The following is a 71,768-nucleotide window of genomic DNA, read 5'->3' as shown; positions in this document are numbered from 1 at the left end:
TGCGGGCTCGACGTCCCATGTCCAACACCTCTTCAGACAGCCGCTCATCGAGTCCTGACCAGCTACCCCTTGTCTGCACGCCCGTTCACCGCAGCAGCCGCCGCCTCCTGGGACTGGTCCCAGAGTTTGGTCTCCTCCCACAAGAGGCACGCACTCATCGACCTGGTGAGCATACCACCATGGCTCAGGCTAGCGCTTCACACTTGACGCTCCAGCAACCCCGCGTGCCAGCCAGCTTCCATGGCGTCACTTTCGAAGACGTTGAAGACTGGCTTGACCAGTTTGAGCGGGTTGCCGATTTCAACCAATGGAGCCCTGCGCAGAAGCTGCGGAACGTGTATTTCGCCCTCGAAGATGGAGCCAAGATTTGGTTCGAGAACAGGGAGGCCGATTTCCAAAGCTGGGATACCTTCCGCCAGCAGGTCCGGGACACCTTTGCTAGCACGGACCGCCGGGATCGTGCGCGGCGCCTCCTGGACGCTCGCGTCCAAAAGCCTAATGAGACAGTTGCCATGTTCGCCGAGGACGTGACCCGTCTTTGTCGGCGCGCTGACCCAGATATGGCGGAATCCGCGAAGCTCCGCCACCTGATGCAAGGTGTGAAGGACCAACTCTTCGCTGGTTTGGTCCGGAATCCCCCGCAGACGGTAGCCGACTTCATCAAAGAGGCGACCGCCATTGAGCGGGCCTTGCATCAACGCTACCGCCGAAATGACTCCTTGTGCGGTGAGCCAAGCGCCAGTGCGGCTTCTTTGAGCGTGTCCAGCGACAATGCGTCGCTGCGTGAGCTCATACGCGCCGTGGTCCGTGAAGAGCTGCAGAAACTGACCCTTGCCTCGTCTGACCCGACGGCTGCGGCTCTTACCGAGGTTGTGCGCGACGAGATTCGTCAAGCATTTTCACCGCCTCCTCCAGTCATGCCGGAGCCACGCCCCATGAGCTACGCCGCGGCTCTCCGTTCCGAGTTGCCACCTGTGCAACGCTTGCCGTACCACCCGCCGCCGCCAACCGCTCCGCCACCGTCATTCTACCAGCGGCCTCAGCGAGGACCTGCCATGCGCCCACCGGCCCGGAAGGCGGCTGTTTGGCGCACTTCTGATCAGCAGCCGCTCTGTTACCATTGCGGGGAAGCCGGCCACCTGTATCGCCGTTGCCCATACCGTGAAATCGGCCTCCGGGGTTTCCCACGTGACGCTCCTTGTCCCCGTTTCGGTGAGCGACCCCACGAAATAGAGGAGTACCTTACTGCCCATGACACCACCTCTAACCGCCGACCCCGATCTCCGTCTCCCGCACGCGTCACGTCGCCCAGCCGCCAGCCTTTCTCAGATGGACTGCGGGGCAGGTCTCCAAGCCCGCGCCGGGGAAACTGAAAGCGGCGACCTCAGGGGGGAAGGTTGCTGACAGCGGATATAACGAAGACCCCCGAACGCCGCCGGAGCGCGATGCCGAGATCCCGATGCCGCCGCAGCACGATTTTGTGAACCCGAGTTTCCCTGACACCGATGCAGTTAGCGCCGACCTCCGCATTCACGTTGACGGGCACCCAGTGACTGCTTTAGTCGATACAGGCGCGGACTTTTCGATCATAAGCAAGCACCTCGCGGATCGCCTCAGCAAGGTAAAGACAGCCTGGGATGGACCTCAAATTCGTACTGCTGGCGGTCACCTCATGACGCCTGTCGGAAGATGCACTGCTCGAGTCACCATTGCCAATTCTGCTTTTGTTGGCACTTTTGTTGTTCTGCCGCACTGCTGCAAAGACCTGATTCTCGGAATGGACTTCTTGCGTGAGCATGGTGCTATCATAAACCTTCCTGATCGTCTGGTAACATTTTCGACCCCTGGAACGATTCCAGCCGACACCGAACCACGCAGAGTGGCCCTGCGCATAATCGACGCCGATGTGACCGTCCCTCCGCGATCCTGTGCCCTCGTTACCGTCATTTGTGACGACCTGTGCAGTGCTGACGGCGTAGCAGAACAGAACACTGCGCTTGTGCTCTCCCATGGGGTCTGCATCGCCAGAGGTATCGTCACGCTACGGAACGGCCTAGCAGATGTCCTTCTAACGAATTTCGGGACCGAACGGCAACACATCGCCAAGGGCACTGCGGTCGCATACTTCGAGGGCATCGCCGAAATTAACGACTGCCTTGCCCTCCAGAGCGAAACGTCCAATTCTTGCACACCTCAGCTGATCCTCGACGTGAACCCCGGCTTAACCCCAGCCGATAGGGAGAGCCTAGTCGGCCTACTGCATCAGTTCCAAGACTGTTTCTCGTCTACGTCGGCAGTCAAACAGACGACTCTCGCTAAGCACCGCATCATTACGGACTGCAGTACCCGACCAATTCGGCAAAACCCATACCGTGTCTCACTGCGGGAGCGTGAAGCCATAGCTGAACAAGTCAAAGAGATGCTGCAGGATGGTGTTATTCAGCCGTCGAGGAGCCCGTGGGCTTCGCCTGTGGTTTTGGTTAAGAAGAAGGATGGTAGTCTGCGATTTTGCGTTGACTACCGGAAGCTTAACCAGGTTACCAAGAAAGACGTCTACCCGTTACCACGCATTGACGACTCTCTTGACCGGTTGCGGCACGCGCGCTACTTTTCTTCGCTGGACTTAAAAAGTGGTTACTGGCAGATCGAAGTTGACGAGCGGGATCGCGAGAAGACAGCGTTCGTGACGCCGGATGGCCTTTATGAGTTCAAGGTCCTTCCTTTCGGTTTGTGTTCAGCTCCAGCAACATTTCAGAGAATGATGGACGCTGTTTTGTCGGGCCTGAAATGGCAGACGTGCTTGGTATACCTGGACGACGTTGTTGTATTTTCGCCAACGTTCGAAGAACACCTCCAGCGCCTCTTGACCGTGCTACAGGCTATACGATCTGCCGGCCTGACGTTGAAGCCCGAGAAATGCCACTTTGGTTATGAGGAGCTCCTTTTCCTGGGCCATGTCGTCAGCCATCGTGGAGTCCGGCCGGATCCTGCTAAAACAGCTGCCGTCGCCAACTTTCCCACTCCTTCGGACAAGAAAACGGTCCGGCGTTTTTTGGGCCTTTGCGCCTATTACCGGCGGTTCATTGCCAACTTTTCCCGACTTGCTGCACCGTTGACGCATCTTACAAGAGAGGACGTCCCATTCACGTGGACAGAACAGCAGCAGCAGGCATTTGATGAATTACGGCGACGCTTGCAAACCACGCCTGTCCTTGGTCATTTCGATTCTCGTGCGGAGACTCTCGTCCACACAGATGCCAGCAACGTGGGTATCGGTGCTGTACTCGTCCAGTGGCAGGACGGCGCTGAGCGCGTAATAGCATACGCCAGCCGCACTCTGTCTCGTGCCGAATCTAATTATTCCACGACCGAAAAAGAATGCCTTGCCGTGGTATGGGCTGTGACAAAATTTCGACCTTACCTGTACGGCCGGCATTTTCAAGTTGTCACCGACCACCACTCTCTTTGCTGGCTGACGAACTTACGGGATCCCTCTGGCCGTCTTGCGCGTTGGAGCTTACGCCTTCAGGAGTTTGACATGTCCATCGTTTATAAATCAGGGCGCCAGCACAACGATGCCGACTGCTTGTCCAGATATCCAGTCGAGGCTGCGCGCGACGACGACGAACCAGACTTTCCTCTCATCGCAGCCGTAGACGCAGCGACTATTTCCAGTCAGCAACGTGAGGACCCGGCGCTGAAACCTGTCATCGACTTCCTGGAAGCCCGTACCGAGGAGGTTCCCCAGCCCTTCGCAAGAACCCAGTCCTCCTTTTGTCTGCGCAACAACGTGCTGTACAAAGCCAACTTTTCTCCAACCGGAAGCGACTACCTCCTCGTCGTTCCAGCGAATCTCCGTGAAGAAATCTTGCAGGCGTGTCACGACGAGCCCACCGCAGGTCACCTCGGCTACGCCCGCACTCTGGCTCGGATCAAAAAGAGCTATTACTGGCCTAAGCTTGCGGCGACTGTACGACACTATGTGCGCACGTGCCGTAATTGTCAACGACGAAAAACACCCCCTGTCAAGCCAGCTGGACTTTTACATCCCGTTCAAGTGCCCAGACTCCCGTTTGAGCAAGTTGGCATGGACCTTCTCGGCCCTTTTCCAACTTCATCTTCGGGAAACCGGTGGATTATAGTCGCTACTGATTACCTTACGCGCTACGCTGAAACCAAGGCCCTCCAGCGCGGCACAGCAGCCGAGGCTGCGAAATTTTTCGTGGAACGCATCGTCCTCCGGCATGGCGCTCCAGCACTAATTATCACGGATAGAGGCACCGCTTTCACTGCCAAACTCTTGGAATCCCTTATGCGGCTGAGTGGCACTACTCACAGGAAAACAACCGCCTACCATCCCCAGACGAATGGCCTGACCGAGCGCCTCAACAAAACTCTCGTCGACATGCTGTCCATGTATGTTGACGTTGAGCATCGATCTTGGGACAATATCCTGCCATATATTACTTTCGCGTATAACACGGCTCAACAGGAAACCACGCGGAGGACGCCCTTCTGTCTGTTGTACGGCCGCGAAGTGTCGACAATGTTGGAAGCAATGCTGCCCCATGATGGCCGCGACCCCGACGTTGGCGCCGAGGAGTTCACGCTTCGCGCAGAAGAAGCTCGACAACTTGCAAGAGTGCGCATCCTGAACCAACAAGACCGTGACGCCCGACGTTACAACCGCCGCCACAGACTGATGACGTTCGCCCCGGACGACAAAGTGTGGGTATGGACCCCCATTCGACGCCGTGGCCTTTCCGAAAAACTGCTCAAGCAGTATTTCGGCCCCTACCGAGTTCTCCGTCAGCTAAGCGACGTAACCTATGAAGTCCTCCCTGATGGGGCTTCCCGGACTACTCGCCGTCAGCAGCGACCAGAGATTGTTCATGTAGTGCGGATGAAGCCCTATTTTTCGCGAGACATTCAGTGACTAAGTGCCGTGCGTTACTCTGTTGTTTTTTGCTTCTTTCTCCCTATTTTCTTGTTAAAGCATCGGGCCGATGCTCTTTCCGAGAGGGAGGGTAATGCCGCGTCTACAACAATAGCCGCTCGGCGGCTGTTCGGCACGCAGCTCGTGCGCCACGCGGTTCGCTGCTGAAGAAGACGAAGCTCGACGTTCCATCCTGGCCGTCTCGGTGTGCGCTGGCATCATCTCGGTGTTGGCGTTCCTCTGCCGTCTGGACGCGGCGCTACCTGTACCAACTGCTACGTGACAATATTTGTCAAAACCACGAGCCAACCAACATAGTCTGCACATAAGACGGGCATTTGAGCTGTGCACAACTAAGGCATGATGACAGCTGAAGAATGATTAATATAGTGTACAAATTGTGGCTGGTAGAATGATAAGGTTTTCCTCTGTATGCATATGTACCAAGTGCACGTAGAAAAGTGTTTTCATCATTTAAGAACATGAATTTGTTGCAGGTTGCAAAACTTATATATTTTATTTATTTACATATGCTGCAGGCAGTTTTGGCCCAAGCAAGATGGGCATACAAATGCAGAATACAACAAGAAGAACATATACAATGCGAGGAAGAACACATGGGAAACAACACATTTCTTAAAAGAACAACTATATGATAAAACTAATGTTGGGTAATAAATGGCAACAACACGTCTCATGTATGATAAGAATGCGGAACGCATGACAAATAACTCTTCTGGAAGGAAAACAGGATATGTTAAGTATGCAAAATATGGCTTTCTAGTCCTTTCACAAAATCTTTGCTCTTAAAAGTGTTGCGTGGTAAAGAATTCCCTTATATGCTAGAACTTATATGCTAGTGCTTACTCTGTTGCTGCGTGCAGTGGGATTATCACCCCCTTTTGACACTACTAGTTTGAAAGGCCAAAATCACCTTCAGTTGTGTTGAATATCTAGAACTAAAATTGTAAGTATGGTACACTAATTACTCTCTTGGTTATTCCGGCTTCTATAGTATGAAAACCATGCACTCCACATTTTTACAAAATACGATACTTCAGTCACCCTGTACCCTAAAGGACAGTAGTGCAGGCATGCTAAAGAAAGCTCTGGGAGACTGCTAACTGCAGCCCCTATTCTTGAACATCAGTGACCAATAGTACATGGCCATGTGTGAAGCTACAGCATGTAGATTCATGAACAAGAACTAGCATTTGCACTCTGGACATGTACTGCTGATGCTACTTAACTGACTTATTTTTGAAAATGTGCGTATTGTTCATTTACCACAAAAGACAAAAATCTGATTTTAGGAAGCAGGTAATTTCTGGTTGATTCAGTAGCAATCAAGCTAAATCAAACCCCTGATTACTCCTGAAAAAACTGACAATGACTACCATCAAGCATGAGCCTAAGTCGGTGGTGTACAGGTGCCATCAAAAGTAAATGGAAGGCAACATTAACACAAAAATTTAATCATTGCCCGCTCAATTCATGCATCCTTGAATACATATGTGCAGACTAATTGGGATTGTGCGAATTGCACTGAGCACCAACAAACATGGACCCTTATGCTTTAGATTTAAAGAAATTAAATTTTTTTGACAAAGTTGCCTTCCATTTACTTTTGACGGCGACCGTACATGACGCATTCACATTACAAAGCTATTCTTTTCAATACTCAGTATGACAGGTTGTAATGTGCTCTAAATTGTGAGCGGCCGTTTGAATAGAATTTTATCTTGACAAAGTCAGACATTTACCGTATTTACTCGTGTAATTTGCGCCCGCACTTAGATTGTGCTCCCCAAAAAGTTCAAACATTTAACCGGATTAAAAAAAAAATACTCGCACATTTTGCGCACTATGCTGAGCCACACCACTAGCATGTATACGCGGGTGCGAACTTTGCGCCCTTTACCCGGCTTGCTCACGCTGGCGGTCGCTATCCCGGACGAACAGTTGCGCGCGCGCCCAAATCCAAAACTCTACCGTACCGCGTTTGCTATACGGTTTGCCGCTAGTCAGCCGGGCCACACGCAAGGGCCCCGTTTTATTGCCCGTTATCTCCTCCCACTGCTTACTTCGCGATTGAATCTTTGCGCGTTTATTGCTTTGAGCTAAGCACGTGCCGTCATGCCACCCCGCGGGGAGCTACATAGCGTGGGTGGGGAGGACGAGTCAACCTTTTCGTTTTGCCAGCGAGGGGTGCCAACCTTTTTTTTTTTTAGGATGTGTCCGGATAACTCGCTTGCGCGTAAATTGCGCACCCGCTTTTTGGAGCCCTAATTAAAGAAAAAACGTGCTCAAATTACGCGAGCAAATACGTACGGTGCTCTATGCCTTAAGGAACTTCTTTCTGATTTATTTTGCAAACGAACTATGGTTTTAAGGAATCACAGTGCTCCCTTATAGTTATAAAACAGTGACACTTCCCAGGCGCTATGGCCGAGATAACAAGAAAAATGCACCGCCATACAGATTACTGCTAGGCGCAAAAATTTGCACACTACAAGTAATAATATCAAGTGGAAATGATGCCCCAAAGAAACTGTGGTGTGCTCGATGCTATAGATGACAAGGATCTCTTTTTATTTTCTTCTAATGAAGGAGTGCGTAAGCTGATAAATAAATAATCATGTACAGTAAGCAGAGTTTCATCAGAGCCATATACAAACCGCAGCCAGTTCAGCAGTAATGATTACTTTTTATCAGTGCGGGAATACTGTAGCCGCGCTACTCGATCATAACGTCTAGCTAAAGCCATTCATTCTATTTCTTTCATGAACACCTAAAACGTCATATTGAAAGCATACATGCAGTCAATGCTATAATAAAGCACCTTCTCAATAACAGCATTTCTTCCCAATCTCTTGAGAATGTATCGAGGTGGTTCCTCACCTGAAGGGGGACGGCATCCGCACGTATACGAACTACAAGCGGCGACATCCGATCGAAGTGCTCGGCCAGAAAATGTTTTGAAGGTCCATTTTGCTGCTTCCCAGTCGCATTGGCCTGGTCTAACGGCCTCAGTCCACTGCCTCCTTCGCTCTGGATCTTTCGGAAACCTGTTTGAAAACAATACTATTCACTGCACTCGGACAAAGAGCCACGAATAAGTCCGGGGCGGTACGAATACCACGTTCACGCCGTGTCGCGCGTTATGTTCTGCGAGCATGCATTTTACTCATTACGCAGTCGATTAAATACGAAAACAAAATGCAGTACACTTACGAGTGGAAAGTGACGCCCGGTTCTTGTCCTGGCGTGCGCGACCGACACCCAGGAACGCAGCAGCTGGGCATCGCAGCGTCTTTGTTGTCAATCGGAGCAGAAGCCTCACTTTCCGCCGTGTGTGACAGCTGCCGACAGCCAGGCGCGGCGCGAAATCGTCTGCTCGCGCTGCTCGCGTTGATCTTCGCGGCGCTAGCATGCCATTGGCTGAGACAGCGGCCAAGTGTCATGGCGGAGCCCTCGCTTCCGGCTTCAAAAAATGTGACGTAGCAGCCTCTCCTCTTTTCCTTCTTTCCTCCATGTTCTGACCGAATCAGGCAAGTACCCCACCTAAATGTGGTATAAAACAAAACTGACCGCCAAATGCAACCTCTGTGCGAAAGTTGAGCCCGAACAAACGTGTGGTTAGGCCGAAAGAATTTTTTTTCGATTTTCTCTGATTTACGCAACACGCGATATAATGAGAAGTGCTTTTAAAGCTCCACTTCCGGCCAAATTTTTTGAGACACGAATGTTCGCATCCTTCGATAAATCATACACGTGTCAATGTTATATCTCCACTGTGACAGGCTCATCCACAAAGACTAGATCGGGAAAAAAATGAAGATTGCAACACGTCAAATCAATGCTTTTTATTATTTTCGTCACCCGAACAGGTAACCAGCGGTTGTTTACCTCCTGCTAAGTTGCGCTTTCCAGAATACCGAGGCTTAAACACGTAGTAAACCAAAGACCAAACACTAAAGAATGAATTCAAAACGTGAATTTACTTTTTATTCTGAACTCATTTCCTCAAGATCATTGCCCAAGTAAAACGCAGTGTTTTGAAGCATTCCAGCAGTTTATTTCGTTACGCACCATCTATCCTCATAAGCATTCAGTACCATTTCCGAGTAACATTTTCTGTTTTCGGTCCTGTGTGGCTGACGCGGACCCAATTACAGAAGATTAGTTACCCAGTCAAACACATAAAGCGAGAAAGTCTGCTTAACAAAATAACTAGATAAACACTCTGCGCTTAGGACAATGCGCCACAAGTTTTAGTTGCAACTAATGCGATTTCTTCATATTAGACCTGACTAAAAGAAAAGAAGACAACTGAACGCATGCACTTCAGGGACGAAATCGAATAGACGGAGGAAGTTGTCCACGCCGGATGCGCTACGCATTGACAACAAACTGTTGAAAGCAATGCCCGGGGAAAGGAATGGCTTGCATCGCACGACTTCTTCCGGCGCGGCTCACGGCAGCACTTCAAAATTAATCTGAAGCTGGTCATCGACCAGGACGCCGTTGAGCCTTAGAGTGCTAACATTGAACGACGGATCATTGAAAAAAAATGCTTGGTTGCTTCGTGTTGTAGGCTTTTGTATGGATGGATATCCACGGGGTGGCTTAATTTCAACGAGATACTGCCTCTTATCTTGTGGGTTTATTACGCCCAGCCGTACTTTGTGCTGGAATGGCCACTCAACAGCGCCGTCGTTGTCACCCTTCTGCAAGCGGAGACCGGCATGCAGGCGCACAGATTCGCCATCCTTTATCAAATAGACTGCAGGTGACATGCAGTAGCCACACATGTACATCGGGTCGCTCTCGTAGTAAGCAAGGCCTTCTCTCAGCGCTTGTTCTTCCAGCAAGTTCACTCCTCTGACATAGAAGATTCTATGCGCTCCTCGTGGTTCATCCCTTGCAAGCAATGTCTTCATGCGGTCCAGAGTCCTCTCGCTATTATCCAGAGTTTGAACTTTCATTTGATGAACTGATGCCAGAATACGCGAGCAATTGCCACAGCTCAGTTTCTTTGCAGTCGTCAGCTCATCTTTAACTATTTTTTCCAGTTTGTTTAGGTTGCTCGAAAGATTATCAGTACGCGTTATCAAGTGCTCTTTCAACTGCTCGTTACCACTGGCGGATTCGTGCACACCCCTGGTCACATTCTCCTGGATTTTTCTCGTTGCTTGGGCAAATTCATCTCTGAGCGCTTCTTTAAAGGTGTTTATCCCGTGAAACATTTCGTTCAGTCTATGACCTTGGCCTTGAACCTCAGCAACCAGCTGCCCAAGATGCTCTCTCATTTCCTCCGCTTGCTCCTGAATGACTCGTTGGAATGATGTCGAAAGTGCTGTATCTTCCGTGTCGCTGGGCTGATGGCCTGATTCTGGAGCACGAGGCGTCGACGGTGCTGCACACTCCGATCTCAGGTGTGAGCACACATCGCAGCACAGAACCGAGGCCGAACACTTGGGGCACCGTGCAGCGTGGTGTCGACATTCCCGCTGGAAATGCTCGCACACCATGGAAGCAGCCAGCACTGTCTCGCAGCCGTTGTCTTCGTTCCAACATTTAACCTGCAATGAATAATGCAAGGAAATGTAGAAAGTGCAACTTCCCCCGCCGCGCTAGCAGACTGGCTCGCGCGTGCGCCGCAACACCGTCGACATATCGGCCTTCCAGAACAATGAGGTCGCCGCGCCCTACCAGCAGCTGATTTCATTCACTCAAGCCACGGTTGGGAAAAGCACAATCGTCGCGAGCGAATGCGCTAGTCACGCGACTTTTTTTTTATTTCGCGGCCTTTCTTTGCAGCTGGGAAAAAAGATACACGTGAGGCTTTCTTTATCGCACATAAATGGAATGGGTGTTTCTGAAGGTGCTCTCCAACTTTGCTATTCACATCTGCTGTATAAAGTCCATATTTACGCATTTAGAAAAATTATCTTAATCTTAAGAAAAATTACCTTAAGAAACGTGGAGGCTAACAAAGAGGGTTCAGCTTAAGTTAAGGACAACGCAGCGAGCTATGGAAAGAAAAGTGATAGGTTTAACGTTAAGAGATCAGAAGATGGCGGAGTGGGTGAGAGAGCAAACGCGGGTTAAGGATTTTGTAATCGAAATCAAGAGGAAGAAATGGACTTGGGCAGGGCATGTAATGCGAAGGCAAGACAACCGCTGGTCCTTTAGGGTAATTAACGGAGTGGATTCCAAGAGAAAGCAAACGTAGCAGGGGGTGGCAGGAAGTTAGGTGGGCGGATGAGATAAAGAAGTTTGCGGGGATGCAGTGGGCGCAACTGGCAGAGGACAGGGTTAATTGGAGAGACATGGGAGAGGCCTTTTCCCTGCAGTGGGTGTAGTCAGCCTGATGGTTAATTAATTGCTTACAGAACAGAAAATGGCCTAGGATACGCAAGCCGGCTGGTAGCTGTATGTAAGCGGTTTCCCTGGCCTACCTCAAATGTCTTATTTTTTAACCCTTGGCTAAATTTACACTGAACCTCCTCTATAAACATTCGTAACATATCTGCGAGCAATTCAAGCAGGCTAGCACCAATTTATAACTTTCACTACGCCTGTTCCACGCGTTGACGGAGCAGCATATAGAGAGTGTCCCAGCTAACTTGGACCAAGATTTCAGAAAAACCTAAGTGTTCTTCAGAACTGAAACTGCATGGATGTTATAGGGGTTTATCTTAGGTTACAGTACCACTTTTTTAGCTCGTCCGATTTGAATAATTTGTCGTGATAAACAAATTAACTTTTTCAAATCACATCAAATAAAATTTATTTTCAACATTATACAATGTTGACGGCTTCCGTGACAAAAAGCTGTGAGGACAGCTTGACTAGATCAGGTGCCATTTTGGCAGCAGCGACTTCATATACACTACAATAATTCGAATACAAATGAAATATGACACAGAATACATACAGTGTCCTACTTACTGAGTACAATAGTTAAAATGCAAGTGAATATTGTAATGGAATACACGGACTTCATTTATCAACTTAACTACGCCACAAAAGAACAATGTGCACTACAATAAAACTACGCAATACAGGAATAAAATTAGTACCATAAAGCGTTTTACACGTGAGATCCGCATGAGAAGGCAAACACACACTCACTCTGTGTGGCCAATTTCACAATTACCACTCAATATCATAACGCAGTCTTAGAAAATTGCCCAGAAACAAACATGCTGCGCAAAGCTGTGCGCGTTAGGGCAATGGAACCTGAAAATTGTGGTTTAATCTTGTTTAATAGAAATGGTACGTTGTACGTTAATGTTTGCAGAAGGTAATTAGTGCGTGGGCGCGGTACAAACCATTACTCAGACGACCTGGTTCGATAGGTGCGAGTTTGCAAAGTAAGAGTACACAGCTCCTTCAGGAACTGCTGGTAAGATAAACTAGAGAAGTACAGCAGGTACAGTAGACGGTAATCGTAAATCTGTTGTATACTGACCAACTTGAACTGATTAAAGAGGTCATGAGTGTGGTGAAAGTATGAAACATTAGCAATGCAATGAACAGCTTTCTTTTCGAGCCTGTGTAGTAGAGTTATGTTTTTTTTTAGTAGTCGTGGCCCAAATTAATGTGCGACCGAAAGACGGAGTGAAAAACTTGAAGTTTAATGTTAGTCGGAAAAATAACTCGAGATCGACGTACTAAGCCAACAGCGGAAGAGAGTTTTTTCACCAGTTGCTGTATATGCGCATCCCAAGTCATAAGTGCGATAGTACCACTCCTAAAACCTTGTGCTCTTTTACTATATCGATTGTACAGCTGCCCAAGCGAAGCCCGCCAATCAAATTTACTGGTTTGTTTTTTGAAGCAAACAGAATGGCTTCCGATTTTTGAGGATTTATTCTACATATGAAAAATTGAAAAATTTGCGGGGGCTTAGCTCTAGCCTGGTAGGTTGCGAAAGCAAACGTGCAGCGCCTACAACTGAAGGAACGCTGTGCGCCGCGTCTACAGGTCTGTAAGGAGCCAGCGCCACACTGCGGCGACACAAGACGCACGGGAGGCGGACGATGAAGAAAAGGTAGGGAATATGTGGCAGAGAGAACGTGCGGGCGAGAAGAGGAAGACGGCGGTCGGCGACAGAGGTGGACGTGTTCTGCTGGCTCCCCGAGTTCCCAGGCTTGGGCCCCGGCTGCAGACGTGCGGGTGACCAGACCCGGACAGCCGTAGTCGGGTGCCTCAGCCATCAGACCTAGGCGCATCTCTCCCCTCCCAGCCGACAGCTTCTCAGGACGGGTCGCCTCTGACATCTGCGCTGCATACCCGGGCTACCTGACCTGGGGGCCTTGCCGGAGCACACAGACGCTGACTATTTTCTACGGCAGCGTTGAGGCCGCCGTAGAGAACGCCTCCAAACGGGTGTCAACGAAGGGAACCCGAAACGTGCCTAAACACTGCCCCGTCGCCCAGCCACGCCTCATCGCTCGACGCACCAGGCTCATCACTGGGGGACAAATAAATTTAAGTGTGATTCTCCTTTTTTGACTCTTCTCGCCAGTGTTTTGTTTTCCTTTTCTTTTGCCTCCTTGTTCTCTTGTTTTCTTTTTCCCGTTTCGTTTCAATGCTTAAAATTAAAGTTTCCTTTCCTGCAAATGCCGCCTCGTTTATTTCTTTTCTTTAAATAATGAATTTTGATGCGGAAATTCCGCCTGCAGTGTCACTTCCTCACAAGGTCACGCGTGGCTACCGGCCGCCGCTGCGCAAAGGCCGTTCATGAGCGTAGTATTGCTTTCGCAATAAAACGACTACGTACGTACGTTGCTACAAAAATTGGCAGAGGCTTACTTTGGTTAAGCCCGGTAGGTTGCGAAAGCTCGTTCTTCCTGGCTTCACACTGGCGAGCTGCCTTCTTCTGATTGGCAGTAGACGGCATGGCAAAGTATCTTTGTACACAGTGAGAAAGATCCACTGTGACTACCCGCCCCGCTCCGCCGACGGATCTAGCTGGGGGCCCTTTTTTATGCAGCTCGTATGACGTCACCTCGACCGTAGCGCCACTGGTGAGAGGAGCGCGAGGCTCACTGCCGTGACTACCGCCGCGCTCCGCCGACGGATCGAGCTGGGGGCCCTTTTTTATGCAGCTGGTGTGACGTCACCTCGACTGTAGCGCCACTGGTGAGAGTAGCGCGAGGCTCACCGCCGTGACTACCGCCAGCTTGGAGGAAGGAAAATTTAGAGGAGAGGCCATCACGTGGCATTTTTTGAAGCCGGAAACAAGCTCGGCGCCATCTTGTCCCGACGGGCTCGTGTTTACATTTCGTCGCCGCGCCGATTGCGCGCGCGTTTCAGAGCCAACGAAGGAGCGTGCTACCTCATGGGAACAGGCCCCCCCCCTAGTGGTCCTCGGCTACTCTCCGGTTCAGGGTGCCCTATGCTGGTGTTTGTCAGCGGAAAAGTTAAAGCGGAAATACCCGTGTGAGACAGGCGGCTACTTCCAGTGACTGCTTCGTACTGCGTCGTATTCGTGCCGTCTCCAACTGCTCGACCCTGGTCACAATTAGTAGCAGCCGGGAAAAAATCTCAACTCCTGCAAGCGCAGGAAGTGCCCTTGGCTTTCAATTACTGCGGTGACCCATCTTGACATGCATTATCCCTCGCCACTTTTTTCTATGTTCTTTGTTTTCTGATGGCGGAGACTATAAGAGAGTGGTGTAGCCAGAAATTTTGTTGGGGGGGGGGGGGCTCGTGTTGCAGCGCGGCCTCCTCAGAATTTGCGGAGGGATCAAACGCAAGAATAACTGCATTGCCATTGAGAATGCCATTGTGCATTGTATAAAGTTCACTGTCTAGAACAGTGAAATATGTATTCTTTAAAATAAAAGAATGTATATTCGTATGCCTCAAAAATCGTGTTAACTGATAATAATGCTCCCATGTTTTTGCGTATTTACTAAGTAAACAAAATAATACGCGAAGTCTACAACTAAATCAGTCCGAAACCAGCAAAGCAGTGCATGCCACTGATATGAAAAACGTAAAGGCCATGAAATGAGCTAGTAGCTAAGACAAATATTTTAATGAATCTGTGTCGCTGAAGTGTGCATGTGTCTGCTTTCGATTCAGCAGTGAACAATGCTGACATGCATGGCCACGCCCCACCTAAGTGTTGAACCTGCCTTTTATTGCAGCTCTTGTTGCTGAATGTTGCAATCTGCCTCCATTGCATGCGTTTTGGAAGCTGGCAGTGTCAACAGTGCATTCTGCTGCAGCAGTTAGGGTAAGAAAAATTCTGCACTATTTTGTTGTTGGTGTTGAATACCATACTTGTCTTCATAGCATGTTTTTGTGCGGCTGGAAAAGCAAGGAATGCTTTCTCATACAGCAGTGAGGAGGGGCAAATATACTAAAAAGTTTGAGTTCTTGACCCTGAAAACAAAATGTATCATAACGTGTTGTAATGGTGGCCGTGCCAACAATGACTTTTGATTCAACAATTCAAAAGCCACTCATAGAGGCGACAGAAATGGAGAGGGCCAAAGTGCACATAGTAGACGGGAGGGGAGGATTTATGACCGGGGGGGGGTCGCTTTTTTCCAAAAGACTTAAATTTTACATAGGACAACCATTCTGAACACCTTTTTCTCAATGAAAAAATTTCAAGAAATATGCGCTTAAAATGTCACTGTCCCCTCTGTAAATGCGCCCTTTGTAGCATGGCAGCATAGCATATGTTTCACACCCACAGATCTTGTATTGTGCATAATATGCCAGGTGTCCCATCTAAATGTAACCAAGCTTTTAAAAAACACGGGGTGTCCTAGCTCTCTGAAACCAAATGAGGGTTGTTTTGAGACGCGTGACCTAGTCTGCAGTATTTTTTTCGTTCTTCAAGGTTGATTAATTAGTTAAGCTTAATTAGCTAAGTTTTTAATTATTGACTTGAACAAAGTGTGAATGGAAAAGTTGTAGATCACTTTGAGAAACAGCTTACGGAGACATTTGCAGCAAGGTAATATTTACGTAAAGTAGTTTTTTTACCGGCCTTTAACCATAACCCGCACAATAAGAAAAAGCTTCCACATGACAACTGTGCGACTTCAACGTCCCAAGACGCGCCTTAAAGAATAAAATCCATTTATTCTGAAGTCCTCTCCTCGATGAGACTTTGGGTGCACATTCGGGCAGAGAAGTAAGCGAGCAGCTGGTCACGTGACTTTTTTCTAAGGCCAATAAGTGAAGCTACGTAAATGGTAACTTGACGGAAACAGCACTACTAGCGGGTTTTCGAGGTCATCTAGAACTTTTGCATTGACACTTTCTTCCTGAAGTTAATAATTAAAAAGTTAGCTAATTAAACATAACTAATTAAGTAACTTCGAAAAGCGAAAAAATACTCAAAAGTAGGCCATGCGACTATAAACAACCCTGAGTCTTTCACTGGACTAGGACACTTCGCCTTTTTTAAAAGTTTGGTTACATTTAGCTTGGACACCCGGTATATGACTGTAGCTTTTCAGACTTCTAGAAGTTTAGGAGTACCCAGTGGCTGCAGCATAAGTTTCATGGTGTTGTGCCTCATTTCAATGCTATGTTTGATATTTAATGTGCAGAGCTGCAGCTGTACGCTCCGCTTTTCTGTACTTGGTGGAATACTAGCTTGTAATGTCATGGCATAGTAGCACACTTTACTTGTGATGGACAATACAGGCAATGAATGTCGATCTATCGCCCGTAATGAATGCATCAAATTATTATTCTTCAAAATAACCACAGGCCCTTTTCCTGGCCTAGATGGTGTGACATTGTGTTCAGGAAAGTAAAAACAGCACCAAATTCTACACAAACCACACAGAAAGACTGACAGGACGGGCGCTGTCCGTCATTCTGTGTGGTTTGTGTAAAATTTAGCGCTGTTTTTACTTTCCTGAACACAATTACCACAGGCAACAATGAAATTCAGCGCACATGTGGATCCTCATTTCACTAGGTACTTTTTACGACAAATAACACTATTACAGGACATGGGCACAATAAACACATGTGCGAAAAGGCCTCGAAATTCAGTTAGAGCTTCGCCTTTTTCGCACTTCTTGGCCATGACATCAGCTAGAAAAGTAATTGCAAACCTGCTACAGGAAACCGGTCTAAACATATTGCGCAACCAAAAACACAGAATTGGCCACGATATGAACGAACACACTTGAGCCCGGCACGTCCCTGAAGCAAATAGCTCTCTAGACGCTTCAAACGTTACACGCTTCAAACGTTACACGCTTCAAACGTTACACGCTTCAAACGTTACACGCTTCAAACGTTACACGCTTCAAACGTTACACGCTTCAAACGTTACTCGCTTCAAACGTTACTCGCTTCAAACGTTACTCGCTTCAAACGTTACTCGCTTCAAATAGGCATGTAACAAAGTTTCTGTATACTAAGAGTAAAGCGAGAGCAACTGCTTCCTTTACAATATCGCTCTCCGCCCATGTCATGGCCACCGCCGCTCTAACAAGCTCAATCGCCGAAAAACGAAAATGACAGTTATACCAACATCAGTGACATTCGATGGAGCGTTGCAAGAACACGCATAGGTAGCAACGAGGTTTCACTGCCGATGTAAACGGGAGCCTGAATGGCAGACACACACTGCACGTACAGGACGCGAAACGTCCGCACAATGCGCCGACGACCGCTCTAGCGCACGCCGTATTGAATCACTGGTGAAAGAACAGCGCGAATGCAGCGGCGGTCTCCCGACGGCTCCGAGCAGTGACTAAGTAGACGAAATGCCCGTGCGATCAGGGTCGCCGAGCACGTTGAAATCAATGCACGCAACAACGAGAGTTTTCCAGCGAATTCCACCTGAGATATGAGTGAACGGCGCCAACGTCAGCCTGTGAGCACGAAAAAAACTAACTCGAGCAGTTGAGGAAAGTACGAATACGCCGCACCGCAAATGCTACGCCGCGGCCGTCTGCTATCGCCCGGTTTGTAAACAGCAACTACGACGCCATCGCCAAGCTGCAGGGACAAGATGGCCTCCCAATCGAGAATAAACCACGTGATTTCCTTCACAGTTTTCTCCCAGGGTATTGAGTGGAAAGGGCCTCCCCCCCCCTTTTTTTCCTTCCTCCATGACCGCCGCCCTCCGCCGACAGATCGAGCTGGAGGCCCATTTTTTCGCAGCTGGTATGACGTCACCTCGACTGCAGCGCCACTGGTGAGAGGAGCGCGAGGCTCACCGCCGTGACTACCGCCGCCCTCCACCGACAGATCGAGCTGATCGAGATCATGAGAGGGAAATAACTAGAAGAATAAGAATGGGGTGGAGCGCATATGGCAGGTTATATCAGATCATGAATGGCAGTTTACCAACATCCCTCAAGAGAAAAGTATAATAGGTGTATCTTACCGGTACTCACCTATGGGGCAGATACGTGGAGGCTAACAAAGAGGGTTCTGCTTAAGTTAAGGACAACGCAGCGAGCTATGGAAAGAAAAATGATAGGTGTAACGTTAGAGATCGGAAGCGGGCGAAGTAGGGGAGAGAACAAACGCGGGTTAATGATATCCTAGTTGAAATCAAGAGGAAGAAGTAGGCTTGGGCAGGGCATGTAATGCGAAGGCAAGATAATCGCTGGTCCTTAAGGGTAACGGAGTGGATTCCAAGAGAAGGCAAACGTAGCAGGGGGCGGCAGAAAATTAGGTGGGCGGATGAGGTTAAGAAATTTGCGGCAATATGGTGGCCGCGGCTGGCGCAGGACAGGGTTAATTGGAGAGACATGGGAGAAGCCTTTGTCCTGCAGTGGGCGTAGTCAGGCTGCTGATGATGATGATGACGTCACCTCGGCTCTAGCGCCAATGGAGAGAGGAACGCGAGGCTCACCGCCGTGACTACCGCCGCCCTCCGCCGACAGATCGAGCTGGGGGTCCTTTTTTTCGCATGTGGTATGACGTCACCTCGACTGTAGCGCCACTGGTGAGAGGAGTGCGAGGCTCACCGCCGTCACTACGGCCGCCCTCCGCCGACGGATCGAGCTGGGGGCCCTTTTTTCGCAGCTGGTATGACGTCACCGACTGTAGCGCCATTGTTGAGAGGAGCGCGAGGCTCACCGCCGTGACTACGGCCGCCCTCCTTAGACGGATCGAGCTGGGGGCCCTTTTTTTCGCAGCTGGTATCACGTCACTCCGCGAAAGGTCAACCGTAAGTACCGCCGCGCCAGGCTGAAGGCTCAAAGCTTAGCGTAGTATTGATTTCGCAATCGAAATTTGCACTGGCTTAGCTCTGCTATACCAGGATATACGTAGCTTGAGGTGAGGGCGAGGTGTCCACATCTCGGTGGAAACCTGAACCATAGGGAAGGCGGATAACTGCCCTCTTGGAACAGTGTACACATCAAACGTGCTTTAAGCTAAGTGGTGGAGGTGGCAGGTGTGCGGTGCATGCGTTGGCATTTATAACGTTGTGCCAGAAACGCGACGCTGAAGCCATAGGCCGTCTGCTACCCTCTGCCGTGCGGTGCTTACGCAGAACAGCCAGCCTACGCTGACATATTATAACCACGAAAAAACATAACTTTTGTTATTTTCATTTTCCGCGTTCAGGACACTTTCATACGCAGCACGCGCTGATCTTACAGTGATGCTGTGCAATACGCAATGTCGCAGAACAAATAGAGTAGCGCATAATCGATACACGACTGTATGGCAATTGCTATCCAGAAGGCAGAGCGTGGGAAAAATTTGGAACCGGAAGTAGATGACAGACGATTTCCCCGTGGTTCTTTGCGTTCACTACGGAAACGCACCTCACCGCACCTGTTGAAAGGTATTAGAGGAAAGAGTGAAAGTACAGACGCGCGTCGCAACAATCGCGTACCCTGAAGCGTCGACGCTGGCTGTAGCAGATACCTCTATGCCACCATTCCCTCATGGCGGATTTATTAAGCCGGAAGCCTTTAGTGCCTCATCGTTGTAAGCAGGTGTTTTAGACAGAAATGTCACGCTTTTTAATTGGTAGAAATGGTCGTGACGTCAAAGTGCGCGAATTTCAAACGGCGCAAATTATACTTTGGCTAGTAACCATGCAACCAATTAAAGGTATCGCATAGTCATCCTCCAACTAAGTGGGACTGAGTTTAGTTCATTGCTTAATTAACCAATTATTCTAATTAAACTTTCTAGCCAGACCACATCAATAAATAAAACCTAGTAGGAAATTGGTCGAGTTGGGGAATCGAACCAGGGTCTCCCGAGTGCAAGACGAGCGCGGTAAAAAATCCGCCATGCCAGCTCCATGGTTTGGAATGAACAAATGCGCGTCTAGTGAATACGGTGCCTTCGTTCACACCCATCTTCCTCCCTTCCCTTATGGCGAGGTTCAAGTCTCCACGCAGATATGCGAGACATACATTTCCTTTCCTCAAACACTAATTTACCGAAGACGTGGAGCCGAATGGGCGATGTCGTTCTGAGGACTCACTGGCAGGCTGCAAGACGCTATGGAGTTCCATACTCAGAGGCGAAGCTTAACATAGTAACCACACATCAGTGACACTAGCAACAACACCGCGCTTACGGCTTTCGCCTCTCCGCGCTTTAGGCCCACAAAGCGCCCCCCTGAATTTTTCTTCTCTCACGCGCCCCTCCTCATTTTCACGCAAGAGGTGACGTCTCAGCTCTGCAGCGACGCTAGACGGCTTCAGTGAAAAGTAGAAGCTTCTGCACCTTTACAAAGGACGTGCGCCGCCTCATGCTATCTTTCGCTCACAGCGTCTACGCCCACTGATCTCCACTAGGTGGTTGGATGCCGCATTACCGCTTTCCGAGACGAGCACGAGTGAAGCCACCGGAAGTTGGACGGCTTGTCCCGGAAGTCGAGTGAATTGTGTATTTCAATGCACCAAGTCGCGTCTTTCGCCCTTTCGTTCCCAGTTTTTTGGGTGTTTCCCGTGTAATGTCTGCTGTTATATGAAAGGAACAAGGAAGCTGAATGCGAGAAATGGGAGCATTCTACGTAGAACCCTGTAATTTCAGAGAAACCGAAGAAAACAGGCAAGCAGGTCTCACCTTGCTGCGGCTAAGGAGTAGGTGCATTAAACGCAATGTTCGACCAACTATGTTTGTCGCAACTAAACTCCTCTTCCAACTCAAAAAACAAATTAATTTCGCTTTACACACGATTCTCTGGCGACAAATCATGAACTATTTGAAAAAGCGCTGTTCTAGTGAAAAGTTCCTTTGGACAAACATTTCGGCTGTTTTATCTGCTTCGCTTACCTCTCTCCGAAGCAGCTCTTCCGCAGGGAAGTCCGCCAGAGCGACGTCCTCCTCCTGGTAGTGGTTGCCGTCCAGTGGACACGCATGCGAACCATCCCGCCCGCACTGCTCGTAGCAGCACTCGCATAACACGTGTGTGCACGGTAGCCAGGCCGTTCTCTTCCTCACCAGGCCGCAGGCGCTGCATATCCGATGTGGACGCAGGGGTTCGACGAACTTCAGTGCCCTCCAGTCGAGCTCAGGGGAAAATCCCACTGTCGCATACTGCGCGCTTGCAGCAGGCATCGTTCTTGACCTACGCTCGTTGCACGGAGTGTCGAAGAAATGCGTATTCCGCCGGCACACAGATTGCAGTAACGTCTTTCCTCTTTTTCCCACCCCGGTTGCCAGGGCGACAATCGCAGGCTCATTGGCTGCCGCTTTTGCAGCATATACCAGAATGCGCGCGGAGCGAAATATGTCGCCGGTGGAAAGCTGTTTCACTCACACGTGTGAATCCCGTACGCTGAAAAATATGCCAAAGGCTGATTGTTGTGTGATAGCTTTTGGTGCGGCTATCCACCAAAACTCTTCCCCAACTGATGAGTCCAGGCACATTGCTAATTTAGAGCGAAAGCTATGCGATGTACTCTGGGACGGTTTTCATTCGTTTGCGCATTCGCACTGCTTCAAAAGATAAGACCTGCTGAAAAACAGGCATTGGTCTTGATTTTCCTCCCTTGATAACATCACAAGGTTACTTGTTATAAGGAGGCTTTCTCGAATTCTTTTTCCGTGAGTGACGTCTTCGCGAGGCAAGGTATCAAGACCAGTTGTCTGATCAAGAAGATCATGCGTCAAGCTATGGCAAGGTGGGCTGCGAACCATAAGCTCTCATATCAAAGTTAATTTTAGGTTAAATTCAGTTAATTTAACCTCGCCGTACAGAGTGCACTCGAGAGGGCAGGGTTCGAATAGAATAATATAGTATACATCAGTATCCGCTAAAAGAATCAAAATATTTCACACAAAGGATTCAGAACTTCGACTCTACGCCTTATGATGACAACGACACAATACAAAGTACACGTCGACGAAATATATTCACCGTTGCTTTTGGTTTTAACGATGTCGTTGTGGCCCCACGATCTCTTTGTTAAATTATTGCTTAATTATATTGATAGGTTGCCTTGACAACATCCGTCGCATTGAACAGGGCAGCGTAATACCGCGTTGATAGAAGAAAACGTATAAAGCTTTCAGTGCGCCGTCTATGTGTGCCGAGCGAGACCAACACTTGTACCAAGTGTTCTCGAGGCTGTCGAACAATTGTACACTGACCCAGGATGTCAGCCTATAGGCAAAACGCGTATGTCTACCCCAGTGCGCATGGGGTTCAGCTCCGAAAACAGGGACTTGCAGCAGTAAGGTCGTTGATAAGAGGGAGAGGATGGTGGAGCATAGCGTCCATTTCTAAGACATGTTTCCTATACGGGCTGCTGTGATGCTAAAAAGGCCACGCTCTGGCGATTTCGTCGCGACTATCCACTTCGGTTGGCTTCCCCGTGGTATTTACGAGTACCCTGGCCTGAACACTTCACCACATTACAGTGGCGCACAGCACAGCGGCCTCTAGAACTTCACCTCCATTGAAATTCGACCCCCGCGGCCGGAATAGGAACAAGACAAAAGGCTTGCACATACGTATTCCTTTCCTACTTTTCTGCATGGGTTCATAAATCATTAAACTTACGAGTCGACAGCGGATGTATTACAAGCATGTTGTATTGAAATGTTGCGTAATAATCATTAGAACAGCCTGCATTCTATACAAAGAGAAAAATTTCATTGAACGTTTTTTTTTTAATGCGAAAGCTTTACTAGTCCCATTACGGGAAGCCCGGCGGCGTGTGTACTCGCAGATTGTGGAGCAAATCCCAGCGATAGCTTGAATAAATTTCGAGGACACTTTGGTAACTGAAGTGTTGAGAGGCGAAAGCAGAGGACACTATACCCTGATGACATGCGGTGGATGTGACGTCACACCGTTCCCGTGGCTATATGGATACCCATATTATACATCTTACGGGGATCTTTAGTGTTAATTACGTTTAATTACACGTTTCCATGCAATTTGACAAATCCGACGGTTTTCCGACCATTCTGTAACAATTTTCACTCTGCCGTGATGACTTCCAGTGGATGTGGCGTCACACCATTCCCGTGGCTATATCGACGTCCGCCCTATTTCGACGCAATTTCGACATTTTTGCCTATAATTAATTAATTGCTCTAGAGTGATCAAATTTGGCTTCTAGGTTCATATTTTCATCCTCTATCTGAAGGAGGAACTGGTTTTCTTCTATCTTTTTCAGTTCCCGAGACAAGCGCATGTGACACGCTTTGTTAGTGGACGGACGGCATTATGAGCCATTAAAGGCTTTCGCCTTAAAGATAAGGTGGCGTCATCAAGCGGCCATGTGGCCCACACAGCAAGACGCACACCCCAACTGCAAACAATGCTGTGCACGTTGTGCGTCTATATATACTCCACATTAGTTTTCCCGAAATTCGTTCCTAAATTGTGGCACATTTTGTCGCAACATTTGAGGTGGTGTCGTACGATTTCTCGTTTCGTATATCTTATATGTGCCTGTCAAGCTAGAGGCCAGCTTGAGGCAGGGACACGAACCGATGACATGTGCACGTTCATATAAAGATTGTGATGCAATCGTTCGTCTTTTTTTTCTCTATTATTTATTCAGTTACTCCTGCAGCGCCCGAAGGCAATAGTTGCAGGGGTGATGTACAAGGAAATGCAGCATTGCCAGTGCCATAGTCAGATGATGGTACAGTCGCGAGCAAAAAATATTAGCACAGATCACTGGCGATCAGAATTCGCATATCTCACCACGCGGCGCTGCGGTACGCAGACCTGCCTAATGGGCCGTTTCCATGTTTGGAGCCTAGGGGGGGACGGCGGGAAGGGAGCTTTATCAAGCGTGCACCGCCCGAGCATTGAAGTGCCGACCCTACGTGACTGTGCATGCGGCATTTTCTTTGGGTTGGTTATCATGAGCAAAGATGGCTTCTTATATTACTGTTTCTTTTAAATGTCCGCGATGCTTTGTCAAAAGGAACTCGCGGGAGCAATAGATGATAGCGCTGGTTTTAGCCAATAATTTTGCTGGTCCGTGGCAGTCCGCTGAACCCCCCTAGTACTCTAGAATGGGAACGGTCCGGTACTCTCTTTATAGCCTCTTCCCAACCCGCGGCGCCACGCGTTGTCATTCCCGCGCTCCGGTGTTCCGTCATGTGTGCTAATCTATTTTACCTGCGACTGTACTATTCGAAGAACACATATAACAGCCATATATAAAACAAAAACACGCAAACACACACGTACATTTCATTGTGGAGTCTTGGGATAAAATCAGTTTATGAATAAATGCATGAAACACTTGCACATCTGTGCAGTCAACGATGTTTGTAGGCAGTTTGTTGCATACAGATATGACATATCGAAAACAAAAATTCTGAATTCTGATTAACGTTACTTTCACAACTGAATTCTTATATCTTAAAAGCGTGACCACAACGTGCAGCTATCGATGTGCCAGGAGAACACAGCTTTATGAATGCGCGTTTTCTCCCGCTATACATGCGGAAGATTTTTCCTAATTCACTGTCCAGACGCCTAGTACTAAAAAGTTACCGACCAAAAGATGCCTTCATCGCCGAGACGCTGTGTTCAAAATTACCCTGACTGGCGACAAAGCGGGCTTCACGGCACTGTACGCGTCCTAAAAGAGCTAATAATGCAACCATACGCAGATCCAACTCCGTACTGGCATATTAAAGAACGGGTCTAATGTGTTTCAGGTGCCGCAGTTCTACATTTGCTGGGACCTCCATATATTTACCCTCCCATTCCCCTACATCCTTTCTTTGACCCACCCGGGAGCTTGCATCCCCAACTGTTCTCTCGACACCTACCTACTCGCCCGTTCACTCACATCCTTTTGCAATGCCCGGCGGATCATCTCCCGCGGAGCCTGGAACACCTGACTGGCTGGGTGGAAAGGGAGACCCTGTTACGCTCCGCTGACAGGGACACGAAGAAGATTGCGACGGACCGGACCACTGACGCCACGGACCACCATGAACATCTCAGTTCAGTGGGGCGGTGCGGAGCCCTGGTGGGGCTCACGTGTACTAACACCTTCCTCCTCCTTCCAGGTGGTGTCACGAGCGCATGTGCGTGGGGGGCGGGGGGTGTCATACATCAGCCAACGGAAACGCCGCACAGTGGATCACACGGTTTCATGCTTCCGCTTTTCCACACGGAAGCAATCAGAAGTGTATGGGCCGATTTTATTTCTTTAATTTCCATCGCAGTGGGCCTGCGGCTATCTAAAATCAAACACTGCGCCTCACAAACCACAGCAGCATGCCAAAGATACTGTAGCAATGAGGCAAGTCATTCAAGATGCAGTCCAAATTTCAGCGAAGACACGTACAAAAAGTCGGCATAATGTTTTAAAATTTTGTGAGAAAACAAAAATTGCAAGGAAACACAACTTTGGCTTAAGTCACAGCTCTGAAGCCTGTACAATACGTCCAGCGTCAACCAGAAGACTTACGAAATATTTCTCCGAGCAGTGCCACTCTCTGCGAAAGCCTTCTTTCGACCTCCTCCCACTGCATCTGCCGGCAGCAGCTCCCACCTGACGTGAAGGTTGTCGTTCTCCACGTAGCCCCGAGTGATCAGGTTGTCTAGGCTAAGCCATTCCCCATCTATGTAAGCACTTCCGTTTTGCGATTCTTGGGGCCTTTCAGACCATTTGCCGTAACTTCCCATAACTTGGAAGCCCACTCTTGAGCATTCCTTTGGATGCACAACGCACAGGCCGACTTTTTGAAGGAACGGCCATGGAACAAGGTCGTCCATATCCCCCCTGCATAGAGCCAAGCCCACAAAGATTCACAGATCCGACAACTTTTTGAGGCAGATTCCAGGGCACAGGCAATATCCACGCAGGTACAACAGATTGTGGTCATACTTAGCAACGCCTTGGTGCAGCGCCTCTTCTCTAAGTGCCTGCACACCTGGCACAATAAAGTTGCAGACCGTTACTTGGAGTTGCGCATATCGGAAACCTTCTGTGATTTTATCGAGTGCCGTCTCGCTATATTCTTTCAATTCGGCCGTAAACGAAGCAGCGATGCTTGTCATATGTTCTCGAGTAGAGTTTGTCACATAAACCAGTGCGTCTGTCAGCGTTACACTCCCAGGAAGATTATTTACTGTATCAACCTCCGCTGTCAAACCATTCTGTTCCTCCTCATTACGGACGTTCAGCTCACGAAGAAATTCACTTGAAACCTCTCATTTTATCTTTCAAATTATTTATGCCCTGTGAGATTTCGTTGAATCTATCACTGTGCGTGCGAATTTCTACAGCTATTTGTTCTACGCATCGTCTGAATTCTGCTACCTGGTGTTGAAATGCTACTGGGAAAAAGAAGAAATGGTTTTTCCTCCTTGCTGTCGGTCGCTACTTGGTCTTCGGATTCAACTGGGTTCATTCATGTAGAACAGTCTGATGTCAGCTGAGAGCACACGTCCACGCAAAGAACCTTGGCTGAACACATGGGGCAAGTAACTGAGTGGTGTCCGCATTTGGTCTGAAAATGGCGGGAGATCTCCGAAGCAGACGTTACAGTCTCGCAGCCACAGACTTTGTTCCAGCAAGTCACCTGCAGGGATAATGAAAACGGTGTGTACAAAGCAATCATATCTGCTGCTCTATGTACTAATCTGTGATGCTCTCGAAGTTTTGACCTATTTTAAAGTGGGTTTTAAGCAGCATTTAAAGCACTACGAATGCAGGAGGAGACAGGCAATCGCACCTGTGCACTCGGTGTGCTCTCGGGGTGCGCTCGGAGTGCACTCGGAACGTCGTGTGCTGAACAAAGAAGATGCACGGTCACCTCGTCTCGTCAGAGCTTCTCAAGCAGTTAGAGCAGCGGGTTCTTTGAGGCTGTCAAGGCATTGTATTCACCAGCCCTGCGAAAGTAAGAATATACTAAAGCAATGAGGAGAATATTTCTTAACTTTTGCCTTTCGCTTGAATGGAAGCCGTGTAACATGGGATTCTTCCTTGTTGCGCCAAAATGAAAGTCGGTATTAGATTTCGAAGCTCTATGTCTGTACAAAACTCTAATGAACTTCTAGATAGTCTTTTATCCATGTCGACAACACCTCTCAATGCACCCCATCCCTTATGTTACAATAATTCTGGCGGCTTCAAAGGGAAACATGAACATCGAGGCACTGAGTAGAGCGAATTGAGCATCGAACTTCCCGAAAGTTGTATGCCCATGATTTAGTTCCAGCGACCTGCATGGTGGCTGATAAATCGTCCCGATCGCTGAAAATTTCAGCAGGTTGAAGAATTGTACTCTTCTCAAATGTTTACAAGTGTCATTCCGTAGAATGGGGCTGGTACAAAGTGTACTTCCCCTCCTATGGTACTGGAATTGAGTACTTCCCCTCCCCTGAAAGAGGGGCATAGCAACGCCTGCCATAGCCCCTGCCTTGTCAAACTGTGCCACTGCTCACCTTCCCACCGGCTACATCCTGGCCTTTAAGCCCCCTAGTGGGCAGGTGAGCAGTGGCGCATTGGCACAATGCAGGTGCTATGGCAGGTGTTGCCATCGGTTGGGCTTGGGTTGCTTGGGCTGTGTAGCGACCCAAGTTGCTCTTCCCGAGCAAATTCTTACGTCTAAATGGGCTACCGCCTGGCACGGTGCGCAGGTAGCCCACCATCCGGTGGGCAGGCGAGCAGCCTGCCACAAAACCGGCTTCAAACAAACATGAGAAAGACAAACACACAATGCCCAGATGCGGGGAATGGCCACTAAATGAGCTAGAGCACTAAAACAAGCGAGCTCGATGCCTCTTTTTCATAATCGCTCACCTCTCTTCTCAGCAGCTGATCGGCAGGGAATTCCTTCCAGTCGACGTCTCCATCCTGGCACTCGTACCCGTCGAGTGGACAGACGTGCAGGCCGTAGTGGCCGCATCGCTCGTAGCAAGACTCGCACAGCACGTGCATGCAGGGAAGCCAAGCGCTGACCTTTCGCACGAGGCCACAGGTGCTGCATACTCGGTTTGGAGGAATAGGCTTGGCGAAGTTGAGGGGCTTCCAGTCGAGTTCCAGAGAGAACCCGATGAGCGTGTACCGAAAACTTGCAGCATCCATTGCTCTTCACGGGCGCTCGCTGCAAAGGTGGATTAAAGAAATATATTTTTCGGCCCCATGAACAGCTGTTTTATCGTTCTTTTCTTTACCAGCAGTCGACATGTCGATAACCGCAGCCACTCTGCAGTCTTTTGTCGAACGTTGTGCAGCGCCTGCGGGAGTGATGCACACAATCTTTCTATAAGGCTGACAGCGCGTCCTGTTTCATTGGGTGCTAATAATTCTCACGCTGTGCCCCTCGAACTTCGCCTTGAAAAGCAGTATTTTGTTTATTGAAAGCGAAAGATACGCTACTGAGGTTTGCGTTGGCAGGCTCGGTCAAAGATTTGCATGGTCATAGACACCGTGGCCAGTATTTACTGGAAGCCGAACTCAAAAATGTCTGCGATTGCTCGGCGCTGTTGGTACAAGTTGACCGCAACTTCTACTGAGAGCACAGTGCACTTTTGTCGCATTCTGCGGTCTGGGATCAACGCATCGACGTCAAGCATATCGAGGCCCTTGAATCCAATCACTGCCCATTCGTGCGACAGATATAGGAACCCCATGATATAGAAAACACACCCGCAAACACACAGCGGTCTCAAGGCTGCTTTCTATATGCTTACTGACATTCGTACAAGGTTTTCGTGGCGCCTGAAAGTCCGTCCTTCATTGCCCCGCGCACACTCGTTCATCGCCCCCCAAAGTAATTGCTTCGGTCCGGAGTCGGATGGACATGCTCAGTATGCTGACGTTCACTGAAACTTCCGAAGGCTGCTTCCTCCAGGCCCCGCGCCTTTTCATGCTTAATGATGATAACATGTCCACCAATTAGACCCTCTTCTGGTTATTAGTATAGCAGCAGTGCATGAGGTCTACGATGGAAGCTAAGGGCAGCGACAGACTCCAAAACAAACTACTGATCACGCTCACGCACGTATACATAGGCGTAGGTGACACGGCCGTGTGGGATTTCATGTGTTATGCCCTGTCATGGAGCGTAATACAAAAATCTGTCGCAGCGCGAACAAAACAGGGACAAGAAGAGAGAACAAACACGACAGGACGAGCCCTGTCGTGTTTGTTCTCTATTCTTGTCCCTGTTTCATTCGCGCTGCGAAAGATTTTTGTATTATGCATCAACATCAACTAGCCCAAACTTCAGTACTCCTTCACATCATGCAGCGTACACGGAAGCTTCGAGTTCTCCTAGAAAGTATGCGAGCAGCAGTCGCAGCAGTCGCAGTTGCAATTTGGAATTCAACGCCACATCTGAGTGAAAAAAACGGCACGCACATTTATCATCTAACGGCGCACTGAGCTATCGGTTATCGCATGCTTTTGACTAAGTACGCAGTAATTATGAACGCAGACAAACCTCGTGATTAACTCTGTGATTAACAGTTTCTATGATCGTGAATCGCTTCCTGCGGGTAGCAAGCTGAAATTAGTTAGGGTACGATCCGCCTCAGTGGAGTCCGCCGCCTGCCGGCCACAGCTGTGGGCAGGGGATGCGCACATATCTTTGATGAACGTCGGTAGGACGCTTTGTGCCAGAAGAACCTTTCTCACGTGCCGGGGCTTCACATACTGCGTGTATGATGACCCGTGCTGGAAAACATTTTTCTTTATTGAGCCAAGTGAGAGGTGATGGCGCATGCGTGTGGTACTCCTCAGATATTTTTGAGCATTTATTAAAGTATATCGGCCTTTTCACTGCTCTGAAGACAAGCAAGACCACGAGCTCGCATCACGCTTCATATAGCTATTAAGAGTATGCGTGCGCGTGTATGCTTGACCGACCAGTAAAAATAATGAAACAGGCCTTTTGCAATTCCTTACCGGCCGCAGCCTGCACAAAGTAGCCGTTTAAACGACTGAAGTAAGAAGGAAACCGCGTCACCGGCCACCTAACGAGCCCAACAGAGCGTCAATGCTTTTGAGAGCTCGCGCTTGTTGCTGCGTACAAAGACCACGCGCAGCCTGAGTGCAAGGAATGCGATGCGAATGATTCAGAACCCGTGCTTGCGTCTCAAGGTTCTCTCCGTCGTCTGCTGTGGCTCGTTGGCTCCTTGGCCAAGCTGCATTGCTCATGTTTGGAAGGTAAGTGACCATTGACACCGATATAGTGCTCCTCGAGAAAGCGCATAAATACGTCACCAGCCACAGTTGTAAGAATCTAAGAGTGGCGGAACAATAAGTACTTCGCTTTAACGCTGTTTCGCACCTGCAAAAGCATTGTTCTCCGTGAGAACTGCATATTTGCTACTTCGTGATGAGAACCTATATCAGTATGGGCTGACTAAGTATTCCACTTTTATGGGTCTTTCACAATTATTTGAGCCGCAACGTACAGAAGACTATCAAAACAAAATCGGCAGTGGCTTAGCTCAGCTAGGTCCGGATATACGTAGCGAAAGCAATGTCGTGTAATGACATTTCAGTAGAGACACGCCGTCGTTGTCGTTCAGCAGCTTGACGGGGTGTCTTTGCGAGACGTTCTTCGGGCGTCTCGGCCACCCGCTCAGCCTTTCTCTCCTCGGTTTCACGCGGTCGGCCGGCCTTGTACCATGGGACGACTTCTGGATCGGAAGACTCAATTCCACGCAGTCTTTACTGCTGCCGTGAAGAGCACGATCGCTCTCCTTCTCCCACGGTGGGCGTCTGAGGAGCGAGGACATCGCTTCCGGCTTGTATCCCAGCTACGCGGTGCGACTCTGCGCATGCGCAGTAAACCAGAGCGCCTGCGGCGCCACGGCTGCCATAGTACTGGCTGCCATGGTAACGGTGCATGCGCAGTAGCGGCCCTTGGCAGGCACCACAAAATGCGCTCCTGCTAGGCTAGTGTAGCTTTCGCTACAAAAACAAAAGTGTTAATGGGTTGAACGTGGCTGCACAAACGTTAGAAGTCATTGTAAGCTGGACAGATTCATTCGTGATGATGACACTTTTTAGTGGTGTATGTGCGCCGGCATCGCCGTATTCGCGTAGGTGTCGCACTGCGTCTGGTGTGGCACCTTGACGTTGCGCACAGCGTTCAGATCCGCCCTCAGGTACGCATTTTAACATCACAAGGCTCGGTTTGCATAATAGGGACATGGACGAACTTGTTCAGTAGCCACTCCAGCACAAACCAAGGCGGAGAGTTATTGATCCCAAAAGAGGCGACGAACGCATGCATGAATTTAAAGCTTTTAATTCTGGTAAATATATTTATAGCATGCTCACACTGTCAAGCCACTTACCTGTTTCTAATGTATGTGTATTACTCGTCGTCTGGGCTCTCACGGAACACTTTCATTATTAAAGGTTTATGAAATAAGAATTCCTTTTGTGCCAGTACTATCAGTTCAGTGCTGTAGACCCTAACCCATTAATTCCTTGAGGCTTCTGTCACTATCACTGGAGTTAACTCGGCTCCTTCTGCTGCTGTGTGTTCGCGGCTGCCTAACAGAAATAAATACACGTTGATGTGTAACCTCGGTTGTATTTTCACACTCGGTCGCGGCGGTAGAATTTCGATGGAGGCGAAATTCTAGAGGCCCGTGTACTGTGCGACGTCAGTGCGCATTAAAGAACCCCAGGTGGTCGAAATTTCTGGAGCCCTTCACTACGGCGTGCCTCCCTCATAGCCTGCGTCGCTTTGAGACGAGAAACCCCATAAAGCACAAACCACGTTTCACAAATCCACCTTGTTTTAGGGGCTTCGAACCCGGTTGACGAAAAAAGGGGAGTTCCGCCCTTGTACTGATAAAGGTGCAGGCTTCAGCCAGCTATTTCAGAAAAAAAAACAAATGTGCCTAGAAACTTTCTAGACCGGAATGTTCAAGCGCCACAGGTAAGACTGTGGTCTCCGGGGCATTTTATCTCCTTCTATAATCATGTCTTCCACACTGTCAGTGAAACCAGGTTGCGGAAGAAACGGGACGACAGAAAGAGGTCACACCACGAGCGCTCGTGGTGTGTCCTCTTTCTTTCGTCCCGTTTCTTGCGACAGCTGTTTGCAACGATAGCCAACAGTCCCACATTCACGCGTTCACGCTGTCAGCGTTGAAGCTGTGACAGGCAGCAAGTCCGGGACTATGCTATGAAGATATTTCTCTCACAACATGAGTAAGGCAGGTTCCTTCCTCCGTTCTATCTTCCTTCTTCTCCCGAGTCAGCCAGACAATATCGGAGATTGGAGATTACTAAGTGCCGAAATCATTCCCAAATATTTGGTTTGGTTTGTTGGTTTATTGGGGTTTAACGTACCAAAGCAACTCAGGCTATGAGAGACGCCGTAGTGAAGTGCTCCGGAAATTTCGACCACCTGGGGTTCTTTAACGTGCACTGACGTCGCACAGTACACGGGCCTCTAGAATTTCACCTTCATCGAAATTCGGCCGCCGCGGCCGGGATCGAACCGGCGTCTTTCGGGTCAGCAGCCGAGCACCGTAACTACTGAGCCACCGCGGTGGGCATTCCCAAATATTTGTATGTGGGTGACAACTTTGCCGTCAGGGCACGGTGTGCAGAAGTTTTCTTCCGTCGTGGTATCTGCTTCCTGCAGCATCCTCCGGCCCTTTTTCTGCCCCGCATACCCCGGGCCGTATCTTCGTCATCAGCGGACTCGTAGTTGCTCTGTCCATTCGTCCACCTTTAAGCTCTTGCTGCCCGCCGCCTCCGCAGACGCATCCTTCGCAACAGGAAACCAACGGGCTCTGCCGGTTATTGGAAACGTGGTGCTGTTTTGCAAAGTTGCCCAACTTGGGACACGGACTGGTGGTGCGAAGGAGCTTCGGAGAAGCGACGGACTAACAGTCGCGTTTCGCCCACTTGGTAAACGGCTGCTCCAGTCAGGCTGTGGCTCCTGGTTCGAACCTTGGACTAGGGAGGGCATTTTTCTTTACCAATGAAGTTTTTTTGCGTTTGTTTCCTTTCCTTTGTCGTCATATTGCAGCGCTTGGGTGGATGGCGATGAGTGATTACTCCCTGATTAGTAGGATACGAACTGTGACCGCGTTGTCGCCTGTTGCATAGCTGGTTGCGTCTTTCTACAAGGTCACATCCCTAATCAAAGCTTCGAGCTCCACTTTGAGCCTGCGTGTTTTTAAATGACTTTCATTTCTTCTTTTTCCTTACTGCGAAGAATTTTCTTACGTTCTCGCTTATAAGCGACATTTTAATCATTTATGATCGATGCCAAATGCTTCTGGAGGGAATGTCGCATTCGTCAAGGTCACGTGCCAAGGTGGACTGCAGCAACCCTCGCAAGCCACATACCGGGCTCGTTATGTATTCTGTCATGGTTAAATGAATATAGAACGAGTCGAATTAAACGTTAAGATATAAGGGAGGTAACCTAAGTTCAAAAATGCCAGTGGTTCAACCCTGTTGAACCCAGTTTCACACAGCGAAAGCTAGAAGCAGCTGGCCGCATTGCTCCAAGACGTAGTTCACTATGCGTGCGATCCTCAGCGCGCTCTCCTTCATCCATAGCGCGCAGCTGTCGCTATATATACTCAATACTTGGCGTCACAACTGTGAGTTGAATCAGGGGCCACAACTTGATTACCACGTGGCTTTCTTGAAGCCTCTGCGCACTACTTGAAAGGTGATAATTCCATGTCAAAGTTCAAGCTCAAAGTTCAACTTAAAAGTATAAGATCAAATATCATGGTGAAAGATCAAAGGTTGATGTCAAAGGTCGCGGTAAAAGTTGGAGGTCAATGTTCAAGGTGAAAGGTGGCCCACTAAGCGGACCATGCGTGGTTAGGTATACGTGCATAGCAACACTAGCCATGACTTAACTCGAGGTCGTTTCAACGCCATTCGGTGGCTCACTGAGACATATATAGCTATAGTAGAAGCTATAGCAGTGTAGCTTTCGCTACATAACTTAACATCGGTGTAGCTGGTCTGAAAATTGCAAGGCCCCGAAAACTGCTGTCATGAATGCATATGGTCCACGCCGGCATGTCGTTTCAAGCAGCTAGTATTGCTTTACTTTAGTGCTCGCCGTTTACCAGTCTCTCTGTCTGAAAAACTTTATTATTGTTTTACGAATTGGAAAAACAGCGCAATGAAAGACGACACAAGAGAAGGACAAAACACCAGCGCTGGTGTTTTGTCCTTCTCTTGTGTCGTCTTTCATTGCGCTTTTTTTCCAATTCGGAAAACATGTACCAACCAGCCCGTTTTTGCCCTCTTCTGGAATTTATTATCGTTACATACTTGAGGTATCCCGGAAATGGCCACCTCTCACAAGCACTAGTTGCGCTCTTGAGTACAGGAGCCCATTGGCGACGGCTGCGGCTCGGGCGCGCTCGACCAGGGCCTTCTCGCTCACCAGGTCGGAGCAGCCGAGCAGGGCTGCCTCCCAGTCCTGCCGGGTGGGGTTGGGTTTTGGGACGAAGTTCGGAGTTGAATGACATGCCCATACCATGTAGAAGATGTCCGAATACTTATTCGCACAGTACGGGCACTTTCCTGTACATGCGGGACCAATATTGCTTTAGAACTGCCGGGCACAGCAGTGTTTTCGTGTAAAGACGGAGGAGTTTGCGTTCCTCCGTCATTGCAAGGCCCTTTCAGGGCTTAGGATAAATTGCATGGCCGGATTGGCATAATTCAGTAATTTGTCGAAAAGTGAATGCCGGATTGGGTTCAGGATCAGTTTCGCAAGGATCTAAAGGCTTTGCCCGGAGAGTGAGCGTGCGGTCGGCGGCATCTTCCGTTTCATTGCCTTTGAGGCCCATGTGAGCAGGAGCCCATACTATCGTTCGAGACGCGGGGGCCTCGTGGTAGTCGCTATATTTAAGGATGCGATACGCAAAGAAAGGAATGTATCCCTCTTGAATATTTCTGCAGGCCCCTCTAGAGTCGGTAATGATGACTCGCGAGTCCTGATATGCGGCGTCTAGCGCAGTGGTGACCTCCTCCGCATGTGTTATGTCTTGAGCCCGGAACGATAGGCCGTTCACCACGACGTTTTGGTGGATGACTGCGGCCATGTACCACCCCCCATGGTGAGGGCCGGAGGCGTCCACGTAGACGATTCCGCGTTTCTTTCTCTGGTGGTGGGTCAGTGCCTCGGTCCGCGCAAGGCACCTGCCACTGTGGTCGTCACGTGTCATGTTGGCTGGAAGAGGACGCACGTGCAGGGTGTTTCTGGAGACTTCGGGGATGCGTACGCGCTCTTCCGTCAGTGTTGGGTGGTGGATGTGTAGTCGGGTGTAATCGGTTCACCCAGTTCGAGTCGGCGAGTTGTGCCGCGTACTCTGCCGCTCATTGGGTGACCTCGGCCATGGAGTTACGATGCCTTTACCATGCGTTTACAATGCCTTTGCTTTCTAGTCATTTCACGCCAAAGGTTCCAGATATTGCGCTGAACCATCTACGATTTGTTAAAAAAAGCACGAAAAGTTAGTAGAACGTTCGTAACCCAGGCCTTAAATGTTTTTGCCGAAAAAAATTTATTCATGAGGAGAGCGCAGTTCGGGACATTTAGGAAAGGTATGACGCTTGGCAACGCACAATAACATATCAAAAATAATTTTTTTTCCACAATGCTTCATATCCATAAATAGCGTAATGACAGAGTTCGGCTTTAGATGTGATTTAGGACATGAATGAACGGTCGTTTTTGGTTCAAACCTCACTTTTCTGCTACTTCAGTTCTATTTTTTAGCTCGACGAGCTCAGTTTCATCAGCTGCAACAATTCTCCAGGTAATAGACGTCCAGGGAAACCAAGCGGATGTTTTCTAATTTCTGAGAGCAATTTCGTATTAACGAAAAACGAAATGGTGTAAATTTTACATTTGCATACATTCTAAAAAATATTCAATGCGTATAAAAATACATGACTCGAATCTCGAAAAAAACAAGATTCTTTGCAATGCCATTAAAAATAACTATGGACTGTGCTGTAAAATGTTATTTTGTTTTTTTTTTCAATTACTGAGCGGTGCTTTATTTCACGTCATTTCGAAATGTTCAAGCTGCGCTCCCCTCAAGAATGAATTTTTTCCGACAAAAATACTGCAGACTAACATTGCGCTCGTTGTGGTGAGTTTTCGTGCATTTTCTTTAACAGACAGACGAGGTCAGGCGCAACTTCCGGGTCGTTTTGGCGTGGAGTGATCATATATTTTGACCATAACGCGATAAAGAGTATCGGTACATGCACAACTATTAAAAGCTTAACTCTCATATTTTTCTGTGATTATTTATGGAGTTCTCTTTTCGGAAACGTATTGTGCAAAACCAAGCAATAAATATATATCAATAAAGCAATAGTTCCCACTGCGCATGATCGAACTACTTATTAAAAGTTGAACTAGGAGCTGCTCGAGAAAAATGAAGTTCCTGCCAGGATTCGGTGCAACGCGATAAATAAGCTCTCGTGCGGTAGGCTTCTTCATCTATCAGACCGCAATGAGGCACTGAGCATTGACCGGAAAATTAAGCGCTCAGTATAACGAGAAGTGCTTTTAAAACTCCACTTCCTGCCAAACTTTTTGAGACACGAATGTTCGTCTCCTCCGAAAAACCGTACACTTGTCAATGTTATTTCCCCACTGTGACAGGCTCATCCACAAAGGCTAAATCGGGAAAAAATGAAGCTTGCAACCCCTCAAATCAAAGCTTTTTATTTATTTTCATCACGACCAAACCGGTTACAAGGGCATGTTTACCTCCTGCTAAATTGCGCTTTCTGCTATACAGACGCTGAAATACGTGGTACACTAAAGAAGAAAAACCAAAGAACGAAAATAACGTGAATTTATTTTTTATGGTGCATTTATTCCCTCCAGTTCGTAGCTAAAGTAAAAGGCAGCGCTTTGGAGCATCCCAGCTGTTTACTTTGTAACGCACCATCTATCCTCGTAAGCATTCAGTATCATTTCAGAGAAACATCTGTTTTCGGTGCACTGTGGCTGACGCGGGCCCAATTACACAAGTCTAGTTACTAAGTCAAATACATGAAGCAAAAAACACTGCTTAAGAAAATAACTAGATAAAGACTCTGTGCTTAGGACATTGCGTCACACGTTTCACTGGCAATTAATGCGATTTCTTCATATTAGACCAGAATAAAACAAAAGAAGCGAACTGAACGCATGCACATCGTGAAAGAAATTGAATAGACGGGCGAATTAGTCCATGATAAATGCGCTAAATATTAACAACAAACTGCTGAAAGCAAAACCTGTGGGATGAATGGCTTCCATCCAACGCCTTCCGCCAGCGCGGCTCACGGCAGCACTTCCCACTTAATCTGAAGCTGGTCCTCCACCACGACGCCACTGAGCCTGAGAGTGCTAAGCCTAAACGAAGGATCAGAAAAACAAAATGCTGAGTTACTTGGTGTTGTAGGCTTTTGTATGCATGGATATTCACGGGGTGACTTAATTTCAACGAGATACTGCCTCTTATCTTGCGGGTGTATTACGCCCAGCCGTATTCTGTGCTGGAATGGCCACTCAACAGCGCCGTCGTTGTCACCCTTATGCAAGCGGAGACTGGCGTGCAGGCGCACTGATTCGCCATCCTTTATCAAGTAGACTCCAGGTGACATGCAGTATCCACACATGTACACCTGGTCGCTCTCGTAGTAAGCATGGCCTTCTCTCAGCACTTTTTCTTCGAGCGATTCGATGCCTCTGACATAGAAGACTGTATGCTCTGGTCGTGGTTCATGCCTTCCAAGCACTGCCTTAATGCGGTCCAGAGTCCTCTCGCTATTATCCACAGTTTCAACTTTCATTTCATGAATTGATTCTAGAATTCGCGAGCAATTGTCACAGCTCTCTTTCTTTGCAGTCGCCAACTCATCTTTAACTATTTTTTCCAGTTTGTTTAGGTTGCTCGAAAGGTTATCAGTACGCGTTATCAATTGCTCTTTCAACTGCTCGTTACCACTGGCGGATTCGCGCACACCCCTTGTCACACTCTCCTGGATTTGTCTCGTTGCTTGGGTCAGTTCATCTCTGAGCGCTTCTTTAAAGGTGTTTCTCCCGTGAGACATTTCGTTTAGTCTATCACCGCGGCATTGAACATCAGCAACCAGCTGCCCAAGATGCTCTCTCATTTCCACCGCCTTCTCCTGAATGACTCGTTGGAAGGAGTTTGGAAGTGCTGCGTCTTCCGTGTCGCTGGGCTGATGGCCAGATTCTGGAGCACGAGGCGTCGACGGTGCTGCACACTCCGATCTCAGGTGTGAGCACACATCGGTGCACAGAACCGAGGCCGAACACTTGGGGCACCATGCAGAGTGGTGTCTACATTCCCGCTGGAAATGCTGGGGGAGCTGGGAAGCAGCCACCACGGTCTCGCAGCCGTTGACTTCGTTCCAGCACCTAACCTGCATTGAATAATTGAAGGAAATGTAGAAAGTGCAACTTCCCCCATCGCGCTCCAGACTGGCGCGCGCGGGCGCCGCAACCACCGCCGACATATCGGTATTCCCGAAAAATGAGGTCGTCGCGCCATACCAGCAGCTGACTTCATTCACTCAAGCCACGGTTGACATCAGCACAATCGTGACGCGCGAATGCGCTAGTCACGTGTTTTTTTGTTTTGTTTTTTGCATTTCGCGTGCTTTCTTTGCAGCTCGGAAAAAAGATACACGTGAGGCTTTCTTTATCCCAAATAAATGCAATGGGTGTTTCTGAAGGTGCTCTCCAACTGTGCTATTCACATCTGCTGTATAATATCAATATTTAGGGGTTGAGAAAAATGATCTTAATAGCTAATTAATTATTTACAAAATAAAAATTGCCTTGGATGCGCAAGCTGGCTGGTAGCTGTATGTAAGTGGTTTCCCTGGCCTACCTCAAATGTCTTATTTTTTAACCCTTGGCTAAAGTTAGGCTTGACACCCTGTATAAATGTTCGTAACATATCTGCGAGCAATTCAAGCATGCTAGTACCAATTTACAACCTTCACTATGCCTGCTCCGCGCGTTCACGGAGCAGCATATACAGAGTGTCCCAGCTAACGTGGACCAAGTTTTAAGCGAATAAGAGAAAACCTAAGCGTTCTTCAGAACTGAAATTGCATGGATGTTGTTGGGGTTTATCTGATGTTACGATACCATTTTTTTAGCTCCTCCTATTTGAATAATTAGTTGAGATAAATAAATTAACTTTTTAAACTTGATACGTTCAGGCGTCAATAGGAAAGTTGTGGAGTTCCACAAATATTGTCCAACCCAGGCACTGACAACGAGATACGCTTAGCGTGGCCGTTTTTATTTGGGGTAAACGAAAGCCCGCGGAGTATAAAAAAATACCACGTGGCAACGAGCCCCTTGCGCCCGAATGCGCCGCGATTATAGTGCTCTCATGCGTGCTTTGTAAAAATGCATCACTCGCTTCGCGCGTTTCGTGCTATATTAAAAAAGTTAATTGATTTATCTAGACAAATTATTCAAATAGGACGAGCGAAAAAAATGGTACTGTAACTTAAGATAAACACCAACAACATCATCGCAATATCAGCTCTGAAGAAAGCTTCGGTTTTGTTTTTAAATCTTTGTCCAAGTAAGTTGGGACACCCTGCATACCTGCAAATTGTTTCAAGTACCACGAATAAATGACAAAAAAAGTTGCCACTGGCTTAGCGCAGCTATGCCAGGATATACGTAGCGAGAGCTACCTGGCGTCTGCGCCTCGCAAGACGTTCTTCTCTTTCCACAGGCGTCTCCGCCGCTCATTCTCGCGTGGCGGCGGCGGCGAACTGTGACGTCATGCGCCGCGCACCTGCTGCTCCTCTATGGTTGCGCGCATGCGCACTATCAGCCTCGCAGGCTCGCGGCAAAATGCTCGATTTGGTTGCGTGGTGTAGCTCTCGCTACAAAATTGGCTCACCGGAGCTGGGCGAAACCAACAACATATTGTTTCCCGTCATGTGGGGATTCTCATAGTAATTTTCAAATCCGCTCTATTTGTTAATTACCTAAGATCACTTATGCAAATTTTCTATTATTTATTTCAGCGTCACGTGCGTTCCCTTACGTTGGAGAGGGAGTAAAGCAAGAAACCGATCCTGTTTTTGCAGCAACGTATCTTCTACATGGTGCTTTTTTTCGTAGTTTAAATAAAGCCTATGAAATATGAAAAATTGGCGCGGGCTTAGCTTTAGCCTGGTAGGTTGCGAAAGCCCCCAAGGATTCCTGTAGTGAGCAGGGGAGTGAAGGGATCAAAAGGAAGACTCCTGTCCAGGTAATACCATATTATCATAGGTTTTCACATAATTTCAAGAAGCTGGCTGCGCGTTATAATGTACAAGTAGTTTTCTCTGCCTCATGTAAGCTTTCCAAGATCTGCACTAAGAAAATGGTAAAACGAGATGACTGCACGACCAAACATAAACGAAGTTTACGGAATGTCAGGCGAACGTTCTGTACAGAATTCCTATCAGTTGCGGGCGTCACATTGGGCAGACAGGAAGATGCTTCAATGAGAGGGCAAGAGAACAAAGACTATGCGTACGCAACAAATCAGGAAGCAACCTAGCCGACCATTGCAAAGCATGTGAAACAGAGCGAGAGAACGGAGGCTATCCAAAAATAGATAAAACAGAATTCTTAACATCAGCTAAAGGAAAAACAGAGCGTGAAGTCATGGAGGCGTATTTTATAAGAAAAGCTGGGAAAAACTGCGTTAGCGCACCTTGTATTCAATTACTGGACAGTGAAGCTGAATTCCTTGTTGGCTATCTGTAGGTGTGAACCATGTCTCAAGACTGCTTACCGTAAGCACCCTTTCTTGTGAACTGGAACGGTCCCGCTTTTCCTTTTCGTTTTCTTACTGCTTTTATTCCTTGCCATTTTATTGGCTTTTACTTCATTTGTCCTTGCCATTTCTCATATTTGCATATCCCCCCCCTCGTCGTTTTCTCGTGGAGCCCTCTACACTCCTGTTTTATACTTCTCGTTTTATCCTTTTCTGTATCGGTCTTTCTGTATTTTTTCATGCACATATTCTTCATCGTTTCCTAGTTTTTAATTTTTTTTCCATTTTATTATGTACAGTATCACATCCCTTACCTGTTTTCGGCCTAATTGTCTGCTATCTTTTACTTCCATTGCCAATCCCATAAATGTAGTTTCCTCATTGTCATTCTGTCTTCACCACGTGCTTGTCTTAGTGTAGAGCCTTGTACAATCCTTTCATCTTTTAGCCGATATATTTTTGTCTCCCCGTTTTGCGGCGTTATTTGTTTGGCTGTTAACTTTGACAAGCTTGAAAAGCGCTTTTTGCAGTAAGTTTCAGTACACGATGTCTCATTTCTCTCGGTGTTCCCCCGGCACCGTGTTTTCGTTTTCTTACTTTACCGGAATTTTTTGCTTATTGTCCACACGCTATTGTGCTCTTCTTTGCTCATGCTCATCGCTTGATGTTGGTGATGGGCTCCTATATATTAGACGTGGTGGCATTCCGAAAATAAAGTTGCAAGTTAGCGCCTGTCCTCTCCTCTTCTGTGTCGTCCGTTTCCTTTTTGCGCTGTTTTCGAAGGGAGATACTTGGCCGCCTTTTTAAAAACAAAAGACGCCGAAATCATTTCCAGGAGAGCTAGAAACTACGGCTTTGGATAGTGAACTTCACGATTCTGTTGAGTACGCCGAAGTTTGTGCAGAGGACTGCTAGTGTTGTTCGTCGTCACAAGCACGCTAGCAAGGCGCGCGAAGCATGAGGCAGGCGCATAAATGACATCACGTGGAAAACCTTTCGTACACGCGTTTAAGTACAGCGACACAGCAGTACACCATATGCGCAGCTTCACTTCACAAGTTTCTGAAACGAATATCCATAAAAAGTCCGTTGCAGAAAACTTGCTGAGAAACGTGACCCTGCAAGCAAGACGCGCAAAGCATGAGACACATCGCAATCCTTTCGTTGACGAGCTAAACACAGCGACAAAACCAACACGTGAAAAAATGGGCCCGTGCGCGCCGACTGCTCAAAACTGGCTCTGGCGCAGCCGCAGGACGGGTTAGGGTGCCTCGATTCCAGCGCCGGGTCGGGTTGGACGGGTTACGGGTCGGCTCACAGCACCCTCTCGCGGACATCAGCGGTGGTGCAGCGCAGAAAAAATGCTTTGTTCTCTCGGCGCCTGCTCAGGCCGTAAGGAGAGAGCGAGAAAGCGCGCGCGTCGAGACCGGCCGTGCCGTGACTACCGCCGCCCTCCGCCGACAGATCGAGCTGATCCAGATCATGAGAGGGAAATAACTAGAAGAATAAGAATGGGGTGAAGCGCATATGGCAGGTTATCTCAGATCATCCATGGCAGTTTACCAATATCCCTCAAGAGAAAAGTATACAACAGGTGTATCTTACCGGTACTCTCCTATGGGGCAGAAACGTGGAGGCTAACAAAGAGGGTTCAGCTTAAAGGGACACTGAGGAGAGCACTATTAATATTTTTTTTATAGTAAAATCCGATAGTTCGGCATGTCATGGCTTTGTTGCCACTTGGTCGGCAGCGAAAGATGCATTTATTTCTAAGAAATTTGGATTCGAAGTTGAAAAAGTTTTTCCCGCCGCTCTGATTCAAACTTGGGATTCGTCTATGACGACAGAGGACTAAGAGACGTGAAACATGACGTGCACATGACGTAACGCAGACTCCGTGATTTCTGGCTGCCAGCAGTGCGGCCTAGCAGCAGCCGAAAAGAAAGCTACCGCCGGCCGCACGTTGAAGGCATCTATCGGCTATTGCGGCCGTCGCTACAGTCGCTTCGATTAAGTTTGCACTGGCGTTTTGCCAGCGTTACGATGGATCTCGTTCTCGAAGTCGTCAACGAAGTTCTCGCAAATAGACACCTTTAGCATACCGTGCACCTTGTTACCGCTAGCGGAATACCGGGAGCCCGCCTACCGCCGGAAAAAAGGCGCTGATTTGTCCCGATGCTTCAGGAGCGCGCGTAGCAGCCGGGCACGTGGCGCCATCTGGCGACGTCAAGGAGATTTGCGCATGATTGGCTGCGCCTCAGTGATGCATGGTTTCTCGGTTCCTGGTGTTGCTAGAACCATTCGTTCTAGCAACACTGTTTTGTTCTATGATCTCATCACGCTTGTACTTGCGAGTTTGCCTGTGGCGGCGATACCTGTATTTTGGTTCTTGCTCTTTTCTACGTTACAAGAGCTTTGTTGTCAGTATGAGTGGCGTTTTTGTAATCAGGAGCTGGTATTCTGTCGATACAAGCCAACTTCAATTTCTCCTCAGTGTCCCTTTAAGAAACAACGCAGCGAGCTATGGAAAGAAAAATGATAGGTGTAACGTTAAGAGATCGGAAGCGGGTGGAGTGGGTGAGAGAACAAACGCGGGGTAATGATATCCTAGTTGAAATCAAGAGGAAGAAGTGGGCTTGGGCAGGGCATGTAATGCGAGGGGAAGATAATCGCTGGTCCTTTAGGGTAACGGAGTGGGTTCCAAGAGAAGGCAAACGTAGGAGGGGGCGGCTGAAAATTAGTTGGGCGGATGAGATTAAGAAATTTGCGGCAATAAGGTGGCCGCGGCTGGCGCAGGACAGTGTTAATTGGTAAGACATTGGAGAGGCCTTTGTCCTGCAGTGGGCGTAGTCACGCTGATGATGATGATCATGACGTCACCTTGACTGTAGCGTGACTGGTGAGAGAAGCGCGACACTCACCGCCGTGACTACCGCCGCCCTTCGCCCACAGATCGAGCTGGGGGCCCTTTTTTTCGCAGCTGGTATGACGTCACCTCGACTGTAGCGCCACTGGTGAGAGGAGCGCGAGGCTCACCGCCGTGACTACCGCCGCCCTCCGCCGACAGATCAAGCCGGGGGCCCTTTTTTTTGCAGCTGGTATGACGTCACCTCGACTGTAGCGCCACTGGTTAGAGGAGAGCGAGGCTCACCGCCGTGACCACGGCCGCCCTCCGCCGACGGGTCGAGCTGGGGGCCCTTTTTTTCGCAGCTGGTATGACGTCACCTCGACTGTAGCGCCACTGGTGAGAGGAGCGCGAGGGTCACCGCCGTGACCAAAATGAAGAATGGTCTGGCAAGAAGTTAGCAGATGCATTTAATGACTTGTGGAACTGAAAAGAATTGATTATGATGAAATGGCTTTGAATTACATAAAGTGCACCGTGGATCACACCTGTTTCTTAAGTCCTGTTACAGAGGCTGAAGTAGTGTCAGTATTTCTGGCATTAAATAACAGCGGAAGTAGCGATGCTGACGGTGTTAAGATTAAACCTGTGAAACATGTCCTCGACAGAATTGCACCCTATATCACACACATATTTAACCTTTGTCTAGCAAATGGTGTGTTTCCACAGAAGATGCAGACTGCAAAGGTAACAGTTGTCTACAAAAAGGGAGACAAAAATGACTTTGCAAACTATAGGCGATTGTCAATATTGCCTGTTTTCTCCAAAGGGTTTGAAAAAATAATTTTGTCCCGGATGAATAACTTCTGTAATAAGCATAATATAGTAACACCTTCACAGTTTGGATTTCGGAAAAATCTTTCTACGGAACTTGCTTTGTTAGAACAAAAAGAATTCGTTTTAAACTCTTTTGATGACAAATGTTTAGCTTTAGGAATATATGTAGATTTTTCAAAGGCCTTTGATCATCTTAGCCACATGTTACTGCTTAAAAAGCTTCAAGTATAAGGTTTCCGTGGACAATCCTTGTTACTTTTGAGCAGTTATCTTAAGCATCGACCGCAGTATGTAGCATTAAACGGTCATCGATCAGATGTCAAAGCTATCTTATCTGGTGTGGCCCAAGGCAGCATCTTGGGCCCATTCCTTTTCAATATATATGTGAATGACATAACAGAAATAGACATAGAAACAAAAATTGTAATATATGCAGACGACACCACCTTGCTTTTTTCCGGGTCATGCCCCTCATCTATGATTGCAAAAGCAAACACAACGCTTACTCAACTTGAAAAGTGGGCAAGATTTAACGCCCTCAAGATTATTACCTCAAAAACTAAAGCCATTATTTTCCGGCCCGAGAACAAGAACATCCAAAATAATGCTGGTATATTTCTTGATAATTTGAAAATAGATGTTGTTAGCTCTCAAAATACTAGGTGTATTTTTCAATGAGAAAATGACTTGGGACGAGCACAGAGATTACATAGCATCTAAACTATCCCGTGTCATAGGAACAGTTTACGCTCACAAAAACATTCTCCCTGTAAATGTAAAAATGCTCCTGTATAATTCATTGTTCTGCTCGCATCTAAATTACTGTCACTTGGTATGGGGAAATACATCTTTCACAAACCTCCAAAGATTATTTACCCCAAAAAAAGAATTCTTAGAATAGTATATAATGTAGCATATGACCACCCATCGAAACCACTTTTTGAGAAAGGCGACATAATGCCAATTACTGATTTATATGCATACTGCTTACTCTCTAATTAGAAAACCGAAAATAAAAACAATACTCCTTTCATTGCCACACTGGCTTCATTATGCAAAAAACACGCATCGTACAAAACAAGAAGCAACGAAATATGGCACATTTATGCATACAGAACAGGTTATGGCAAACAGATGCATAGGTATAGTCTGCTGCACTATCTTAACCTCTCCCATAGCCACAACATGACTGTTGAGCACTCGAAAAAAAAAAGAGTTGCAAAACTTTGTTTCAAATATATTGTTACCGGGTGTAACTTTTGAATCGTAATTTCTGTAATTTTGTATAATTTTTTGTGGTTGTGATTTTGTAACTTCTGAATGGTAATTCCTGTAATTGTGTTTAAATTTATGTGATTACAATTTTGCAATTTGTCATTTTATGTAATTTTGTCTTTACGTTTCATTTTTACGCGCTACAAAGTGTTACAGTTGTATCAAAAAATAGGTTCTGTTCATGCTTCCTTTATTTCTTTAGTATTACTGCTGGGTTTTTCTTTCTTTTTTTTAATCTTTGCTGGTATGCTGTTATGCTGTCTGCATATTTTTCCTGTAGAAATTCTATCTATTTTTGGGGAGGCGAGAGCTCGTCAAGCTGCATCCCAAGCTTTTTCTCTCTGCCTCCCTCATCCTTGTGATGGAAAATAAAGGCATTATTATTATTATTATGACTACGGCCGCCCTCCGCCGAGGGATCGAGCTGGGGGCCCTTTTTTTCGCAGCTGGTATGACGTCACCTCGACTGTAGCGCCACTGGTGAGAGGAGCGCGAGGCTCTCCGCCGTGACTACCGCCGCCCTCCGCCGACGGATTGAGCTGGGGGCCCTTTTTTTCGCAGCTGGTATCACGTCACTCAGCGAAAGGTCCACCGTAACTACCGTCGCTCCGCGCTGAAGGCTCAAAACTTAGCGTAGTATTGCTTTCGCAATAAAAATTTGCGCTGGCTTAGCTCTGCTATACCAGGATATACGTAGCTTGAAGTGAGGGCGAGGTGTCCACATCTCGGTGGACACCTGAACCACAGGGAAGGCGGAAAACCATTCTCTTGGAACAGTGGACACCTCAAAATGTGCTTTAAGCTAAGTGGCGGTAGTGACAGGTGTGTGCTGCATGCGACGGCATTTACAATGTTGTGCCAGAAACACGACGCTGAAGCCATAGGGCGTCTGCTACCCTCTGGAAAGCGCGCCGGCGCCGGTGCGTCTGCCAGGTCTATGAATCTACGGTTCTGAAGTGCGCGGCGGCGCCTCCGGCGCAACAGCTGCTCAGCTGTGACGTCACTCGCTCCTCGCGCATGCGCAGCTTCGCTCATGCGCTCTCTCGCGAAACTGCTCATCCACGACAAGTATAGCTCGCACGAGAAAAAAACAAAACTAATATGTAATGACCAACGCGTTAAACTAGTTTAACCGCCTACTCAACCAAGTGCCGTGCTTACGCAGAACAGCCAGCCTAGCTGACATATTATAACCACGAATAAACACACAACTTTTGTTATTTGCATTTTCCGCGTTCAGGATGCTTTCATACGCAGCACGCGCTGATCTTAAAGTGATGCTGTGCAATAAGCAATGTCGCAGGACAAATAGAGTAGGGAATAATTGATACACGAATGTACGGCAATTGCTATGCACAAGGCAGAGCCTGGAAAAAATTTATAACCGGCAGTAGCTGACAGACGATTTTCCCATGGTTCTTTGCGTTCACTTCGGAAACGCACGCTTCCGCACCTGTTGAAAGGTATGAGAGGAAAGAGTAAAAGAACAGACGCGCGTCGCAACAATCGCGTCCCCTGAAGCGTCGACGCTGGCTGTAGCAGATACCTCTGTGCCACCATTCCCCCATGGTTCATTTATTAAGGCGGAAGCCTTTAGTGCCTCATCGTTGTAAGCAGGAGTTGTAGACAGAAATGTCACGCTTTTCAATTGGTCGAAATGATTGTGACGTCACAGTGCGCGAATTTCAAACGGGTCAAATTGTACTTTGGCTATTAACCATGCAACAAATTAAAGGTATCGCATAGTGATCCTCCAACTAAGTGGGACTGAGTTTAGCTCATTGCTTAATCAACCAATTCTAGTTAAGCTTTCTAGCCAGACCACATCAATAAATAAAACAGAGTAGGAAATTGGTCGAGTTGGGGTATAGAACCAGGGTCTCCGGAGTGCGAGACGAGCACGGTAAAAAATCCGGCATGCCAGCTCCATGGTTCGGAATGAACAAAAGCGCGTCTAGTGAATACGGTGTCTTCGTTCACTCCCATCTTCCTCCCTTCCATTAGGGCGAGGTTCAAGTCTCCAGGGAGACATGCGAGACATACATTTCCTTTACTCTCCTCAAAAACTAATTTACCGAAGACGTAGAGCCGAATGGGCGATGTCGTTCTGAGGACTCCCTGGAAGGTTGCATGGCGCTACGAGTTCCATACTCAGAGGCGAAGCTTAACATAGTAACCAGACATCAGTGACACTAGCAACAACACCGCGCTTACGGCTTTCGCCTCTCCGCGCTTTAGGCCCGCCGAGCGCCCGCCCTGAATTATTCTTCTCTCGCGCGCCCCTCCTTATTTTCATGCAAGAGGTGACGTCACAGCTCTGCAGCGCCGCTAGATGGCTTCAGCAAAAAGTAGAAGCTTCTGCACCTTTACAAAGCACGTGCGCCGCCTCATGCTGTCTTTCGCTCACAGCGTCTACGCCCACAGATCTCCACTAGGCGGCTGGATGCCGCATTCCCGCTTTCCGAGACGAGCGCGAGTGAGGCCACCGGCAGTTGGACGGCTTGTCCCGGAAGTCAGGTGTCTTGTGTATTTCAATGCACCAAGTCGCGCCTTTTGCCCTTTCGTTCTCAGTTTTTGCGTTGTTCTCGCGTAATGTCTGCTGTTATATGAAATTAATAAGAGAGCTGAACGCGAGAAATGTGAGCATTGTACGTACAACCCTGTAATTTCAGAGAAACCGAAGAAAACAGGCATGCAGGTCTCACTCTGCCGCGGCAAAGGAGTACGTGCATTAAACACTATGTTCGACCAACTATGTTCGTCGCGACCAAACTCCTCTTCCAACTCAAAAAACAAATTAATTTCGCTTTACACACGATTCTCTGGCGACAAATCATGACCTATTTGATACAGCGCTGTTCTAGTGAAAAGTTCCTTTGGACAAACATTTCGGATGTTTTATCTGCTTCGCTTACCTCTCTCCGAAGCAGCTCTTCCGCAGGGAAGTCCACCAGAGCGACGTCCTCATCCTCGTAGTGGTTGCCGTCCAGCGGACACGCATGCGATGCATCCCGCACGCACTGCTCGTAGCAGCACTCGCATAACACGTGTGTGCATGGTAGCAGGGCCGTTCTCTTCCTCACCAGGCCACAGGCACTGCATATCCGATGTGGAGGCAGGGGTTCGACGAACTTCAGTGCCCTCCAGTCGAGCTCAGGGGAAAATCCCACTGTCGCATACTGCGCGCTTGCAGCAGGCATCGTTCTTGACCTACGCTCGTTGCACTGAGCGTCGAAGAAATGCGTATTCCGCCGCCACAAGGATCGCAGTAACGTCTTTCCTTTTTTTCCCTCCCCGTTTGCCAGGGCGATTATCGCAGGGTTATCGGCTGCCGCTTTTGCTGCGTATGCCGGACTGCGCGCCGAGCGAAATCTGTCGCCGGTGGAAAGCTGTGTCACTCACACGTGTTGATCCCGTACGCTAAAAAATATGCGAAATAATGATTGTTGGTAAATTGGTTTTTGACGAAGGAAATTGGCGAAGTATTTGTCTCACATATTTCGGCGGACACCTGAAACGCGCCGCAAGGGAAGGCAGGAAGGTAGGAGTGAAAGAAGAATGATTGTTGTGGGATAGCTTTTGGTGCCGCTATCCGCCAAAACTCTTTCCCAGCTGATGAGTCCAGGCACATCGCTAATTTAGAGCGAAAGCTATGCTATGACCTCAGGGGCGTGTTTCATTCGTTTGCGCATTCGCACTGCTTCAAATGATAAGCCCTGCTGAAAAACAGGCATTGATCTTGATTCTCCTCCCTTGATAACATCGCAAGGTTACTTGTTATCAGGAGGCTTTCTCGAATTCTTTTTCCCGTGAGTGACGTCATCACGAGGCAAGGTAGCAAGACCAGTTGTCTGACCAAGAACGCCATGCCTCAAGCAATGGCTGCGAACCCTAAGCTCTCATATGAAAGTTAATTTTAGGTTAAATTCAGTTACTTTAACTTCGCCGTACAGAGTGCACCCGAGAGGGCAGGGTTCGAATAGAATAATATAGTATACATCAGTATACGCTAAAAGAATTAAACTATTTCACACAAAGGATTCAGAACTTCGACTCTACGCCTTATGATGACAACGACGCAATACAAAGTACACGTCGGCGAAATATATGCACCGTTGCTTTTCATTATAACGAAGTCGAAGTGGCCCCACGACCTCTTTGTTAAATCGTTGCTTAATTGTATTCATAGGCTGCCTTGATCGCATACGTCGCATTGGAACAGGCCTGCATAATACCGCCTTGATAGAGGAAAACCTATAAAGCTTTCAGTGCGCCGTCGATGCGTGCCGAGGGAGGCCAACACTTGTACCGAGTGCTCTCGAGGCGGCCCTGAAAGTGTATACACTGACCCAATACGTCAGCCTATATGCAAAGCGGCCATTTCTACCCCAGCTTGCATGAGGTTCAGTGCCAGAAACAGGGTCTTGCAGGAGTAAAGTCGTTGATGAGAGGGAGAGGAGGGGAGAATAGCGTCGATTTCTAAGACATGGTTCCTATAACGCCTGCTGTGATGCTAATAAGGGCACGCTATGGGGATTTCGTCGCGACTATGCACTTCGGTTGGCTTCCCCGTGGTATTTACGAGTACCCTGGCCTGAACGCTTCACCACATGACAGTGACGCACAGCACAGCGGTCTCTACAATTTCGCCTCCATCAAAATTCGACCCCCCCCCCCCCCCCACCGGATCGCGAATATGAACAAGACAAAAGGCTTCCACATACGTATTCCTTTCCTGCTTTTCTGCATTGGACCGAACACACGCTCATTTTCTGCTTGTTTCGCAGGTTCGAATTCTCGCAACTTTGTTGCATTAGTACTTCTAAGTCGTTCCCGTTGCTTCTGCTGCCAGTTGCTGTTACCATTTGCTATTACCTACGACCAGTGTAAACGTGTTTCTTGTTCATCATGGGAACTGAGATAGCTGACTTGAAGCGTGAAATGCGCAAAGAAATAAGGGAACTGAAGGCTAGTCTAGAGCACATGAACAAAGATGTTGAGGACTTTCGGAGAGACTGTGGTGATCGGGAAAAAGAGAATGCCGCTCTGAAAGTCACAAATGAGGAGCTGATCAAAGAACTTGCACAACTAAAAAAAATGGCAAATGAAAACTCGATGTGGATCACCGCACAGGATCAGTACTCGAGGAAAAAAATTCTTGAGATTAGAGGCATTCCTGAGGACGAAAACGAAAATTTGATGGATGTTCTGGGCAGGCTTGGTGACGCACTTGGTGATTGTATAACACAAGAAGATATTGAGATCTGCCACAGGGTTCCTGTGCGAAACACTGCTGCTGACCAGAAAGATGGCGACGACGATACTGTCGAAAAAAAGGCCGCAGCAAAAAACGAATAGTAACGGCAACATTGCAGTAGCATTCAGCAACCGCGCTAAGTGCGATGCCATTCTTCGGGAAGCACGAAAAATTCGGTGCGGTGCAGATGAACTGGGTTTCTCAGAGAAAGTCTGTCTTTGTTGATGAGCGTCTGTGCCCAAAAATGAGAAAGTTGCTTGGGATGACAACTGGCAAGAAACGGGAGGTGGCCTGGCGTTGCGCATGGGTCGGGAACCGCAGGGTTTACGCACGGAAAACGGAAACGTCCCGAGTTATCCGAATTGATTGTGAGTCCGACCTGGATAAGATGCGCAATGTAGCCGCCTCTCCCTGAGTGCCTATGGCGTGCTCTTTTGTACTTGTATGATTATTTTTGATAGCTGCTCCTCACGATGTTACCTGTCCTTCTGGCAACAGTTATATCACTGTTCTGCATTGCAACGCCTAAAGTGCGTGAAAGAAATACGACGAACTGGTTATGTTTCTTGCCGAATTCCGTTTCAAGTTTCAAGTTTTTATGGTTACCGAAACGTGGTAATCTTCTACAGCTGATGTTTTGAATCTCCCGGGATGCGAGAGTTTTTTTCTGAACAGGTCCCACCGACGTGGTGGCGGTGTGCTACAGCTGGTATCAAAACAGTTTGCATGTGCTGTACAGCCAGACTTTTCTTAAATTAATGCTGATTACTAAGTTATAATGACTCAAAGTGAAAATAAGTTGTTTGCTGTCATTTACCGACCATCTAATGGGAACATAAACCGTTTTTTTAAGTTTTTAGAAACGTTCTTGAATTTCATAATTACGAATAAGCTGCAAATCATTTTAGGCGGTGACTGTAACATTATTCTGTTGGGTAACACTGCTGCCTCCCGTGGATTTCAAATTTTGCTTACTTCCTTATCTTGTGGCAATGTCATAACAGAGCCAACACGAATCACCCATCATTCAGAGAGCCTTTTAGATTTATTTGTGACTAATAATATGAGTGACTGTGTTAAGTCGGGCTGAATAATTACGGGACTAAGTGATCACTTTCCGATATACATGATCTACAAATGCAATACATTTCTTAAAAGAAAGGTTAGCCACTCTGATTCGTACACTGTCAGAGATATAAGTTCCAGGACCCTAGAGGTGTTTGGGAATGAAATAAGCAGTTTAAGCTGGAGTCCGCTTATTGCGTGCAAAACTGCTCAGCAAGCATATGAAATATTTCTCTCATTATTTAAGTCATGCTATCACACATGTTTTAGGCTAAAAATGTAAAACAAATCGAAAAAGTTACGCAAGCCTTCGATGACAGATGAGTGTTTTAAAATGATTAAAAGAAAGGAACAACTATACGCAAAGTTCGTGAAGACACGGAGCTTGGATGACCTCTCAGCTTTCAAAAAATACAGAAATTTTGTCACAACCAGTTTGCGTAAATGAAAAAATACGTACTTTGAAATTTTATTTAACAATGCAACTAGTCAGATTGATGTTCTATGGCGCGAACTTAACAAAATATTAAATACTAGCACACGCAACTATCAAGTACTTCAACTAATAGTAAATGCTAAAACACTAAAAGGGAAGGACCTCGCGGACGAGTATAACAAATACTTTACAAATCTCTCTTCAGGAACACCTATACAAGACAGCGCTGAAAGTAAAACATATATTTAGGTGCACCTAATTCTAAATCTGCCTGTTTTGAACCGACAAGTGATGAAGAAATTTACTCTATTTTTATGTCCTTAAAGAATAGTAAAGCCCGGGACATTGATGATCTTGAAATCAAACTCGTTAAATACGATTTAGACCTGCTGACTCCAGCTCTTTGTTACATTTACAATACCTGTTTCCATACTGGTACCTTTCCAGATATTATGCAGTGTGCGAAATAGGAATTATATATAAATGAGGCGATAAAAATAACTTTTCAAATTATCTACCGATCTCAGTGTTACCCGTTTTTTCCAAAGGTCCAGAAAAAATAATATGCAAGTGAATCACCAGTTTCTGTGATAAGCACAAGCTTTTATCTCCACAGTAATTTGGGCTCTGTCGAGGCATGTCCACTGAATTAGCTTTGTCGACGCAGAAGGAATTAATACTTAGAAGGTTTGAAAAAAACAAAATGACCCTTGGTATTCTGATCGATTTCTCGAAAGCATTCGACAGAATTGACCACAAAATTTTATCTACAAAGCTAGAGCATTATGGGTTTCGAGGAGTTTCTGGTAACCTTCTCAAGTCATATTTAAACCAGCGTAAGCAATGCGTCGTAATCAACGAAGCTCACTCTTCCCTATTAATTGCGACTTCAGGTGTGCCGCAAGGCAGTGTACTCGGACCGGTTTTATTTAATATTTACATAAATGATATAGTAAAGACCAGCACACTTCCATCTTACACCATTTATGCAGACGACACAAGCATTTTTTTCCAGTCAGCTAGTATTGAAGAACTCACTGATTTCGCAAATGTGACACTTGAAAAATTCTCTCAATAGACTTAAATAAATAGTTGACAAATTAACGTTGCTAAAAAAGAGCCATATTATTTACTCCTGTACAGAAGGTTATTGTTCGGGATATCGACATTAAACTCGGTTCCGAACAAATAAAAGACGTTAAAGAAATAAAAACATCGGGTGTGACGTTCAGTCAACATCTAAATTCCCACGTGGAAAGCGTGGCGGGAAACCTGGCAAGAGCTTGTGGCGTACTGTGTAAGTTTAGAACGGTGCTTCCGACTAAAATTAAGTTAATTCTTTCTAATTCATATTTCGCTCCTCATATTAACTACTGCAGTCCTGTATGGACGGACACAACTCAATCCAACCTTACCAAATTAATGCTATTACAAAAGAAAGCAATTCGTCATGTAGCAAATGTCGCATATGACGCCCATATAAGAGAACTTTTTGCTACGTTTAATGTACTCCGCATACACCACTTACATAAACTTAACGTTGTTATGAAGTAAACACACAGTGTTCAAACTAACAACGAAGCTTTCCTCAACTTATGCAGTTTACATCGACCTTTAGAAGTGCCCTACATATTCAGAAACCGAGAATACTGGTGTATACCCTCTTCCCGCACTAATCAGGGTCGACATATTCTGCGATACCACATGCCTACACATTTGAATTTTCTACAAAACAAAAAATATAGATATCAATAACATTAGCAAATACAAGTGGCAGAAATACCTTATTCTTGTAGACATATGGGTTTAATTGTGTTTCATTTCTCCGACACAAACTGCTTTTGTCCTGCGGATGTATTGTATCTTTTTGTCATCGTCTATTTTCCTGCTTTTATTACGTGAACTTGTGTACACCCGATTGTATCTGGACCTTTGGAGCTGCTGACGCGATTTTTTCTTTCGATTTTTTTCTTTTTTCATACTATACATCTTATCTTACTATACATTTACGTTTAATTACACGTTTCCATCAAATTTAACACAAACCCAAGTGTTTTCCGCCCATTCTGTGAGAATTTTCACTCTGACCTGATGACTTCCGGTGGAGATGGCGTTACACCATTCCCGTGGCTATATCGACGTCCGCGCTATTTCGATGCAATTTCGACATATTTGCCTATAATTAATTAACTAACTAATCTAGAGTCATCAAACTTGGCTTCTGCGTTCATATTTTCATCCTCTATCTGAAGCAAGAATTGGCTTTCATCTATCTTTTTTAGTTCCCGAGTTAAACGCGTGTGACACGCTTTGTCAGTGGACGGACGACAATATGAGCCATTATAAGCTTTCGCCTTAAAGATAAGGTGGCGTCATCAAGCGCCCGTGTGGCCCACAGAGCAAGACGCACACCCCGACTTCAAACAATGCTATGCACGTTGTTCGTCTATATATATATATACCGGGTGTCCCAGCTAAATGTAACCACACTTTAAACAATGGCGCAGTGTACTAGTTCAGTGAAACCAACTCAGGGTTATTCATATTAGCGTGGCCTAGTCTTGAGTATTTTTTCTCTCTTCAAAGTTAATTAATTAGTTAAGTTTAATTAGCTAACTTTTTAATTATTAACTTCAGGAAGAAAGTGTCAATGCAAAAGTTTTAGATGACCCCGAGAAACCGCTAGTCGTGCTGTTTCCGTCAAGTTGCGATTCACGTAGCTTCATTTATCGGCATGAAAACAAAACTGTCACGTCACCTGCTGGTCGCTCACTTCTCTGCCCCAATGTGCACTCAAAGTCTCATCGAGGAGAAGACTTCAGAAAAAATAAATGTTATTCCTTAAGGCGCGTCTTGGGACGTTGAAGTGGCACAGTTGTCATCTGGAAGCTTTTTCTTATTGTGCGGGTTATGGTTAAAGGCGGGTAAAAAAACAACGTTACGTAAATGTTACTTTGCTGAAAATGTCTCAGTAAGCTGTTTCTCAAAGCGATCTACAACTTTTCCATTGACACATTGTTCCTCAAGTCAATAATTAAAAAGTTAGTTGATTAACGGTGGCGCTAAGAATTAACATGCGGAAAACCAAAGTAATGTTCAGCAGCCTAGCAAGGGAACAGCAGTTCGCAATTGGTAGCGAGGTGCTGGAAGTAGTAAGAGAATATGTCTACTTAGGGCAGGTAGTGACCGCAGATTCGGATCATGAGAGGGAAATAACTAGAAGAATAAGAATGGGGTGGAGCCCAGATGGCAGGTTCTCTCAGATCATCAATGGTAGCTTACCAATATCCCCGAAGAGAAAAGTATACAATATCTGTATCCTCCCGGTACTCAGCTATGGGGCAGAAACGTGGAGGATAACAAAGAGAGTTCAGCTTAAGTTAAGAACAACGAAGTGAGCTATGGAAAGAAAAATGATAAGTGTAACGTTAAGAGATCGGAAGAGGGCGAAGTGGGTGAGGGAACAAACGTGGGTTAATGACATCTTAGTTGAAATCAAGAGGAATAAATGGGCTTGCGCAGGGCATGTAATGCGAAGGCAAGATAATCGCTGGTTCCTTAAGGGTAACGGAGTGGATTCCAAGAGAAAGCAAACGTAGCAGGGGACGGCAGAAAGTTAGGTGGGCGGATGAGAGTAAGAAGTTTGCGGGGATACGGTGGCCGCAACTGGCAAAGAACAGGGTTAATTGGAGAGACATGGGAGGGGCCTTTGCCTTGCAGTGGGTGTAGTCAGGCTGATGATGATGATGATGATGATCAATTAGTCAACCTTGAAGAGCGAAAAAAGAAAACTGCAGACTAGGTCACGCGACTCTAAACAACCCTCATTTGGTTTCAGACGGCTAGGACATCCCGTGTTTTTTAAAAGGTTAGCTACACTTAGCTGGGACACCTGGTATACTCGCCACCAGTTTTCGTGAAATTCGTTCCAAATTTGTGGCGCAACATTTTGTCGTAAAACATTTCAGGTGGTGTCGTACGATTCCTCGATTCGTATATCTTAGATGTGGCTGTCAAGCTAGAGGCCAGCTTGAGGCAAGGATACGAACATTGACATGTGCACGTTCGTATAAAGATTGTGATGCAACGGTTCGTCTTTTTTATTTATTATTTATTCGAGGACTACTGGAGCGCCCGAAGGCATGGTTGCAGGCGTGATGTACAAGGAAATAAAGCATTGCAAGTGCCATAGTCAAATGATGGTACTATTCGAAGGACACATGAAACAGCCATAAAAACATCAAAAACACGCAAACACACACGTACATTGAATTGTGGAATCTTAGCATAAAATCAGTTTATGAATAAAGGCATGAAACACTTCAACATTTGTGAAGTCAACGATGTTTTTAGGCAGTTTGTCCCACACAGATATTTCATGTGGAAAACAAAAATTCTGAATTCTGATAAGCGTTACTTTCACAACTGCATTCTTGTATCTTAAAAGCGTGGCCACAACGTGCAGATTCAAAATGTGGCAGGAGAACACAGAGCTTTATCAATCCGAGTTTTATCGCACTAGATGGGTAGAACATTTCCCGCGCAGGAGCCTAGTACTAAGAAGTTCCCAACGAAAAGGTGCTTCCATTGCTGAAACGCTGTGTTGAAAATTGTCGTCACTGGCGACACAACGAGCTGCGCGGCACTCTACGCGTCCTAAAAGACCTAGTAATGCAACCATACGCGTATCCCACTCCGCACTGGCATATTCAAGAACGCGTCTAATGTGTTTCAGGTGCAGCAGTTGTTCTACATTTTCTGGGGCCTCCGGATAGTGACCCTCCCATTGCCCTATATCCTTTCCTGGATCCACCCGGGAGCTTACATCCCCAACTGCTTTCTCGACATCCATCTACTCGACCCCCTCGCTCATATCCGTTTCCAATGCCCGGCGGATCGACTAGCGCGGAGCCTGGAGCACCTGACCGTATGCGCGTAATGGGAGACCCTGTTGCGCTCTGCGGACACGAAGAAGGTTGCGATGGACCAGGCCGCTGACGTCACGGACCACCATGAGCGTCTCAGTACAGGGGGGCGGTGCGGAGCCCTGGTGGGGCTTACGTGTACTAACACCCTCCTCCTCCTTCCGGGTGGTGTCACACGCTTGCGTGTGTGTGTGTGTGGGGGGTCATACATCGGCCAACGGAGACGCCGCACAGTGGATCGCACGGTCTCATGCTTTCGCTTTCCCGCACGTCAGCAATCATAAGTGTATGGGCCGATTTTTTTTTTTCAATTTCCATCGCAGTGGGCCTGCCGGTGTCTGGAATCAAACACTGCGCCTCACCAACCACAGCAGCATGCCAAAGATATTGTAGCAATGAGGCAAATCATTCAAGATGCAGACGAAATCGCAGCGAAGCGCAGAAAAGCAGCCGACAATGATTTCAAAATCGGTGACAACACGAGAATGGCAAGCAGAGACAAGTTTGGCCTAAGTCACAGCCCAGAAGCCTGTAGAATACGTTCAGCATGAAGCAGAAGATTCACGAAATATTCCTCCGAGCAGTGCCACTCTTTGAGGAAGCCTTCTTTCGCCCTCCTCCCACTGCATCTGGCGGCAGCAGCTCCCACTTGACGTGAAGGTTGTCGTTCTCCACGTAGCCCCGACGGATAAGGTTGTCCAGGTTAAGCCATTCGCCATCTATGTAAGCGCTTGCGTTTTGAGATTCTTGCGGCCTTTCAAACCATTTGCCGTAACTCCCCATGACTTGGAAGCCCACCCTTGAGCAGTCCTTGGGGTGCACAACGCTCACGCCGACTTTTTGTTTGAACGGCCACGGGACCAGGTCGTCCATGTCTCCTTTGTACAGAGCCAGGACCACATAAAGATTCACAGATCCGCCAACTTTTCTGAGGCAGATTCCAGGGCACAGGCAATATCCACGCAGATACACCAGATTGTGGTCATACTTAGCAACGCCTTCGAGCAGCGCCTCTTCTCTAAGTGCATTCACACCTGGTACAACAAAGTTGCAGGCCGTTACTTGGAGTTGCGTATACCGCAAAGCTTCTGTGATTCTGTCGAGTGCCGTCTCGCTGTATTCTTTCAATTCGGCTTTAAACGAAGCAGCAATGTTCGTCACAGTTTCTCGGGTAGCTTTTGTCACATAAACCAGTGCGTCTCTCAGCGTTGCACTCGCAGGAAGATTATTTAGTGTATCAACCTGTGCTGTCAAACCATTCTGCTCTTCCTCATTGCAGACAGTCAGCTCACGAAGAAATTCATTTGAAACCTCTCTATTTGGCTCGGTTTTAGCGGCCAGTTCCTCTTTAATTGTTTCTCTGAACTTAGTTATGCCCTGTGAAATTTCGTTGAATCTTTCACTGTGCGTGCCAGTGTCAAGAGCGATTTGTTCTACGCATCGTCTGATTTCTGCTATCTGATGTTGAAATGCTACTGGGAAAGAAGGGAGAAATTGTTTTTCCTCCTTGCTGCCTGTTCCTATTTGGTCTTCGGATTCAACTGCTTTCATTCGTGTAGAGCAGTCTGATGTCAGATGAGAGCACACGTCCACGCAAAGAACCTTGGCTGAACACATGGGACAAGTAACGGAGTGGTGTCCGCATTCGGTTTGAAAATGGCGGGAGATCTCCGAAGCAGACGTCACAGTCCCGCAGCCACATTCGTTGTTCCAGCAAGCCACCTGCAGGGATAATGGAGACAGCGTTTACATAACAATCATATCTGCTGCTCTATGTGCTAAACTGCGGTCCTCTCGGCGTTTGGAGCGATTTTAAGCTTGGTTTTAAGGAGCGGTTCGCCTAGGCATTTAAAGCGCGACGACAGCATGAGGAGAGAGGGAATCGCAACTGTGCACTCGGAGTGCACTCGGAGCGTTGTGTGCTGAACAAAGGAGATGCTCATTCATCTCTTGTCGTCAGAGCTTCGCAAGCATTTAGAGCAGCGGGTTCTTTGAGGCTGATAAGGTATTACATTCGCAAACGTTGTGACAGTAAGAATACACTAACGAAAAAAGAGAATATTTCCTTACTTTTGTCTTTCGAGGAAATGGAAGCCGTGCAAGATGGGATTTTTGTTTCTTGCACACAAATAAATGTTGGTATTACATTTCCAAGCGCTATATGCTTCACCTATTTGAAGCCCGCATCATGCTTATCTTATCAACGCTCTTGAAGTAGGACAAAACACAGCAGCCAGATTCATTCATTATTCATATTCCTACGACATCAGTGTGTCAGGGTTGAAAGATAAATCAGGGTTATCACTCCTCTCAGTTTGTCATCGCATCGCCAGCCTTTGCTTATTCTACAAATTTTACCACAGTTCACTTTCCTGCGCGCCCTACATCGCCCGCCAACCCGCATATCTGATCGCACTTGTCATCCTTTCCAAGTTTCTCGACCACGTGCCCGCACGGTCACTTTTGCAGCCTCATTTTCCCCCGTACCATTGTGTGCTGGAACGACCTTCCCAGCGAGATTGCAGCCATCATGTGCTCCGTGACCTTCGCTGATAATCTTCATGCTCATTTTTCATCGTGTTGACACTTGCCGCCAACTAATATTGTACCCAGCCCTTATGTAATGCCCTCACCGGGCCTTTGAGGAAAATAAATGAAATGAAATGAAAACTGACTTCTAGTTAGCGTCTTGTGCCCGTGGACGACACACCTCAATGCACACCATCCCTTATGTTAGAATACTTTTGACGGCTTCGAACAGAAGCATGAACATCAAGGCAGCGAGTAGGCCGAATCGAGCCTCCAACTTCCCGAAAATTCTGTGCCCCTGATTTTGCTTCAGCGACCTGCATAGTGGCTGATAAATCGTCTCGATCGCTAAAACTCTCAGCAGGTTGAAGATTTGTACTCTTGTCCAACATTTACAAGTTTCACGGGGTAGAATGAGGGAAGGAGGGGGGGGGGGGTGACCACGCGTCAGCTACGAGGGCCAGAAACGAACTACCTAGCCTTGGGTATTTGCGAAAAAAAAAACCCAAACCGTGATACCTGTTTGCGCAAACTCGAATAAACCACGCGACGATAGGCGCACAAAACCGAATTTTTATTCCCGTTCTTTCGCTTCACTACAGCGAGAACACGTAACAATTCACAGCATAGTGCGCGTTTAAACTGCTCGGTTCTCACACGTTTCAACGAGAGAATTCATCTCCTCTGCACGCTCACACTTTTGTCCACTGGACACGAGCAACGGCCATGCAAAGCTTTCTTTGTGCAACGATGAGAATTGTAACGAGGATAAGGAAAAAAAAGTCAGTTCATTTCGGTAATTAGGCCAAATGCGGATGTGGGAGCACCGTGATGTGTTTCGGTGCTGCGCCTCTCTGCTAGGTTACGGTGGTTGTTGGCGTGTGTGTTCTGTCATGAAAAACTGAAAGAAGCACATGGAAACACCTTCCACAGCACCTGCCTTGTGAAACTGTGCCACTGCTCACCTTCCCACCGGCTACACCTTGACAATTAAGCCCCCAGTGGACAGGTGAGCAGTGGCGCAGTGGCACAGGGCAGGTGCTTTGGAAGGTGCTGCCATTTGTTGGACATTGGTTTCTTGTGTTGGGTTGCAGCCCAGGTCGCCATTCCCGAGCATCCTCTTCCAAGTAAATGGGCTACCGCCTGACTCGGTGGGCACGTAGCCCACCACACGGTATGCAGGTGAGCATCCTGCCACAAAACCGGCTTCAAGAAAACACACAGCACCCACATGCGGGGAATGGCCACTATCGGAGCTAGAGCACTAAAACAAGTGAGCTCGATGTCTCTTTTTTCATATTCGCTCACCTCTCTTCTCAGCAGCTGATCGGCAGGGCATTCCTTACAGTCGACGTCTCCATCCTGGCACTCGTACCCGTCGAGTGGACAGACGTGCAGGCCGTCCTGGCCGCATCGCTCGTAGCAAGAATCGCACAGCACGTGCATGCAGGGCAGCCAAGCGGTGACCTTGCGCACGAGGCCACAGGTGCTGCAAACTCGGTTTGGAGGAATAGGCTTGACGAAGTTGAGGGGCTTCCAGTCGAGTTCCGGAGAGAACCCAACGAGCGTGTACCGGAAAGTTGCAGCATCCATTGCTCCTCACGGGCGCACGCAGCAAAGGTTCATTAAAGAAATGATTTTTGCGGCCCCATGAAGCGCTGTTATATCGTTCTTTTATTTTTATCAACAGGCATCATGGCGATAATCGCAGCCATTCTGCAAGCTTTTGCCGAATATTTTACAGCGTCTGCGCGAGTGATGTACACAATCTATCTTTAAAGCTGGCAGAGCATGCGATTTCGTTGTACGCTAATAATTCTCACGCTGTGACGTTGAAACTTCGCCTTGGTAATTAGTGTTTGTTGATTAAAAGCGAAAAATACGCTACTGAGGTCTGAGTTGACCGGCTCGGTCAATTCTTTGCTTGGTCATAGCCACCGGGGCCTGTATTCAATGGAAGCCGAACTCCAATATGTCTGCGATTCATCGGCGCTCTTGGTACAAGTTGACCGAAACTTGTACTGAGAGCGCAGTGCAATTTCGCCGCATTCTGAGGTCTGGGATTAACGGATCGACGTCATGCATGCCAGGGCCCTTGAAACCAATCACTCCCCATTCAGGCGACAGCTATAGGAACCCTGTTACATAGGAAACACACCCGCAAACACAGAGCGGTCTCAAGGCTGCTTTTCGTAACGTTACAGACATCCGTACAAGGTTTTCGCGACGTAGCAGACTGCGAGGCGAATGATTCAGAGCCCGTGCTTGCGTCTTGGAGTTATCTCCGTCGTCTGCTGTGGGCCATTTTAATAACTAAATCCGTTGCATTCTTGGCTGCGTAGACCGAGCTGCACTGCTCATGTTTCGAAGGTAATTGACCATTGAGGGCAAAATAGCGCTCCTAGAGGAAGCGCATTATTACGTCACCAGCCGCAGTTGTACGAATGCAAGAGTGGCCGAAGCATAAGTGCTTTGCTTTCACGCAGTTTCGCGCCTATACAAGCGTTGCTTTCCGTGAGAACGGGATATTTGCTACTTCGTGATGAAAGCCTGTTAGTATGGACTGATCAAACATTCCACTTTTATGTATCTTTAACCGCAACATAACCACTACGTAACCGCAACGTGTGAGCCGACGTAAATAACACTATAAAAATATGCAGTGGCAGCTCAGCTAGGCCAGCTATACGTAGCGAAAAATATTTCATCTAATGACATTTCTGTAGTGACACGCCGTCGATGTCGTTCAGCTGCTTGGCGGTGGCGTCTCTTCGCGAGACGTTCCTGCCGATCTTGGGCCGTCTCGGCTACCCGCGTAGCCTTTCTCGCCTCTGTTTCACGCTGTCGGCCGGCCTAGTACCATAAGACGACATTTGGATCGGAAGACTCAATTTCGCTCAGCCTGTACTGCGGCCGTGACGAGCACGGCCGCTCTCTTTCTTCCATGGTGCGCGTCTGAGGAGCGAGCGCATCGCTTCCGGCTTGTGTCCCAGGTCTGCGGCGCTACTCTGCGCATGCGCAGTGCACCGCAGCGCCTGCGGCGTCATGGTTGCCATGGTAATGGTTGTTGTGGTAACGGCGCATTCGCAGTAGTGGTCTTTGGTAGGCACCACGAAATGCGCATTTGGTAGCGTAGTGTAGCTTTCGCTGCAAAAACAAAATTGCTGATGGGTTGAACATGGCAGCACAAAGCTTAGAAGTCAGTGAAAGCGGGACAGATGGAATCGTGATGATGAAGCTTTTGAGCGGCGTATGTGCGCCAGCATCGCCGTATTCGCGTAAGTGCCACACTGCATCTGGTATGGCATCTTGACCTTGCACACTGCGTTCAGATCCGCCCTGAGGTAGGTATTTTAACATCCGAGGTTCTCTTTGCATAATAGGGACTAGGACGAACTTGTTCAATAGCCACTCCAGCACAAACTAAGGCAGAGAATCACCGATCAGAAAAGAAGCGACGAACGCGTGCATGAATTTAGCGCTTTTAATCCTGGTAATTATGTTTTTATTATACACGGTCAGGCAAGTTACCTCTTTCTAATGTATGTGCATTACTCGACGTCATTGGTCTCATGAAACACTTTCATTATTAAAGGTTTATAAAATAAGATTTCGCTCTTAAAATTCCTTCTGTGCAAGTACTATTAGTTCAGTGCTGTAGACCTTAACGCATTAATTCCTTGAGGCTTCTATCACTATGACTGGCGTTAACTGGGCTCCTTCTGCTGCTTTGTGTTCGCGGCTGCCTAACAAAAATAAATACATGTTGACGTGTAACCTTGGTTGTATTTTCACACCCGGCCAAGGCGGTGGAATTTCGATAGAGGCGAAATTCTAAATGCCCGTGTATTGTGCGATGTCAGTGCACATTAAAAACCCACAGGTGGTCGAAATTTCCGGAGCTCTTCACTACGGCGTCCATCATAGCCTGAGTCGCTTTGAGACGTTAAAACCCATACACCACAAACACTATTTTCAGAAATTCATCTGGTATTAGGGGCTTCGAACCCAGTTGGTGAAAAAAGGGGAGTTCCGCCCTTGTACTGATAAAGGTGCAGTCCTTAGCCAGCCATTCCTGAAAAAAAAATGGAGGTGTCTGGATACTTTCTAGACCAGAACGTTCAAGCGCCACAGGTAACACTGCGGTCTGCCGGAGATTTTAGCTCCTGCTACAATCATCTCTTACTCTGTCAGTGAAACCAGTTAGCGCAAGAAACGGGACGGCAGAAAGAGTACCCACCAAGAGCGCTCGTGGCGTGCCCTCTTTCTGCCGTCCCGTTTCTTGCGCTAACTGTTTTCATGGATAACCAACAGGAACAAATTAACGCGTTCACACTGTCAGTGTTGAAGATGTGACAGAAAGCAAGTCCAGGACAAAGCTTTGAAGATGTTCGACTCATAGCATGAGTCAGGCAGGTTTTTTTCCTCTGTTCTATGTTCCTTCTTCTTCTGAGTCAGCCAGACGATATCGAAGATTTCAGAATACACTGCGCTGAAATCATTTCCAAATATTTAGAAGGGGGGCGACACAATTTTGCCGTCAGGGTGCGCCCTTTCTGCACGTTGTCCAAAACCTTTCTTCGCACGTTGTATCTGCTTCCTGCAGCATCCTCCGAAGCCTTTTCTTCCCCGCATACCCCGGGCCGTATCCTCTTCATCAGCGGACTCGTGGTTGCTTTCTCCATTCTTCTGCTCCTGCTGCCTGTCGCACCCGCAGACGCTTCCTTCGCACCAGGAAGCCAACGCGCTCTGTCGGTTATTGGAAACGTGGTGCTGTTGCGCAGAGTTGCCCCACTTGGCACATGGTCTGCTGCAGCAGCGACGGAGTGGAGCGACGGAGCGGAGGCGCTTCGGAGCAGTGACGGACCACCAGTCGTGTTTCGCTCATTTCGTAAACGGCTGCCCCGGTCACGCGGTGGTCCCTGGTTCGAACCCCGGGCCAGGGGGCATTTTTCTTTATCAATGAAGTTTCTTGCGCTTGTTTCCTTTTCTTTGTCGTCATATGACAGCGCTTGGGAGGATGCTGAGGAGTAATTACTCCCTTAATAGTGGCATATGATGTGTTACCACGTTGTCGTCTGTACCATAGCCGTTTGCGTTTTTCTACAGGTTGCTCAGATAATCAATTTTTCGACCTCCACTTCTAAGCCTTCGTGTTTTTGATGAACTCTCATTTCTTGTTTCTCCTTACGGCTAAGTATTTTCTTGCGTTCACGCTTATAAGCATCATTTTAATCAGTTATAATTGATGCCAAATGCTTCTGGAGAGAATGCCGCAGTCGTCAAGGTCACGTGCAATGGTGGACTTCAGCAACCCCCGCAAGCCACATACCAGGCTCGTTATGTACGCTTCCACGGTGAACTGAATACAGAACGAGTGAAGTGAAACGCAAAGATCCAAAGGAGGTAACCTAAGTTCAGAAATGCCAGTGGTTCAACCCTGCCGAACCGAGTTTCACGTAGCGAAAGCTTCAAGCAACTTGCCGCATTGTTCCAAGATGTACTTTTTTTTTAATCGAGGTGTTTGCCATTAGGCATAATGTTAAAAAGAAAGTTATAAGGAGTGTACTTCACTACACGTGCGCGCCTCAGCGCGCTCTCCTTCCTCCATAGCACACAGCTCTGGTTATATATACCCCGTACCTTATGTCACAACTGTGAATTGTATCACGTGACACAATGTGATTACCATGTGACTTTCTTACTGCCTGTGCCGATAACTTCCAATGTAAGAATTCAATGTCAAAGCTCAAGATCAAAGTTCAATATCAAAGTTTAGTGTCAAACGTCACTGTCAAAGATGAAATGTCAATGTCAAAGGTCAAAGGTCGTGGTCGAAGTTTAACGGCCAAGGTGGCCCACTAAGTGGACCGCACGTGGTTAGGTATACGTGCATAGCAAGACTAACCATGACTCATCTGAAGGTCGTCTCAAAGTCATTCGGAGGCTCACGGAGAAAAGCATCCCAGCGATAGTAATGTAGCTTTCGTTACAAAGCTTAACAATGGTGTAGCTAATATGCAATTTGCAAGGCCCGAAAGCTGCTGATATGAAATGTATACGGTCCACGCCAGCATGTCGTTTCAAGCGGCTACTATTGCTTTCCTTTTGTGCTTGCCTTTCACCAATCGAGTTACCATGCCTTTACCATGCGTTTACCATGCCTTTGCTTTCAGGTCATTTCACGCCAAACTCTAGTGTAGGCGTGAACCGCCCTTGAAGACCGTGAACCATGACAGCAAACGCTTGGAACGAAACCCAGTTTATTCAGTGACGCACACACATATACGCAGAACTGCAGCCCCCTGGCGGTGTTCACATTCAAAAAGGAAACAAGAACTAACTTTACAACATATTCCCTCCCTTTACGTTAAGGTTAGTGAATTAGTGGATTAGTACGTATTACAACATCTCAAAGGATTTACTAATATCAAATGCACATGTACATGTAAACCATTGCAGTTTGAAAAAAAATGATCACAACACAGTCCATTCATGCACTCTTCACCTAGAGTTCACACTGGCCTACATGTAGCCATATCGGTCAGGCGGTCGTCTCTTGCGAGGTGGCAGCACACGGCGCGGAGGGTCCGGCGTTGGAAGCAACGCCTCTGTTGTGTCTTGAGGTGGGTCCGGAGTGTGAAGAACTGGTCCGAGCAATCCTGGAGCGTCAGAAGGCGACCCATGCTGAATGCGGACACACTCACCACTCTCACTGAGGTTCCACGATTGAAGCTTAGACGCAGTGGGTTGGACGGATGGACGCGTTTTGGCCTGGTGAACAGAAGTCTTAGCCAGACCAATGCCCTGTCCAAACAGACAATGGAACTCTTCTCTTAAGTAGCTGGGGAGCCCATCATAACACGGATGCGTTTCTTTTACAGAACATCGTTCTTGGCTACCAGCTGCAGTGGCAGTTGTCTCAAGGCAACAAAGGAAATCAACTCTTAGATTAAGAGCTCTAATCGCATCGATACCGAGAAGCGAAGTGCCCCGATACACGACATAAAACAAAATGAATGCTGTACGAGCCATGTACGTAACCTCAGAGACAAAACATCCATGCACCGGTATGGGCTGTCTTGAATAGTCCAATAACTTAACTAGCGGGGCAGTACAGTGTGCTTTACTGGAGAAATGCTGGTTGAAGAGGCTGTACGACATAATGGAAACTGCTGATCCCGAAACAAACTAAGAATGCTACGCTGGTGTTTCCTACTAAGACATCAATATGGATACCAGGGTGAGTGGATGCGGCCACTACCAGAATGTTTGCAACGTCACTGCGTTCTTCGCTGCTCAGTTCCCGAACAGAAGCAACGCGTCGATCCTTATTGCACACTGACTTGAAATGACCGACCCCGCCGCAGCAATGACAGCGTTTCCCTTTAGCCGGGCAGTGGAACGACGCAGCCGAGTGCTGATTATAACCGCAACGAAAGCAGTGGAAGGGGGCGTTGCTCTTGGTAGCAATGTGCTGTGCACTTGTAGACGCAAAAGCTTGGACGTCTTGAGTAATTTGTTCTAGCTGAGTGGCCACAAGCACAGCACGCGAAAAAGAAAGACTCGAGCCATCGAGCAACAGACGCTCACGGACATGTTGCGAAGAAATGCTAGTCACGAACTGATCACGGAGCGCATCCTCAAGCACGGCGAACGAACAAGCAGCTGCATGCTCACGTAATGCAACACGATACTCGTTGATAGATTCCCCTGGCTGCTGGACGCGTTTGCGAAAACGGTGACGTTCTACGACGATATTGGTTTGGGTGGTAAAATGGTTCCCCAAGGCTGTAACCGCATCGTCATATGGCGAAAGTGCCGTCTCTGTCTGTTTTGGCAACAGTCCGGTGTTTGCGCCCTCACTATCTGCTGGCAGATCCTTAGCGGTAGCGCTCTCACCTTCTTTGGCGTCTTTGGCTGACACAGGAAGGGTGAAGAATATTCGCTGGCCTTCGACGCCCAGACAGTGGATAAGAAGTGCTTTGCGACGCTCTGCCGAAAAATCAGACGCTCCCGAAGCCAGCTTGTAGTTCACGAATAGACGCACCCATTGTGACCAAGGAACAGCCGGGCGACCTGGAACAGGCAGAAATGGGGGCGGTTGTGCGGTCCGGAAAAGCCCATGACTGGAAGCGAAAAGGTTGTTACGCCCGCTCTTCCGTTCATCCTCGTCGCCAATGTAGTGTAGGCGTGAACCGCCCTTGAAGACCGTGAACCATGACAGCAAACGCATGGAACGAAACCCAGTTTATTCATTTGGTTGGTTGCGACTGAGAGAAGAATGAAAAGGAATGTGCACGGGCCTGCCAACTGGCTCAAGCCGAGCCACCACAAGAGAGTTGAAAGATAAGAGCACAGAGTAAGAGAGTAAAGACGCGCGTCGCAACAACCGCGTCCGCCGGGACGGACGCTGGCTGAAAAAACAGATACATGGTCGCAGCCCGAAGGCCGCAAACGTTGTTGTTGTGACTGAGAAAAGGATGAAAAGGAAATTGCACGGGCCTGCCTACTGGCTCGAGCCAAGCCCCCACCGCTGCCACGTGCAGATACAGGAGAGTAGAGAGATACGAGGAAAGAGAAAAAGGAAAGAAAAGACGCGCGTCGCAGCAACAACTGCGTCCGCCGGAGCGGACACTGCTGAAAAAAAACAGATAAGCGGCCGAAGCCGCGCTTTCCGAAGCGAGGACAGATTTTTTTTCCCTCTCCCCAGTCACGAATCAATATTTCGCTGCAAACCGAATGCGACGCACACACATATATATACACACAACTGCAGCCCCCTGGCGGTGTTCACATTGAAAAGGAAACAAGAACTATACAACACAAACGTTCTAGATTTTTCGCTGAACCATCTCCGATTCGTTAAAAAAAACGCGCAAACTTACTGTTAAGTCGTAAACTAAGCCTTAAATATTTTTGCCGAAAATAGTTTACTCCTGATGTGAGCGCAGTTGGGGAGAATTCGAAAACCTGAGACGCTTAGCAGCGCTGAATAACTTATCAAAAATCTAATTTTTTTCGACAACACTCCATAAATAGTTCAGTGACAGATTTTGGCTTTTGATGGGATTCAGGCGAAGTATTTTTGTGCGGTATAAATATTTTCTGAAATGTAAATGAGATGTAAAATTCTGCCATTTTGTCATATTTTTATGAAAATATATAAACTTGCTATCCGGAATTAAAAAATTGTCGTTTTGTTTCCCTGCATGACTATTAACTACACCAAATGTTGCAGCAAACGAAACTGAAAGCGTCAAATAAAATTACCCCGAAGTTAGGAAAAAGTGCGTTTTCAACTGTAAGCATCCGCATATTTCACCCTGAAGTCGTTCAAGTAAAAATACAAGGGACAGCTGCGTCAGTGGAATAGTTTACTACCTTTCATTTCTAAAGTTTATATCGAAATGATTTTTGTTTTCAAGGCAGAGGAGGAGGAGAAAATCTTTATTGCTTTTAAAATATAACCTGAGGTTGACGCTAGGCAATGAGAGGACACTCGCGATGACCTCGGTGGCTCGCTCATTGTCCTTGCGTTGGCCGGCCGGCTAAAAGCTGAGCAGTGCAGTATCCCTCTGCTCGAAAGTACTTAGCGATAGCGCTGGCTTAGGGACGTCAACGGGGAAGCCCAGAAGATGTGGACTGTAGCTCCAACTGCGCTTTCTCCGCAGTCGGGACTACAGCTACAGGGAAACATTTCGGCTGTTTTTCGAGTGTTTGCACGCGTTCTCCTGGCGATTCTTCGGCGCCTTGCCGTCGCCTGGTAGCATTGCGGCATTCCTGAGCAGTCAGGTGTTAAGAACCTTCTGTGACCGATGACGTGGAACCACTCCGCGAGATAGAACATTGTCGCCGAGCAGCATCCTTAACACAACGGTTTGCAAGACGTTTTTCACTCTGTTCTGGCGCGATGTGCACGTTGTCGCTTTCTCGCTTCTTCCTGCCGTTGTCACTTCTCCTTACAAACTCAGCCGCATGACACTGCCACCACCTCACAGTACCTTGTTGCCCTTATCCAGCGCCACATGGCCACACCCTTACAAAAATCTGTGATGAGTGTCTGATAAAAAGTCAATGATTTCAGACATCATACTCATCAGGTATTTCTGATGACTTCTGAGTTGAGTTTCTGATGCAATGGTGATGAAAATTGGCCACCAGTTTTCTGATTAAGACGTGATGTGTGTTTTTCTGTTGAGATTCTGATGAATTTATTTTGCAGGCATGCTGAATTCATGATGCATTTCTGATTGGTTTATGATGCGTTGAAACCAGTGTCCTGCCCCCCCCCCCCTCCCCACCGGAAAAAAAAAGAAAAAAGTCGCGAATTCTATTTTTTACCGGCTCTTTAACATCACACAGAATCCGCTACGGTGAAACAGTCTTACACGTGTAATGTAAACATCCACTAGACTATCCTATGTGCTACTTGGAACGTGGAACTGCCCAGGACCGTAATCTGCCAATCATTGCTGCAAACAGGTTCCATCAACACTTTGAAAGGAGAATGTAACAAGATCAAGAGAAAAGGGCATTACAAACTATGGAAGTGCATTCCACACCGGTACACTCACCTTTCTGCACTTCATAGCGCTGTTGTTGTTGTTGTGACTGAGAGAAGGATGAAGACGAAATTGCACGGGCCTGCCAACTGGCTCCAGCCAAGCCACCACCGCTGCCACGTGCAGATAGATGAGAGTTAAAAGATCAGAGGAAAGAGGAAAAGGAAAGGAAAGACGCGCGTCGCAGCAACAACTGCATCCGCCGGAGCGGACGCTCCTCAAAAAGAAGCGGCCAAACCGCGCTCGCCGAAGCGAGAACAGATCTCCCAGCGCTGGATGATGCTTATATAGTGCCAATAAAACGCCCCCTAAGAAGTGCTAGTTACGAGCTGTCAATAAGTTGAGTTTTGCAGGATAATATTGGCATCATATATGGAATTTCCAGCAGTTACAAATGAAGAGATTTAACTACAAAGTTCTCTTAGTTGTTGTGCATCATTGCTCCACGAGAAATTTAAAAGAGCGCCTCGGGCGATGCTTGAAAAAAATACTGCTCTGATGTCTTCACGCATCAGAAAAACTACCTTTTTTTTCATCAGGAAAGTTCATGCAAAACACATCAAGAATTTATGTTGTCACTTCGGTCCCTTAAAGTTAAGGCAAAAATTAACCAAGCATTTATGATGTAAATCTGGTACAGAAACTTAATGAAAAAACTCATTAACCATTTTTGATGTCGGGCTGATGTGGAAACACAACATATGCAGTCTTTGTGATTAATTTCTGATGACTCACCACGATTATATCATAACGATATCAGAAATTCAAAATCCATTTTTGTAAGGGCAGTTACAGACAGGCTGCTTCATTTCTCCCCGCCGTCTCTCATGATTTGGTTTGGTTTATGGGTTTTAACGTCCCAAAGCGACTAAGCCTATGAAAGA

The 71,768-nt window shown here is 47.5% G+C and overlaps 2 protein-coding genes and 2 pseudogenes across 3 annotated transcripts; all 4 read right to left on the bottom strand.

Moving 5' to 3' along the window:
• Window positions 1–9,411: 9,411 nt before the first annotated feature.
• Window positions 9,412–21,486, bottom strand: LOC149329468 (TNF receptor-associated factor 3-like). The gene is made up of 2 exons (XM_089562241.1): window positions 21,197–21,486; window positions 9,412–10,521 (listed from the first exon to the last, which is right to left on the bottom strand). Exons 1-2 carry the CDS (start codon window positions 21,479–21,481, stop codon window positions 9,412–9,414), a joined length of 1,395 nt encoding a protein of 464 aa, XP_089418367.1. The 5' UTR covers window positions 21,482–21,486.
• Window positions 21,487–34,633: 13,147 nt separating this feature from the next.
• LOC149329467 (uncharacterized) lies at window positions 34,634–35,543 on the bottom strand (annotated as a pseudogene).
• A 2,122-nt stretch (window positions 35,544–37,665) lies between these two features.
• On the bottom strand, window positions 37,666–49,312 carry LOC149329466 (TNF receptor-associated factor 6-like). Of its 2 annotated transcripts, XM_089562239.1 has the most exons (3): window positions 49,023–49,312; window positions 38,334–38,775; window positions 37,666–38,252 (listed from the first exon to the last, which is right to left on the bottom strand). In XM_089562239.1, the coding sequence occupies exons 1-3, from the start codon at window positions 49,305–49,307 to the stop codon at window positions 37,666–37,668; spliced, it is 1,314 nt and encodes a 437-aa protein (XP_089418365.1). In that variant the 5' UTR covers window positions 49,308–49,312. The 2 variants fall into 2 exon arrangements, with proteins under 2 accessions (XP_089418365.1, XP_089418364.1); XM_089562238.1 differs by having other exon boundaries at window positions 37,666–38,775.
• Window positions 49,313–66,644: 17,332 nt separating this feature from the next.
• Window positions 66,645–68,488, bottom strand: LOC149329465 (uncharacterized; annotated as a pseudogene).
• Window positions 68,489–71,768: the final 3,280 nt, after the last annotated feature.

This window comes from Amblyomma mixtum, chromosome 9 (assembly GCF_055824585.1).
Source record: "Amblyomma mixtum isolate Tamu chromosome 9, ASM5582458v1, whole genome shotgun sequence".
Classification (NCBI taxonomy): Eukaryota; Metazoa; Arthropoda; class Arachnida; order Ixodida; family Ixodidae; genus Amblyomma; species Amblyomma mixtum.
Note: the sequence above shows the minus strand (reverse complement) of the source record. Positions and strands in the feature narration are given on the sequence as shown.

Bases quoted from the DNA above. Each gene is read 5' to 3' on its own strand.
- LOC149329468 (XM_089562241.1), bottom strand. From the start codon at position 21,481: ATGCCTGCTGCAAGCGCGCAGTATGCGACAGTGGGATTTTCCCCTGAG. The intron at 10,522-21,196 runs GTAAGCGAAGCA...TATTCATTGCAG, and splicing joins AAGAGCTGCTTCGGAGAGAG to GTTAAATGTTGGAACGAAGA.
- LOC149329466 (XM_089562238.1), bottom strand. From the start codon at position 49,307: ATGCCTGCTGCAAGCGCGCAGTATGCGACAGTGGGATTTTCCCCTGAG. The intron at 38,776-49,022 runs GTAAGCGAAGCA...TATTCAATGCAG, and splicing joins AAGAGCTGCTTCGGAGAGAG to GTTAGGTGCTGGAACGAAGT.